This window comes from Alosa pseudoharengus, unplaced genomic scaffold (genome assembly GCF_046254945.1).
Source record: "Alosa pseudoharengus isolate Yale_2024_CS ecotype anadromous, Long Island Sound unplaced genomic scaffold, YU_APseudo_1.1 YU_APseudo_1.1_scf_20, whole genome shotgun sequence".
Lineage (NCBI taxonomy): Eukaryota > Metazoa > Chordata > Actinopteri > Clupeiformes > Clupeidae > Alosa > Alosa pseudoharengus.
The window spans coordinates 8,097,559-8,169,647 of NW_027468664.1; the positions used below are offsets into that span (position 1 = coordinate 8,097,559).

General features: G+C 42.1%; 2 protein-coding genes across 2 annotated transcripts; both read right to left on the bottom strand.

The window, feature by feature from the left end:
- Window positions 1–2,640: 2,640 nt before the first annotated feature.
- On the bottom strand, window positions 2,641–8,099 carry naf1 (nuclear assembly factor 1 homolog (S. cerevisiae)). Its single transcript, XM_076297290.1, has 9 exons — window positions 7,879–8,099; window positions 6,994–7,651; window positions 6,424–6,583; window positions 5,895–5,988; window positions 5,701–5,783; window positions 4,913–5,073; window positions 3,929–3,980; window positions 3,723–3,807; window positions 2,641–3,450 (listed from the first exon to the last, which is right to left on the bottom strand). The coding sequence occupies exons 2-9, from the start codon at window positions 7,641–7,643 to the stop codon at window positions 3,080–3,082; spliced, it is 1,656 nt and encodes a 551-aa protein (XP_076153405.1). The 5' UTR covers window positions 7,644–7,651; window positions 7,879–8,099; the 3' UTR covers window positions 2,641–3,079.
- Window positions 8,100–9,026: 927 nt separating this feature from the next.
- LOC143136020 (anoctamin-4-like) lies at window positions 9,027–48,339 on the bottom strand. The gene is made up of 28 exons (XM_076296447.1): window positions 47,981–48,339; window positions 44,157–44,234; window positions 42,359–42,583; window positions 28,435–28,617; window positions 26,903–27,042; window positions 25,779–25,931; window positions 25,175–25,275; window positions 24,514–24,558; window positions 23,565–23,693; window positions 23,074–23,180; window positions 22,853–22,908; window positions 21,923–22,044; window positions 21,384–21,518; window positions 20,835–20,931; window positions 20,597–20,657; window positions 17,122–17,204; window positions 16,760–16,900; window positions 14,517–14,681; window positions 14,338–14,374; window positions 13,700–13,811; window positions 13,283–13,340; window positions 13,077–13,174; window positions 11,956–12,098; window positions 11,560–11,712; window positions 10,809–10,956; window positions 10,563–10,682; window positions 10,283–10,388; window positions 9,027–10,029 (listed from the first exon to the last, which is right to left on the bottom strand). Exons 1-28 carry the CDS (start codon window positions 48,222–48,224, stop codon window positions 9,835–9,837), a joined length of 3,435 nt encoding a protein of 1,144 aa, XP_076152562.1. The 5' UTR covers window positions 48,225–48,339; the 3' UTR covers window positions 9,027–9,834.
- Between the last annotated feature and the right edge of the window lie 23,750 nt (window positions 48,340–72,089).

Below are 72,089 nucleotides of genomic sequence, written 5' to 3' on the forward strand. Positions count from 1 at the left end.
TTGTTTGGTTATATCAACACTTTGTGTGTTTTTATTTTATTTTATTTTTTTTAAGTGTCATTGCAATAGTCTTGAGTATGTCAACCTTTTCCAGCACTTTAAGAAAACCCCTTGTCATGAATGTAGAGTACTGTCTCCAACTTTTGTGTGTTTGAGTGTGTGTGATGTCAAATAAAAGAGCTGATTTAATCGGATGGTGTCTGTGCTGTTCTTTTAGCCATTGCAAACATGGCATGTTCCTTTGAAATTGACCATGATTGTCCAGTATGTGCTTTCTCACTAAGGCTTTCAACAAAGACCCTTCCATATAACCAACTGGTGAGGGTGGTATGGGCATTATGTAAGATTCATGTAACAGCGGGCCTCCTGCTGCAAACATGTAGCCATACTGTGTAGTGTCGTCAACTGTAGTGTACTTGAAAAATTAACAGCTGAACAGCTTATAAATGCACATGACTTAAGTTGTCCAGTTTATGTGAATTAACAATAATGCATTATAGTGCATATGTAAATGACTGGATTAAATTTGAGGATTTGTCTACCACTTTGCACAAGACAAGGGTGATACAACTTGTTCAATTGCTCACTGGAGATTAATTATGTCATTCTGCAAAACAACACAACAAACATGACAATGCTCATATCAGTATTGAGATGGTAACACACACATTAGACTGTGACGATGCTCATATCAGTGTTGAGATGGTAACACACACATTAGACTGTGACGATGCTCATATCAGTGTTGAGATGGTAACACACACATTAGACTGTGAGTGAGAGGTGGAGGAGTGCCGTGATCACTGGCCAGTTTCATGCCTTGAGGAGAGGGAGGCCTTTGTTAAGCTGTGTTGCGCAGGAGGACCTTGATTGACTCGCTCCAGGATGAGGAATGGATTTGATGGTCCTATAGTGCACCAACATCTCCACATGCATAGCATATAGGATGACTGAGGTTGCAATAGGATGCAATGATTGTCTATGAAAACCAGTCTGTGTAAGGCAATATAACGGGCAGTATGTTTGAAGCCCAAGGATGTCAAGATGTGATTGGCTCAACAATTTTAATCCAAGACTCATTTTGGTTTTGGGTGTATGAATATCTCAGTGCAGTTTGATCACTGAAAGGGCTTAATACATGCATAATGTCAGGCTTCCTTTGGATGCGATCATCCTGTCCAGTCTTGGCTTACGTTAGGCTGTGCACTCTGTAGTTAGTACAGTCTAACATACTACTGTATTGGTTTATTGCTGCCTCCTACTGGGTGAAATAAGAATGACAAAACTTTATTGGCTGACAACTGCACTTTGTAATAACCATCTCAGGATGGGAAAATAAATGTAAAGGGATAAAATATGAACGTGTAATTATACAACAAAGGGTTTACAAATAGAATTTCAAATAAATTCACCCCACTAATCAACATTAGTACAGCAGAAACAAAGCATGCTTAGATATAAAATACAGGGGAGCAATGCAATCTACTTGTGATAATAGGCTGTAGCAGACATCATACCAGAAACAAACTCACTATATCCTGCAGGATGTTCGCCTCCCCTAATAGGCCCTATAGCAGAGAAAGTTTAGCTTCTCCTGGCAGTTTCTGTTCTCCCAGCGGCCATCGTTAGGACTCCGAGCCCCACAGCTGAGGTGTTGGACCGGGCAGCTGGGCAGGGAGCCCTGGGTAAACTCCTGCTTGGTCTGGTTGGTCTCACTCACCCACAGCCACGCGTCTGCCAGGAAGCGCAGGCTGGTCCACACCTGGGCGGTATGGGCCGCGCCGGCCGTCGCGTCTGCCCGGGCCGCCTCGTTGTCGGTGAGCAGGCTAGCCAGGTCTGTGTACTTCTCCCTGCAGTAGAGAAGTGCCTCCTCCCAGGTCATCTTCTCGGTCACCAGGACGATCTCCCCAGAGATCCACTTCGACTCGGAACAGAAGAACGTCCTATTGGTGTTACAATCCCTGTTGTTCCACAGCCCATCTTGCCGGAGCTCTGCGCACTTTTCATCAAAGTTAGGCTCTCCAGGGGCCCAGTTCTTATAAACAGGCCAATCTCCATTTGCCCATTTCCAGAGCATACTTGTGAACAGCTGAAGAGAGCTGACACTTACATATTTATATAGACCAATCCAGCTATAAGAAACACCATGCTTCTCCATTAAACTCTGCAGGATATCATTTTCCTGAACGTTTGTTATGGTGGACAGGTCATTGTAATTGTCTCTACAGTATTCCAGAGCCTCCATCCAAGGCTTTGGAATGTCCACAAAGACATGTGTCCTGTTCGCTCCGTGGGCTAGTCCGCTGAAGACCACCCAGAGAACAACCACCAGTGTCTCCCTCATCTTCGCTGGAGTGTCTGGACTCCTGACGTTAGTGGGCCACTGTATAAACCAGCAACTGAACACCTGCAGGCAAATCTGGACTGCATTCAAATGACTATTTCTCCTTTTTACAATGCAAAAACAGACTAAGCTTAGCAGCTGGCCAAATTGTACAAACAGTTTGGCTAATATCTATAGACAAATCTATGTTGCCCACATTTTATGTAATAAATTGTAAAGGAACACACATGCATGTACTCACACTCACACATACACACTCATTCTAAACATAAAAGTAACTTCACGGTCACACAAACCACATATATAAAAATTTATTATCAAACAAAAAAAAGCTGTGGACTAAATACAAACATGGATCGATCTCACCGTGTAATGTCATTTACAAGCCATCAGTGTTAGCATTATTTACACATCTGTTGAAACTATTCATTTTACTTATTTCTGAAAAGAAAAAACAAAACCTCAAAAGTCAGACTGGCATTTAAAAAAATAAATTAAAAAAATATGATGTGGATATGGATGATGTCCAGATGGTATTTATTATGCTTTCCGATAAAACTTAAGATAAGGCTCTAATATCAACAGCCTAGTTCACTGTTGTAATTTCCCTTTCAAATGATCAAAGACCCCCCTTTTCAGCTACAATGTCTTTGATAACTTGATACTACAATGTCTTTGACATTTGATATCTCAAAGTGCCTATAATCTATACCTGTGTGAGTAAGACATTGGATTTCAGTTTGGCCGATGCTGATTGGCTGAGTGTGGGGGTGGAGTCGGTGGAGGGGGAGGTGGCGGCATGAACATCCCTGGGAAGGGGTAAGGGGGCCAGGGCATGTGTGCCGGGGGTGGCCCGGGGTACATGGACAGATATGGCGGTGGAGCCTGGAAGGGAGGGGGGTATGGCGGGTGGAGGTTGTAACCACCACCCATGGGTGGAGGCGGGCGGAAGTGTGGGTTGGGGAGGTGGTGTTGATAGCTGGCTCTGGGGCTGGGTGGCCCGGCGCGGGGGTTGGGAGGCCCCCTCGGCCTCGGGGTCAAGGCCTGGCGTGGCTCTCGTCTGGGGGGCTTCTTGTTGCCTGGTTTCTGTTTGTCCTTGTCACCATCTGTGGAAGAGGAATGCAAATATCATCAAGACAAGGGTATGGTGGACAAGACATGGATGAGGCACACTTGTAGGATTCTTCAGAGAACAGTCATGTAGAGGGTGTGCTTGGACTCTTCAGAGAACAGTCATGTAGAGGGTGTGCTTGGACTCTTCAGAGAACAGTCATGTAGAGGGTGTGCTTGGACTCTTCAGAGAACAGTCATGTAGAGGGTGTGCTTGGACTCTTCAGAGCAGTCATGTAGAGGGTGTGCTTGGCTGCACTAGCCTTACCAGTCTCAGCTTTTTCTTCTCTCCTTTGTTCCTTAAGTCTCCGTTTGGCCAGTGCCTCTTGCTCATCATCGCTGTAGTCTAAAGCCTGAAAGAGGGAGAGGCCTATTCACATCTTCTCTACAGCACAGATAAGCAATAGACCTACACGGCACTAACCTTGTAATGTCTAAAACCAACTGGTAAGAATGAAAACCATGACAACTAACCTCTGGTGGAGGCTCCTGATCATTCTTCCAGGAGGCATCAGATCCTTTCAGCCTGAAGAGACACAAGTGATAAGTGAGACATTCCGATCAACCATCACTTCAGATGAAGGGTTAGATCAGTGTTGACTCTTAACAGAGTACCAAAGTGTGACGTTCCGTTTCCATGACAAAACATGGAAGCTTTTGAATCAATTGTCCAATTACTTTAGGTCCCTTGAATTAAGGACTAATGTATGAAAATGTTTTCAATTCCTAAACCCTTCCTCCAATTTTGATGTAAATACCCTAAAATTAAAGCTGAAAGCCTGCACTACAATTTAATCTCGATAATTTCCTTTCAAAAACACTGTGGTAGCATACAGGGCCAAGATTATGAAAATTGTGTCACTGTCCAAATATTTCTGAACCTAACTGTAGATTAAGAAAGCCACATCACCACTATGGTTAGACTGATTTGTTTAGATCCAGTGAAATTGCTGCCTTGACAACACTACGTCATGGCTTTGGTACTCTAGGGATAACACAGACCCCATTCCAGTGGCTTTCCATCCCATCTAGTGAACTGACCGAAACCGGTTGCCATTAGTTAAGTGAGCAGAGTTGCACTATTTTAGACTTTTACACTATACTTGACAGTATCGAAATAAGAGTGACATAACAATGTCATGACACATGAACCCTAACCCTAACTTGTTATGACAAAAACAGAATGTACTTAGTAACAGAAGCGTTGTGTCATACACGTTTATGACTTGTTTATGACACGTTCATGACAGTGTCATTTCACTCTTATGTCCATACTGTCAAGTAAAGTGTAGCCCACTATTCTACTCTTGTTCATATTAAGTTGTACTTTGTGAAACAGCTGCATCTGCAGTAACATTTGTGAAGGAGAGCGGTCTCCTCTCTATCCTTTGTGGGAGACCACACGTCTGACGTGGCTGTGGATAGGGGACTGTGTGCTTTGGAAACTGGGGGGCTTACTGTCTGAGCCGTTCAGCGAAGATGTAGGCAGTGAAGTCCTTCACCGCGGGGGCGAAGTAGACCGTGGCCTTGTGCTTGAGCTCCTTCTCTGCGATGTCCTTGTCGGAGTTAAACCTGAGCACGTAGAAAGGCTGCACCACGGGCCCAAACACCTCAAACACCTGGGTAAGAAGACGATTCATCAACTCTCAAGTTCATTTCAAATATGTTTGGAAAGCAATTGATTCTGCCATTTTCTATATTTAGAAGTTCATGATCTTTTGATTATGTTAGTGGTCCCAGTAGTGCCCCAGTGGTCCCACTAGTCTCCCAGTTTTCTTTAACAACATGTGTAAGATCCACTTTTCAGAACCAATGAGGGAACTGGAAGTGGTCAAGGGAAATCGTGAAGCTCTCTCTTTTGAAAATATAACAATTTATTATAGAACCCCTGTTGAACCTAAATCAGACTCCACTTAATGTGGAAAAGTTTCACATCAATGTAATATCACTATCCATAATAGGTTGATATACCCACAATACAGACTGCTTATGGGAATGCCTCCCATCACCTGCTTATTAGACTCGTGACTCTAGGAATAATGTAACACTGGTTTCCTCCTACTGCCTGTTAATTCGGGCGGTTCCATAAGCACAACATGTTACAAGTTCTGAGATGGTCAGAGACTACAGTGCTAACCTGGACTACTAAACAGTTGATCAAAATCCTGAGCTACAGAGAAAGAATGACCTTAATTGATGACTTAATTGATGACTTCTAAAACGTCAAAGATTTGATACTTTCTTACCTTGCCAATGGCCACTCTCTTCTCACTGAAGATCACACTGTCATCATTGAGAGGAGGGGCATCCTTGAATGACTCCACAATCACTAGAGAACAGACAATATGTGCTTCAGAAATCACACATGTGCCTACTGTTTAGCTAAAATATGTACATCTATCCACAGAGACAGCTGAAGACAAATCATTTATCCACATACCGAGCTTGTCAACGATACTGGAGATGAGTCCCATGGGCTTGAGCTCAGTGTCCTCTGGAAGACTGATGTGGAGGTCCTCCACCTCAGGCAGCTCCTACACAGAGAGAGAGAGAGAGAGAGAGAGAGAGAGAGAGAGAGAGAGAGCGAGAGAGAGAGAGAGAGAGAGAGAGAGAGAGAGAGAGAGAGAGCTAAATCTAGTCAGGCATCCTCCCACAATACAGGACAAAAGTAATTGTTAGCAACACTAATATACAGTTAACCTGAATGGAATGGAGCTGTAACTAAATATGACAATGTTTTGGACTTGGTGCCACCGAGTACCAAGGTGACGAACAGAACCACAGATTTAGCTGTTTAGCAGCAGTAGATGTATTGTGAAGGGAAAGAAATGCCGCTGGTCTACAATGTCTACACAAGTGCGATGCAGTACAGTGTGTTTTGGTATCACTCTTTTGGAACTGCTGTGTGCACTGAGTTTTAGAGTGAATCAGAGGGTTCAGTCAGCGGTTCTGATGTGTTTCTCTCTTACATCAACGAGGACTTCATCTTGAGTCTTGAGAGGCGCTGGTCCCTTTCCTTTACCGAGACCTTCTTCTTGGTCGTCCTCTTCCAAAACAATTAGTAGAGGTCCAGATGAGGAGGAAGAAGAGGAGGAAGATGAAGACGACGAAGAGTCTGAGTCCGAATCACTGAAGGAAAGAATGAGAGAAATCTCAGTTAATGTCATACGTTGCAGGTCACAAAAGCTAAGTTTGATTAACTAAAGAGCCATCACAAACCATAATATAATTTGTAATGCTTCTGCTGGGTTTTCCCAATCTTAAAACCTTGTTGTCTGCTTGCTTTCATTTGATAATGATGGAGCCTACTTTCAGCAGTAATTTAGCGCAATATGATTACATTTACTGTTAATGGTCTTACGGAAGCGAAAACATCTTCTCAGCAATAAGGCTAATGATTTATAAAGAAAAGGGATACCTGTAGCATATAATTGGGCAATACAAAAATAACTATCTCCACTATCTTACTAGCCAGGGTGATCCCAGAAGAAACTGTTAACAAATTTGAATTTGCTCTGCAGGTCAGTCAGTTGGCATACCTGTCTGACGAGTGGTCATCAGAACTGTCCCCTCTGTACTGAGTGATGCTGCTCAGTCCCTCAGACTTCTGGACAAACTCAAGATTCGTGACGGAGGCCACAGCAGACTGTGGCACCATCTTCGTATGGTCAGTTGTTACTGGTAGAGTTGCTGTAACTTCCATGTCCTCTGTCGACACAGTCCGGATATTTTCCTGTTCCGTTATGTGCTCTGTTTGATTGGTGGCAACATTTTCCTTTAATGCAACCGTTTTTTCGATACAGTCTGTAGTCTTCAGCATCAGCTCAGAATCCATTTGGTCCGTTGACAAGACACCCTGTGAGGAGTCTACACTAACATACTCTTGTTTAATTCCAGGCTCTATGTGAATCTCACTGTCCGCACTGTTACTTGTTGACTCTTTTACAGGTTCCTGATGAACACTTGTGGAATTGAACTCCATTGCTCCCAAGGTGGTGGAGGCGGTCGTGTCCATATCCTCTGATGTTGCAGGCTGAGTCTCCAGACTTGTTGCCAGGTTAGTATCACTCTCAGTGCATGTATTAGTTGATGCCACAGATATAGTTCCAACGGTTGGAGCACTGTAGTCGTTTACTGCAGTCTCTTCCAAAGTTTGGTTTTCAAAATCCCCGCGACCATCTTTATCCATTTTCAAATCTGTTTGAAAACAGTAACGTTAATGTTAACTGGCTTAACTTATGGTTAAGATACGCCGTCAATGTAACCACTAAGACATATTCCCAAATCTATGTTTGATGTTACAACAAACACATCCAAATTTGCCAAATAGACAAAAGAAATTCAAGATTTGCGATCACAATAATCGAGCGGACTGTAAAAGATAGCTTGCATGATTATTTCTCATGTGAAAAGTGGAAACTTACCTGATGTTAGCTTGCTAACTGCTGCGTGCTGAACATGAATTGTGACTTAAAAAGCTCACTATAACTGACAGAATGTAGTAAAAACAAACCGATAATTTAATTAATCGTAATGATGTGTTTAAGTATATCTAACGGTTAGTAATTTCCCAACCCTAACTTCCAGTAGCTTATGATGTATCTATTCTAGTAAACCTTACGCGTGGTGCTGACTCTTTCACGTGGTTCGGGTCAAAACATTTGATGAAAGTGCCAAAATAAAAGTCTAGCCTCTCGTCTAGCTGCGTCAGAGAGTCTTTGAGAATAAAATGTGGTAGTACCTTTATCTGAACTAGGACTATAAAGTAAATGTAATATTTATATGTATGTTATTTTGTAAGTTAAAGTAAGAGCACCAACGTTTATTTAGGGCACCATTCATGGAACTAAATGTAGCCTAATGGGACACACTTCCGGTGCTATTTTTTACAGTCTATGTGCACAACATCAAAATAAAAGCCTATGTGCCTTTAAAGTCAAAGTCAGCTATTGCCTAATATAAGGAGTCGCCTTTGTTTATGTTAATATTTACATTTATTAGCAGATGCTTATGTCCCATACAACTTGCATTAGACCTATATTTTAACCAAAGACCAAATGAAACATATCAGAGAGCTCACCACTCCCTTATTCCCAGCTAACACAGGGTTTCATTTTTGTGGGAGCAGGCTGCTCCCACTTTGCTTTCAGTTTTTGGAGCCTGGGCTGCCTAGACTGTTTTTTCTTTCTTTCTTCTTTTTCTTTAGCAGTGTATTAAGTATGTAGTGTACAGTTACTCATGTAATGGATCGTGAGGAGAATTTTGCTGAAAACTACAAAAAATATGGCCTTGAAATCAAGTAGCTGACGGCACCTTTAAATGCCCCATATTTATTTACTTGTCTTGCATAGGAAGTCTTTGGTGAGAATACAATTGCTGTAAACAAATGACAATTCAACTGACGTCCTCTTAATAGCCAACTATACCCCTTTCACTTTCTCAGGCCCCTCAATAACGTGGCAAAAGAGATGTCACTAACAATAAGACAGGAGCACAAGAAACAGAAAATAATGATTGAATCTTGTGCATCAATGAAGGACCCAAAAGAGACTGACAAAATGCTTGCAATATAGCTTTATTGTACTGCTTGTCTCCTATATCAACAGTTTATCTGAACTTGCTATGGAAACTAGTTACAAGAGCTTTTCTTAAACTAAATCAGTAAAGCACTGTAGATATTGTTTCTAGTGGATTTTTCTCTCTATTATATACATTCACCTAAGTAGTTCTCCATTTGGAAGCATTTTGTCCTAAATTCTTGAGGAATAGATACAAGAGAATTTGTAAACAATCTGTTACTCAACTCACAATGGAAGAGAGAACATTTTCTTTTGTAACAAGAGTAATTCTTCATCATATATTTACATTCATTGTCTGAAAAAAATACTGGCATGTCCCAAAATAGGAAAGACTGTGCGACGTCATGGTGAAGCAGGTATACATTTGAGGAAACTGTTCCACCATCAACCATTTCAGTAACACACCAGAGGAAAGTGACACCTTTGAGTCATTACGAAATCCACTTCCTGGTGCTCCTGGCCCTTGTGGTTGAGTTCAGTTCATGTCCTTGTCCGTCTCTCATTGTGACCACATGCAATAAGATGGCAACAAGGCCATGTATTACAAAACAGACAATCAAATGAAAAGTACAGTTAAACATGAAATGTCTTAAGATTTGAGTTATGAAAACCAAGCAAATATCACCGTCATCCATACTGTCCTGAAACCAGTGGAGTATTTTAGCATTAAAATATACGGGAGAGTGAATTCCCCTGTTGTGCTAATGCTTTACTGGATCATTCCTCATACAAAGATTCATGACCCACATTTAACTGTCAGTCATTACTGGATGGCTCATGCCTAGGCTATTTTTCATGTATTCATGGCCATTCATTGTGGTGAACTCTTTCATTCTTCTTCTTCTTTTCATTTTTCTCCTTTTGTAGTCTCTCCAGCTCAGCCTCATACATGATCTCCTGGATCAGATACTTCTCCCTGCGCATGCGGTCACGCAAGTCTTTTGGCAGGTCAGGGATCAGGTAAGCAATGAGGTTCTTGATGGTGAAAACCATGTGCTGTGTCAACAGAGGAGATCAGAGGAAAGTGATCAGTGCTATCACTGAATGCTCACAGTATGTTCTGATGTTACCTGCACCTTTGACTTTGCTTATTGAAGACCTTCTACATTGCTATTTAAAGTGATAAGACTCGTTCAGTTCAAGTTCATGCAAGCATACAGGGATATCAGTTAAACTAAATAGAACTTCAAAATCTCACACACTGTCATGGACTAAGTTCCTGGTTGCTGATAGATAGAAAGAACCTAACCTCGAATACAATGATGAAAGCCAGGCGGGCAGCCAAGACATGCCAGAACTGCAGTGTGTAAGAATATGGCTCTTCAGAGTTGGGATCTTCTCTGTAGTCACGGTACCTAAGGGCAAACAAATAACAATCTCTTACGTTTCATCCACGTTATAATCTATATAAATCCCAAATGACATATAAAGCTGAATGTTTCCTTCATATGTTACTGTCACACTAAACATCAGTCTTTATGGTCAGTAACTGCAATAGGTCATTAGTTATAAAATAGAGGATGACACACCTGCAATACCTCACAGGGTCCCCGAACAGTTCTGATCCATTTGTTCGTGGTTGGGACTTGCTCTCAAAATCGGATACCCGGAATATTGAGAGACTGGCATTAACATAGCCCATCATACACCTACAAAACAGGGCGAGAGAAGAGCAGTGAAGAGCAGGGATTCAATATATATTGTAACAGATGTATCCTTCAACATACACATGTATCCTGAGAGTTGTGCTCCACTCATGTAGACTGATCCCTCACCTCTCCCCCGCACGGCCCTGCCCAGCACAGGGGCCGTATTTGTAGGCATAAACCAGCCGGGGGATGAAGTCTGAGGTAATTGCAATGACAAAGGCATTGCTGATGACAGAGAGAATGCCAATACCCTCCAAAATGCCATACCAGATTCCTAAAAAAAACCCACAAAAAAATAACATTTGAACAACGACCAGTTCAAGTCATGTTAAAGGATAAGTTCGGTGTGATATTGACCTAAAGTGTGTTGAAACATGATACCGATAGCCCATTTCGGCTTGTCCCCTGCACTCCGAAATCTGGTGCTAGTTAGCCGATGCTACCAACAGGTTTTCAATGGGGGTGCCTCGGGCATCGGGCTAGCCATGCAAATAAATCACTGTTTTACACCATTTAAGGCTCAAAGTAGTTCCACACTTCATTGGTAGACATCCGAGGGCCCTGACATTTAAAACGAAACATTGAGAACTAATTAGCGCCAGATTTTGGAGTGCAGGGGACAAGCCGAGATGGGGTATGAGACAAAAGTTCACACTCGGTATCATGTTTCAACACACTTTAGGTCAATATCACACCGAACTTATCCTTTAAGGTGGAGTTGAAACACAAGGATTTGGAGGGGTAGAGCATGAGGATAATAAATCCTCTTAGGGTTGTGTCACAGACTGATCAAACCATTGCTGTCAAATAGCTCAGGAGCCGCCTTTTTTTAAAGTTCCTCCACAAGGTTGACCAACATAACGTTTGCTCTTCTTACCAATGTCTTTGGCTTGGGAGGGCAAAGGTCGGCGCCACTGTGTGACAAACTTGAACGCATCCAGACGGATTTCGATGATGTTGTTGAGGAGGGCCAGGAGAGGGGCCAGGGGGAAGGCAGCTACAAAGATGGTGGTGAAGCCAAACTGTAAGACTGAAGAAAACAGTACTGGACATGTGAGTGCAGCGACACACTTTGGGTAGTGTAGTTTTAGTAGATTGTTTGGCACAATCAAATGTAACTGTTGATCTGTCTGTCTGCCTTGGATCTGGCTTTCTGGGAAGTGTTGCTGTATAGAGTATAAACTCTGATAAACAAAACAGACAAAGTATTTTTTGTCAAAACAACAGATAATAGCATTCATTAAATCTGCAGTTTATTCAAGACATCACATACTCATCTCCAGGTATTCATCAAACAGGCCATAAGTGTTCATAGGCTGGAGGTTGTAGTCCTTCTCCCACTGGGGAAAGACATCCATAGCCTTCTGGCCAAACTCTTTCCTGAGACGTCGCTGTGTCCACCAGTTCTGGATCAGTCTAAAGGCAGAGGCAACCCCCATGAGTTGACAATAATGAATAGCTAGTTGGTCAAGTGAGGAGGCAATGATCTAAAGATGTTACATAATAAACAAGCATGACTATTTTAGACATGTATTTGTGATCTTCCTTGAGTAGAAACCTAATTGTAGATCTTGTTGATTCCTGTTAATTCAGGTCATTCTGATCGCACTTAACTTAATAGTCTTCTTTGAAATTATTTTTCTTTCATTGCTGCAAATACAATTATGCTTTCTTGAATATTCAGAAAGAATCTCATGATGAAGGCAATAATAAATTAGTAGTAAACTATCAAAATTTGGGTCATGTGTGATGGATTCAGTGTCAGAAGCTATTCATTAACAAAAGAAAAAAACAACATGGTGCAGGTCTAGTAAGATAACAGTCCTACATCAGCCAATGTGTCACCCTGGACAATCCTGCCTTCCTAAATGACCTAGGTGAATGTATGTGTCTGTGTGTGCGTTTGTAGAAGAGTGGGGATACACAACATAGAAAATACAAACAAACAGATAAAACAAGCAAATTAGTGCAGCTCTCCCAAAAAGGCCTGGGAAGTTAGCTTCAAGTGAGACCAAAGCATATAATTCATAACAAAGGACAATTGAAGAAACCATATGGATAGGGTTGGGACGACAATGGAATTTTCCAGACTTGTCAGTGAAAGAAACAACTGTACAAATGATACATAACAATGTATCATCACAATGGCATTATTGACAAAAAGATTTCTACCATAACAAGTGATAAGGCTTTAGATGTGTATGAAACGCATCTGAGTCGCTAATGGACATAAAAGCGTAGTCTGTCGTTACTGCGAGAACTGTTTGGCTTATTGTAAACAGTCATAGAGTTGGGCATAGTGAAAGAATGCTTATGGTTAAAAGCTTTTAAGGTGATTTGCTGTGGGGTTTTTTCCTTATGCATGCTATCGATTATCGTGCCAACCCTACTCACGGATATCCCAGCTCCATGAAGTTGTTCCAAGTTTGCTTGAGCACCATAATGATTCCCATCTGCATGAACAGGTCTATAAGACAACCACTTGGATGGCACTAAAAGGGGGGAGGGGAGGGGGGGCAGATTTCTCATGTTACCCTGTCAGCACGTCTAAAGACCAACATTTATATCAAAATGGAGTGCCATAGTGAAACACCCCCTACCTCCTCCAGCTTCCAGCGGTTGATCAGGCGAATGTAGGCACCTGGACGACCAGTGAACCTAGCCATTAAAAACAACACTGTGAGGAAACGGAGTGAACTTGTTGACAAAATGGTCAGGTGGCTTATGAAATGGCAGCTGTAGCCATTTGCACTGCATTCATTATGGACATGTGGGTTTCTTTGGGTGGAGGGCTGTTAGTTGGCATAATGGGCATGGACCAAGATTACACTGAAAGAGAATGGCACAAGCACAAGAGCTGCTCTGTGTGTGTCTGTGTTTAATGTCTTAGGTTAGCTACAAATTACTACTACTCTGCTGTCAGATGAAAATCTGGTTGACTAGTCACACATGGACACACTAAACAATTCCTTTGAGTTTTCTTTGCGGAGCTGTACAACTTGACTGTAACGTCTTACCTTCCAAGGAAGAATGCAATGTAAAAGGTAGAGCTGTTCAGATTGACAAACTGGAAAAGGAACATCTTTAAGGTGAAACTGTTCTCCCATTCCGATTCTGTTCTTGGCTGCTCTGTGTGTTCAAAAAGAATTTGAGAGTGTCAACTCACTTACTGTATCTACATGCATATCTTTACTAATACCTACATGCCATTGCTACATCATTGAGTAAAATAAGGCTTTAGTTAGATTCAATATGAAATAACTAAGCTTCCAAAACTCTTTGTTTCTATATTACTTTTCTGGTTCTGGTTATGGGATTTGCAGACGCTTTTCTCCATCAAAAGAAATAATTTATGCAGAGTTATGAGACCTCTGCAGATCACCCTAGCGTAGTTATTCAACTGACATTTTGTTCTTTGGCTACTTCGGCATGGAGACCAACTGAGCAAACTCAAGAGGGAAGAGAAGTTATTATTTTACTTAATTTACATTATTTTTAATACATTTGACTTGATTTAACATGCAAATACATTAGCTCTCGGCCACCCCTGAAGCCCTCTTACCTCACTGCCTCAGACTCATGTCAACATTGTGGAATTAAGCAATTTCTGTATAAATGCAAACAAAGGTCTATGTCTTCCTCTTAATAACCTTACCTAAGTTGGTAAGCAGAAGTGCAACTTTTTCGTACAACTGGAAAAACACACACACACACACACAAAAAACAGGAAAATTAAGGAGAAGACCAAGAACAATAATTTAGTGAGGTGATTTGTTGGATGATAATTTCATAACTGTGGCCATGACCGTGTGTGAGACCACTTGCAGTACCCACCACGTTCAGTAGCATGATGATGCAGAAGTTGATGCAGACTGCAGTTCCGGTAGTGGCCACCTGAGAGTTATTCCTGATGAGGGCCCAGTCAAAGGCAGCAAACGTGCTGACCGTCACCACGCGGTAAATCACAATGCCAAAGACAGCAGCAATCACCACCAGAATCTGGGGAAGGAGAGGGTAGAGTGCACTATCAGGCATCAACATCTGCCAAAGAAAAGAAGTCCGAAAGAAGGCTAATGATAAACCTCTACGTTTATCATTAGCTTACTTCAATGACGGGTGATAAAAAAATCAACTGACCTCAACTACTAGTGAAAGAATTTTCTTATTCACATTTACATTGTAATTTACATTTGCATTCAGCTGAAACCTTTATCCAAAGCAACTTACAAATGAGGACTATTCAAACCACAGTGCAGGAGACATTGACAACAGCCAATACAGTCTTTACATGCAAAATAACCTGGTGATGATAGTGCAGTTTGGGTAAAGCCCAGGAGAGTCATATGACATAGCAGTGGATAGAGATAGAAGTGCTTGATAAGTGCAGCTAGGTGTGTTAGGCTCTCTCGGAAGAACTTGGTTGTCAGGAGATTCTTGAAGATAGAGAGGGACGCCCCTGTACTGGTAGCATTTGCTAGCTCATTCCTCCATTGGTACTACAAAGATGCTCAATCTGAACTGACGTATGTTTACGGGTGGCAGTGCAAGACAACATTCCTTGGAGGAACGCAATGGCTGAAGGGTGTAAATTACTAGCTATATCAATAAAGGATAGTGACCCATATGAAAAATTATGTATTTGTAAAGTAATATATCTTTAAAAAAAAAACAGGAATAATCATTGTGAGGGAAGCCAAGAGGCCAAGAGTGTGCAATCTGTGCATCCTTGATGTTTTGTATGTGTATCTTTTATCATGGTAAGAATTAGTAAATATAAGGAAATATATAATATTGACAAGATCCAAATGTTAATCAGACTGTAAACACAGTCAAATTGCGTGTCTCTAAAAAAAGTATGCAGTCATGTGCTATGGATATGGGTGTGGTTATTATACAAATCTTGATAGCATTGTAGGCTATAAATATGTTGATAAAGACATGTTTTTATTGCATAACACTATTGTGTTCATTCCTCTCTTTCTGTCTCTGTCAGGAATAATTATTGTGAGGGAGACCAAAAGGCCAAGAGTATGCATCCTTGATGTTTTGTGTGTGTATCTTTTATCATGGTAAAATTAGTAAATATAAGGAAATATACAACATTGACAAGGTCCAAATGTTAATCAAGTTTTAGGTCAGACAAAATAAACCTATCTATCATAACACCTTTTTGTACTATAGGACGTCACTTTCAGAAACAAAGAGGGTACTGGAAGTGGTCGAAGGAAATCGTGAAGCTGTCCGTGTCCTCTAACCTAGAGGAAATCTAAGAAACTCAAGAAGGCTATGCGGGTCAGAGCTTAAAACAATTTATTTGTCAGGTGTAAGTTACTCATCCAAACATAATAGTGTCCATCTAGAATGAATAATGTGAAGTTACAGAGAGATCATACGAAACAATCAGAGAATGAACATACCCAGCTCAGAGGATGATGGCTACACCAAAGTGGTGCGGGAGTTCTGACTACAGAATGGCAGTTTATGATAGGTTACATTGATAGGGATCACATGGTGAGTTGTTGATGAAACTGAGACCATTGCTGTAGTGAGACCATTAGAGTGAATCAATCAAGACATGACAATACATTTGATTACATTTCCTGGTCCAAGCTTACTTCTGTGGACATATGACAAGCATGTGACAGTAGGCCCACAATAGGCCCACACTTAGTAGCTGATCAAAAGTCCACATATGATTGAAAGGATTATCATCAGCCTGAGAATTAGGATCATACAGTAGGCTACCTTCCTAGAAAAATGAACTGCTAATTTACATTTTGCCCTGTGCTAGTTCTCAGTGTCATCTCTCTTTTCTCTTCTCTAAACCTGAATGATCTTTCAGTAGCATTCAGTTCACAGAACTTAAGTTACTGTATTTTGTGCAAGTGTATGTGTGTTTGTTTGTCTGTGTGTGTGTGTGTGTGTGTGTGTGTGTGTGTGTGTGTGTGTGTGTATTTAACAGGGACTATTGCTCTGTGTAATCAAGCTACATGCTTCAGATTGGCGTAAAGCTTAGGATCTACAGTATAGTAACATATCTATCTCAACCCATCATTTGGAGGTGGAGGGGCACTGACCATGAAAAAGATTCCTGATGCTGACACTATGAGTCTGCTGTATTTGTCTGTGAACGCCTGGTACGGCTCCGGCTTCCCTGATATGGGGTTCATCCGCTCCTTCTTGGAGTACTTGGCCTCAAACTGAGGCCGGACGTCTTCCTGTAAGAGACAAAAAGCAGACTGTAAACACAGTCAAATTGCGTGTATCTAAAAAAAGTATGCAGTCATGTGCTATGGATATGGGTGTGGTTATTATACGAATCTTGATAGCATTGTATTAATATGTTGATAAAGACATGTTTTTATTGCATAACACTATTGCTCTCTCTCTGTACTGTATCCAGTGTCTTATGAATGGTGAATAGGAGGGAAAGGTCCACCTCCTCCTCCTCCCAGTCTATGAGGTCCCAATCATAGGCCAGAACTGCACGTCTCCTCTTCCAGAACTCTAGGAACACTGTTGCTGTATGCACACACACACACACACACACACACACACACACACACACAGAGAGAAACACACACACACACAGAAACACACACACAGGCATTTAGAGGGAGGGAGGGAGGAAGAGAGAGAATAAGAGAGTGAGAAGAGAAAGAAAGTGTGAAAGGGGGCGACTCTGAGCTATTGTGGACAAAGTCCTCAGGGAGAGATTACCTATTGGCAACTTATTTGCTAACTTCTGACATGATGAGAGTTGAACACTAGAGTGTCTCTCTCTCTCTCTCTCTCTCTCTCTCTCTCTGCTCAGGGCGCCCGGCAATTAGCTCCTTTCCATGTGTCCAGTGGAGGACCACGCTGTTTACAGCCACGGCCAAAAAAGAATACCGCATAGAATTACAAACAAAGCCCTGTGAACAGAGCCTCGCTGTTACAAGCCAAGCACTTCATTCTGGAGGACAGCTGACTGTGGGATTCTCGGAGGGGCAAAGCTTCACGACTCTTAGGCTTCCAGGTATGTTGAATGTTGTTAGAGCCCAAATTAATTACATGAGAGCAACTTGTTTTAGAGAGGCATGTTACTAACGTACATTCGTAGGTCATGCATGTGTTAAGGCTGTTTAATGCTCTTATCAAGCGACTGCAGGCTGACCCAAACTCTCGTTAGGCTGTTGTTGTGCATAGTTTCTCTCCAGGGTGCACGGACGCTTCCCTTCCAGTATTCTAATTCTATTACTGGCTTCTGTGCTTTTAATTGGATATGACACAGTAGACAATGGAACTGTTTCAAAAGATTAGACGACAAGAGGGTGGCATTCTTGCACACTTGTCTTTGCTTTATGGCTCTTGTTCAGGTTATTGACCTTTGCTTTTTACTGGGAGATGGCACATTCAAAACACAGGCGTGTTTAAACATTGAAAAAGTGTTCTTGTGTGTTTCAGTGGTGTAGTACTGCTTGAAGGGGCATCCAAGGGGTCTAGAAATTCTTCCCAATAATACCCCATGTCACAGGCTATTTGAGTGATTTTCTCATGGCTGATTGGGCAGCAATTTTTCCACTCTTATGTCACTGTACTGCAAGCAGTATGACACTTTATGGTGCACTTAAGCACCCTTTAGCCCTCTTCTAATTGACAAACTAACTTTGTCCACTCTCTTCATAGTGTTTTAATATGTTGGAACTATTAGGAGCATAAGCTTTTAACATCCACATCCACTTTTGACCAATGTGTATTACATTCCTTAGTGACATGAAATATGTTGAGGTAATTTCCAGAAGAAAATATAAATTATGTACAGTAAGTCTGAAGTATTACAGTTATAAATACCCTTTTACAAATAGTCTAGAAATGATCTATGTTTCATGTTTCATATTTTTCTGTCCACCTCTCTCTTGTCAGCTGTAGAGGATACAGCAGTTCTGCTTCTTATTGCACTTGTTTTAAGAACACAGTCTAGCAACATAAACGTTCAAACCTTCAAGGAATAGCAGGGCTCTCAGACATGGCACATTCACCTACACTACATTACTTCAATCCAATCACCATCATTTTATCATCTCAAAATGTACACTACAACTGTAAAATACTCCAATAAGTCTTACTGGTGCACCCAGATAATAGCACAGATTCTAACGATGTATCTCTTGTTTACCGTCTAGAGTGACTGACATTCTCTCAAATGGAGCTTCCACTGAACAGCAGCCTGTCCGATGCTCTGCCGCCCTCCATCAGGGAAGAGCGCTTTACTGCTAGCACAGGTGAGCCACAGCTACAAGCCCCCTCTGGGCCATCTTTATGAGCAATCTCCTCCCATCGATCCGCTCAGCCATCATCTACTTGTCTGTCCATCCATCACCATCCAACTATTCACCACTAGCTAACGTCCAAAAGGTCTCCTTTGCAGTCCCTGGACACGAGGAAGGACTTGTAAGTGAGGAATTGGGCAATGAGTAGTACAAGCCAATGTTGTTATTGATAGCTCACTGAAGGCCTCCCACACACACAAACACACACGTGCACACATGATTGTCACTGGTATATTTGCCACCAATGGGTTTGTGAAACACTATTTTAAGTAGTACTGTGATTCTCACTGTCCTTGTGTCACTATGGAACTGGAGGTGAGAATGTGAGGGCAGAGGAGTGCAAGTTAGAGGCACCACACGTGTCAACAAACAGTGTCAACAGACACATACACCTTCCTCAGATAGGACACACATCACATGAATAACTTCATGCCACTAGTCTTCTTAATGGCTCGTCAACTGATGCCTGATGCCTGATGTTCTATGGCCCAAAGGTTTGCCAGTGAGCACTGGATCAACCAAAGAAACACCACAGATGTGTGTAGATCTAAAATCCTTTGGTAGAGAGGTGTGAAAAGTAACTTTCTCAAACTCCAGCACAACAGCGTGGCAGTCGATTTTCACACAAAAACTGAGCAAACTTCCACTCACACACACACACACACACACACAGAAACTGAGCAAGCTTTGATCTGCATCTGTGCTCAGTTGGGGAGTGGATCAGAGTTCCAACACAAACACACTGCGTCCGTGTTTATATTTGCAATGCTGAGGATAGCCTCAGGAGACCTCTCAGAAGCAGTCCGAAAAATATACTAGGATTGTCATTTAAACTCCATGGCTAGTGATTCTAAGCAGCGGCGGAGTGGGGTGATGAACTACGACATGTGCACCTGTCTTAACAAGAGCTCATGCTGTCTCGGTCTCCTGCAGTGGGCACTGTGGTTGTGCTGATGGGCGTGTTGACCTTCGCTCTTCAGCTGGCGCTCGTCGCGCTGTTTTTCTACAAGTGCTGGAACTATGACGCGCAGATCCGAGAAAGCCACAAAGACGCAAAGCAACCAGGGAAACCTGTCGCGAAAGGTAATCCTCAACGCCTCCGATGCAACGACATGAAATCTGTTCCGACTCACGACATAAATAACACATCCCGTCCACAGTATTATACACCTGACTGCCTATGTCTTATGTTTTGGATCCTCAGAGAGCATCAGCCTTCTGACTGCACCACGGCATGACGCTGGCTTCCACACCGGCGTGGCGTTAGCGGCGGCTGGTTTGTACTCCACTCATCTGGCTCACTCCTACTGCTATTATGAGGAGCTGGACCGGCTCTCTCCAGCCACTCCTTTCTTGCCCTGTAATGCCTGGGATTTGGTGCAACGCTGAAGGGCACGCTTAACAAGAGACTGCAGCACTCCCTCCGCACGCTCTCGCTGCAAGGAGCAGCCCCACACTGGACACTTCGGAAGCTCAAATCACACACACACACACACACACGCTGCCATTTGTATCAGGTGAAATCTCACTATGTGTTAGGGGAAGGATGCTTGACATTGCTTTAGAATGCTTATTTGAGTTTAAATGTTTTTAAACACTTACCCCAAACTGCCATGAATACAGCAAAGAAAACAGTCGCTCCATTATCGAAAAGATGGGTGACCTACAATACCAACAAGCACACACACACACACACACACACACATACACACACACACACACAATCCCAAAACTGTATTGAGGTACGCTACATGAACAGATATGAATAGCAAGTAACCACATTTGCATACATTTTTTGAAGAAAAAGGCAAACCAAGCAACTCAAGTAGGTTAGCCTCACCTTGGCATATATACAGCTGTCTGAGAGTCTCATGTATGGGCAGTAGTGGTCACAGAGGGGACACATGATGATGTCAGTGGCCTGGCAGACCTCTTTACTGAAAGAAGTAAAGGCCATCTTAGAGGCAGCAGCACAGCAGCAGTGACAGCAGCTCTTTCTGGCTCTGACATCTGTCTGTCCCTGTGTCCCTACACAGGCCTCCGAGTGTGCACATGCTACTGTGATCTCACTGAATGATTGTGTTAAGGTTAGAATAAGCAAACGTCATGAGGACATTTATATCGCTTCATACACAGCTGATATAAACTATATACTGGAATATACAGAATATATTGTATGCTAGCTAGGTTAACATCCTGATTGCAAATCAGAAAAGAAAATGTTCTCAGTAAAACAGTATCTATCCTGAGACTATCCTGATCTCAACGAGAATTTCAACATCACATATCTTACTTAAAGTATCTTGAAGTAATAACTAAGTGAAAATGTTTAAGAATTCCCTCACATGAATGCGATAATTTGATAGAACTGAGTTGACAGTTACATTACCTAACCTGGCAGTGCTCCAAGGTAAACACCCCATAGAGAAAGACCATGAGCCCTACAATAGCAGCTGGGAACAGCATCCCCGTGTACCAGCCCAGCCAGGCGAAGTAGAGGCCAATCTTCTCCCCGAAGTATCGTCTGAGATTCACAACATGATGAAAGACAGTTGCTGCTCCCTCTATCCACAGTTCAGTTCATCAAGTGCCTCATGTTTGTGCCTCATGTAGTATTATAATTATGTCTCTGTTTATGATATTAAAAGTATTGGTATGGTATTGATAAATGCAATCAGTATTAGGCAATCCACTATTTGTTTTGATTATGCATCTATGTGAAATGTACCTTATGTTCAATGTTCCTTACTTAACAGCAGTGCAGCCAGACCTGTTATTGTATCATGCTTGTCACATTAAAAACACTGTATGTGTGTTTTTTGAAAATGATCACTCACTAACTGTACTGTTAAGTTCATTCACTTCTGCCATTTTCAATGGAGAAAGTTCTTTGTGTGTGTGTGTGTGTGTCTGTGTGTGTGTCTGTACCTGACGAGGTCGAGCGGTTGGTACTTGTACCAGACGCCCCACCAGGCCCAGCATTCGTACAACAGGTGGCGCTGGTTGTCTGCCCCGTGAGTACGGATCGAGTTCTTGCTTCTGTAGCTCCCCTGGTCAACACAGAGTCACTGCCCATTACAGCACATTCTCAGGCAGCACACAGAGTGTAAGTTGAGGAACTTGAACTTGAGTAATTCCAGACATCTCAAAATGTTATGTTTAAAATCAAATCTATTTATGTGCCATAATGGAATTCCTGCATGTGAAGACTGACATTTAAGGCAAGGAGTCATACACTATGACAGTATGAGACAGTAGATGTAGTATGCCTTTTCATAAGCAGTAGATGTAGTATGCATTTTCATAACATCTAAACTATGACAGTATGAGGCAGTAGATGTAGTATGCCTTTTCATAACATCTAAACTATGACAGTATGAGGCAGTATATGTAGTATGCCTTTTCATAACATCTAAATTATGACAGTATGAGGCAGTAGATGTAGTATGCCTTTTCATAACATCTAAACAATGACATTCTATGAAGCTTTTTGAGTAGACTGGGAAGTGGGAATTGCACTGATGCACTGTTACAGCTTCAAGACGACATTGTGCAATAAAGTTCTATTGAGGAGCAAATTAATCTGTCATTTCCAGTAAATGTAAATGCAGATAGTGGACAGAAAGGCTCACATACAGGAGGACAACGAGGCAAAAATAATCCCTACAATCATTTCTTTTCATCAATGCAAATCTAAAAAAAGTAGGTCATTAATCACATTAAGTGCAGGTACTCAAAATAACTCTTAAATACAGCTAGGGAAACATTTCTACTTGCACCTCTCAAAGGAATACTATAATAATTAAATCATCTCCCGCTTTCAAAAATAGTGTATTGGGTTACTGTAAAGTACAGTACCTCATGCAGGGGGAAAGCAGCCTCATAGGAATTATTGCTCAGAAGTCGGTTTAAGCCTGTGGAAAAAACATCAGTGAAGTAAAAACATTTCATTTAGCATTGTCACACTCACATGGACATAAACCAGGCCCAAAAATAACTTTGATTAAAGTGAACAACCCCTCCGACCTACTTTAGACAGCTATTTGTTGTTGATTTTGATGAGTGTTGTTCATACCTACCTATTTTATTTTTGCCCTCTTCATATTTGACTCTTTGGAGGATGTGGTGGACGATTCGTGTCCTTGTGGCGTTGCTGAAAAATGTGTCTTTGTTGTGGATGATGAAACTAAAGAGGACAGTGAGAAGACAGAGAGAGGCTACCAAACAACATCCAAGCAGGCCTGTGTGAAAATAGTCATCAATAAATCTTAATAAATCTTAGTCTACAGCAGAATAAAATGCAAAAATTACAGAAATGGATTCAGTGTTTGTCTCCTTTCTCTATGTCTCTTGTGGTTCATTCATAAAAAAACCACTGCTTGACCACAAAATCCCATGTATGCAATATATAGACTTTAATATTTGAGATTTACAGAGCAAGTCCTTAATCTACCTCTGTAATCAACAGCTCATCCACTAGCATAATGACTTGCTGGTGTACTCTTATGGCAATCGATCAAAGGCCATTAGGGATATTGGAACAGGCGTGCCGTGCTGTGCGCACACTCACTGGTGTATCCGCTGTCGACTGAAGGGGGCAGTGAAGCTCTCGTTTTCCTCCAGGTCAGGGAGGGACTCATCAAACTTCATGGGTTTGCGAGGTAGCCATCCACGGAACTTACTCATCTTCTTCTCCAGTCTGTGAGACACATGTAACACACAAGCCAGCACATAACCCATGTTCCTCAACATGTTCCTCAAACCTGGCTAAAAACACACATACAATGTAGACGTACAGTATACATACATGTCATTTTTTCTATTCAGGTGCCATGAACCGCCTACTGCTACTGTATAAGTATAAGTATATATACTCTTTTGATCCCGTGAGGGAAATTTGGTCTCTGCATTTATCCCAATCCGTGAATTAGTGAAACACACTCAGCACACAGTAAACACACAGTGAGGTGAAGCACACACTAATCCCGACGCAGTGAGCTGCCTGCTACAGCGGCGCTCGGGAAGCAGTGAGGGGTTAGGTGCCTTGCTCAAGGGCACTTCAGCTGTTCCTACTGGTCGGGGATCAAACCGGCAACCTTCCGGTTACAAGCCCGAAGCCCTAACCAGTAGGCCACGACTGCCCCGACTACTGTGTTTTTCCATTTCCAGTACTAACTATGTCGCAATAAATGTTGTCTTTGTTTGGATGTGAATCATGGCAGCAAATCCATTTCCCCACTTGGTAAAGTAAAAATCGCCTTGATCCTTCAACTGAATTTTGGAAAAAATTCATCATTACCAGTAAAGGGTCCTCTTCAGTAATCACCTGATTGCTTACAGCAGGATGATAACTTCTTGACGATAAAACTTGACGTGTGTGAGCACTGATCAGTTTAATTGCTAATCAACTGAACAACATGAATATGACCCCAGAGCATCAAGTGGCAGGGAAGGGAGATGAAACTAAAAACGTACAGTAACATATAATTAGTGATAATTAGTGCTGATTTCATACTGACCTGGTCATGAACCTGTAGCGCCGATGCAGGTAATAGAATTTCCTCCTGTGGTAAACAGAACAGCAAAGACAGTTCAGTTGACTTTTCAGATCTAGAACCACAAGCTACAATAACAGGGCACAAAAATCCTCACAGAAAAGCAAAATAAACGAGCAGAACCTAACAAAGGAGGCCCATCTAGCTCTGCATGAGCTGCTGTTTTATATAGTCAAGAGTGAACTGGATGGAACAGAACAACAGAGGATGGATAGATAGATAGATAGATAGATAGATAGATAGATAGATAGATAGATAAGCATGTCAAGTCAAGTCAAGTCAACTTTATTGTCAATCAAACCATGCAACAGTACATTACACAGCAGACTGAAATTGCGTTTTCCCCATACTCCAATGTGCAGTATTAAAACAAGATTTGACACACACTAAGCATACATTAAACATAAGACTGACCACAGGACACAACTAGACAAGTGCAAATAGATATTTGTCAGACACAGATGTAAAACAAGTTATACAAGAATATATGTCACACACAGATGTAAAACAAGTTCTCCGACTGGACAGATTAGGCGTGATTAGTAGCGGAGCAGTGCTGCGGTCACTCTCTGAGGCACACAGCCTCATGTGAGGACGCTGGAGGTGACGGCCAAAGGCACTTTACCTGAAGGGCATTCGGATGTTCATGATCTCCGCGTAGCGGCACAGGACCTCCCACGGAGCATGCAGCTTGACGAAGATCACATCGCTGTTGGTAATGGAGGACTGTGAGGGAGAGAGCCGTTAGGTATGGATGGAAATGAGCTCTGATGAATGACAGTAATGTAGTGATATAGCACTACATATCACATTTTTATAAGTATTAAAGCTTTAATATTGTCAAGAGGCAATGCACAGGAATGATATCACTGAAAATGATGTCATTTTCTTGCCTTGCCTACAGAAACCTCACAGTCCCTTTAAACAGCTTCTCAGTCAGTCCCTTTAAGCACTATCTGATTGTGACCTTGGCATTTCTGAATCAGCACAGTCAGATTATATGTGGCGACTGTCACAGAATGCCATATGCACATTTTCAGCATTTTTCTTTTTTCATTCCCTCCTCCTGCCCACACCCCCTCCGCCATTTCCAAATATATGGAAAAAGAACATGGACCATCAGCACATTTGGGACATTCAAAGGGGTGAGTGAGTTCACACACACACACACACACACACACACACACACACACACACACACACACACACACACCCGAGTGCTCGCTCACCTCCTTCTCCATCTGCAGCCCCTCGGCGCGGATGTTTCTCTCAAACACTTCCCTCTTCTCCGTCTGTAGACTGGACTTCTTGTACACCAGCACGTAGTCGATTCGACACTTGCCGTCGCTGAAGCACAGGCCACTGGACTTACTCCTCCCTGCCTGCGCACAACACAGAGCAGGGGTCAACAGCAAAACAAAAAAATGAAGGTTACGCTTTCTGTCTGGACCATAGACATAACGGATAATATGGATAATGATTAATAAACATAATCAGGAGGAAGAGCAAGCCCCTTTGGCCAGTATAATTAAGATGATGGCCTACTCATTTGTCTTCCACTAACAGTGTCCAGCGTCAAGGTCATAAGGTAGAGGGGCTGGCTGAATATCCCCTAGCATATGGATCACAGATGACTTGCGCCACATACAGACAAAAGGTGATTAGCTTGTTGACCATTGCTTGTTGACATTAGTTTGACATTAGGTTATACAGTACCCTCCAGAATTATTGGCACCTCTGCTAAAGTTGACTAAAAATAAGAATATAAAATAATTTTTATTTTTATGCTCATTGAGCTCAATGCAAATCAAACCAGCTAATAGACTAACTGAAATAAAACCATGCCAATCTCTAGGTATGATGAAGGGTATGTGATGATGTTGGGGCTATTTTAATTCCAAAGGCCAAGGGAACTTTATCAGGATGCATAGTATCCTGGATCCATGAAATAACTGGCCTTTAAAAATAAAAATCTGCCTGCCTCTATGGGAATTTAATATAGGGGTGCCAATACTTATGACGCCTGTATTTTAAGGAAGAACATTTATTTATTTATGATACATTATTCATTCACAAAGAAAATTGGTGTTGGATATTTCCTCATTTTTTTACTTAAGGCATTATGATCAATTTCCAAAAGATAATTTTATATTCCTCTTTTTAGTCAACTTTAACAGAGGTGCCAATAACTCAGGAGGGTACTGTATCTCCTGTAATCGCCACAAGTAGCTGAATTTCATTAACATTCCATGGTCTTTCGTTGCTACATCAGTGTTGGTCCCTTCCTGTTTGAGTGCAGTTTTGCAGACCGCACTTAGCTGTGTGGCCGTGGAAGATGCCCAGTGTGGTGTACCTCTGAGGCGAGATCCTGAGAGCTGGGCTCATCTAGAATGCTGCTGTGGGTTCCAGGGTTGAGCAGCGAGTCGTCATCTTTGAGGGGGTCCCCTGAGCCGTCGCTCTCCTCCAGGAGAGCCTTGGCATCCTTCACCGCCACTACGGATAGATCAGATTTCAGCAGTAATCGAAAACCATACTCTTTCAGGGAAATGTCCTTTCAACCTGCTCACATAACCCTTAAAAATCTATAAAGAGTATTACATTGAACAGTCATTTGGCAAAATACCCTGGAATCCATTTGGCAAGCAGATAGTGTTTTTGTGCACTTGAAGGTTAGTTTTGAGTGATGGGTCTAGGGTGGGTCCTTGCTTCTTTTCATCTGCAAGTCCTTCTGGTAAGCAATTTTAAGCAGTGTGTACCCTTCAAGGACCTTGGTAGCAATGAGTTTGTTATAAAAAGTTCATTTGTAAAACTGTTCAAAAGTTCAACTGTTCAAGTTCAAATTTGTCTGTGTAGAAATCTGACCTGCAGCTTAATGAGAACTAGGCTGAATGTACAAGCAGAACACATAGCTTTTAACCTTCTGGCTAAGAGCAATGCAATTTTCAAAAATTTCAATTGTGCTCTGTGAGTATGGCAATCTGAAAACTCAAAACTTTGCTTCATTTGCTGTGCAATTACACCCTTCATGGTATGCTTCTATTCATTCATATTTAATTCCTTCAGTGCTACTGAACAAATATTTGTCCTCCCAGTATGTGAAATGCAAATGAGGAGCTGGCCTGCATGCAGCAGAGACAGCATGAACGCTAATTCTCCCTGCTGGCTAGGAAAAAACCCTTCTGTTAGACAAATGCTAGGGCCAGATTTTCCCTCCTCAATAAACAGCAAAAGGCAGGCCCAAATCCATGATGATTAGCCTTTGTTTCTATGTAACTTAAAGATCAGCCCATTTACATCTCACAGGAGGGCCTACACTCAATGTGATTCCAATGCCACTCTGAGTCACACTCTTATCAGATCTCGAGTAGGAGTTGCAATCCAATGCAATCCAAACAATGTGTTCATGAAGCTGCATTGTTTGTGCATGAGCTCCAATCACAACAGCGGCATGTTGAACAGGCATATTCAAACTAGGCATAAATGCACAGGTGAGGAACCGTTTGTAAACAAAGGCTTGGATTAGGATCATGTTAACAATTTCCCGAGCTATTAGCCGAGGTTTATACATTGATTTTGCAAAATTTCTTCAGCTATGAGGTTAATACACGGGGGCAGTTAATATGGTATTAATATGGTTTTGCTTTTTTTAACTTGCATAAAACACTGCCCTGCGGTTTATACACAATGCGGCTAATACACAGGAAATTACTGTAAAACTCTCTCCATTTGTTAAATTACATTTAACTGCTCTTTCCGCAATGGGTGAGCTACATGCTATGACCTATGACCTAAGACACAGGCACTCCAACTGTGAGAATCCCAAACACTGACATCTACAAGAGGACACAAGGTGCAGGTGGCACCAAAGCTGCCGGGAGAGCTCACCGTGTTGGGGAGTCATATCCAGGGTGCTGCTGGAGTCGGGCATCCCGGACGAGGACTCCTCCATGCTTATGGCCGTCCCGAGGGGGGGGCTCTGGGGCTGGGGCCGGGCCAGGGGGCGCAACACGCTTCTGCTGCGGAGGTTGTGCCAGTGGGGCTCAGCTCCATGAAGAGAGGGACTCGCACCTGTTGACAGCAGAGAGGTGGGGGGTGGGGGGGGTGGAGAAGGGGTCAATCGGTCGGTCAGCGATCCCAGAGCCTGGAAGCTGCTGAGGAGGGGAAACCTGGTCAGGAAGGAGTGTGGTGATTTGCACGCCTCCGTTTTTGACTCAGCTCTCCAGCTGATTGATTTACTTGATTTGGGAGCCATTGATTGGACACCGACTTCACTTCACCGTCTCATCTGAATGAATCAAACTCAAGCTCAGCGATGCCTTTTTTATTATCCCTCCCAGCGAGACAAAAGTGTAAATTGAGAGTTATTATCAGGGTATTACTGATATTAGGTCAACCCAAACACAAGATAACATGTTCTTTTGTGTTTAAATGGCCTTACAAGGTCAGAACCCTTTTGAAATCTCTCTGAGACGAGCACAGACAGTCTCTGTTCTGAAGTCGTCTGCCCTGCTCAGAGAGGGCCCTCCGGTCTGCGAGGCTGTGATCTGTGGCGCTCGGGGCGGCTGAGGAAGGTCATGAGCGGGACAGGCGACTCAGCATTCTGTTGTGCTGAACGATGCGTTCGTCCCAGAGGGATAACTCCTCGCTGATGGCCCCTTCCGCCACTGTCCTCCGAGCAGCTCCCCACCGCCGCTAATAAAACAACAATGGGATCTGTCAGCTGGCGCAAGACTGATAGCCAGTTTTCCATAACGCCGGCAGGTTTTTAATATAGTTTTGCACCCCCCCCCCATTCCCTTCCTCACTTCTCTTCTATTTGGCTTTAGCTCGTCCTGAATCACCGCGCGGGTTTCGAGCGGCTTGGGCAGTACCCATGGGGCCTTTATTGACTCATCTAAAACGGTTGTGCGAAAAGGGCTCTGATTACAGGTGACAGGGAGGAAAACAGCCCATAATATACCACTTCAGCACTCTGCACCTGAGGTGGCTGACACCCACTCCTGAGGAGATGAAAGTCACGCGTCCAGACTTCCTGCTACAGTCTCTTCTGTCCATGCACCTCGACCTGTTGTGGTGAACTGGACACTGCTAGGGTTCCCACTAAGCTTGTGTGCTGTATGAGATTATGGATATGGATATGGGTGTGCAGCTACCAGAGGGCATGGTACAGTACATGGAAATGTCACCACAGAGTTGTCTGTCTTTATCCTTTGAGACCTTATTAGGAAAAATTTTTCATTCTGATGGACCGTCAATAATGTCATTAAGGAAGAGTCCATGAACGTGAGGGATGTCTTTATCATGATAAAATAGCTCATTAATAAGTTGGTAGGGTTAAACCTGAAGATGTTCCTCTACCATAATGATATAGCTAGGCACTAACAAAACAAGGATATGACTTCCATTCACAGGAAGAATGCAAATAAATATAGAAATACACCTGTGCTGTATTCTAAGGCGCTACACAAAAAATATCAATGTTAAACTATCCGTTTCATGCTGTTTGTTAGACTGCTTTGAATTTCACACAGTTAATTGTCAAGTTGAAATATTTCTTTACAGATGCAGAAATTTTACAAACTATGCAAAAGAAATAGAGTGGGAGCTGTTCTCTGGGTGCTTTAAAGGGCAATTCACATGCATCTCAGGTTCACGCTGTCATCGTTTCACAGAGGAATGAAAAGCAATAGTACAGGAACACAAACCACTAAAAAGACTGCTTTCAGCTGCTTTTAAAAAGCTACAATTACTTGCCAAGTACAGCGCCATCTAACTATCAGCCTCTCCACATGACTCTGAGGAGATGAACATATTGATTTTATTGCTCCTGTGTGAGATTCTATATCACATTAAACATGATGGATAGGGAGTCTGTGGGTAGAACACAAAAACTCCTTTTGCTGTGGACGTTTGATTGAGATGAGTCCTGACAAGACGAGAGAGAGATGCATCTTAGCAACATCAGCAGCTGGTTACAGAGCGCTTAGAGGAGTTAATTGGCATGCTTGTTCAACGCAAGCAGGAAATGTGTGCCGGAAATGTGTGAAATGTAACTTGATTAACTCAACCACAGCCGCATTTAAAACTATACAGGTTTAGTCCATGTCAAAACATGGGGAGAAACAACTGATTTGATCATCGAAAGCACATACCTATTACACAAGATGAACCGACATTACAGACATGCCTCTATACGTTTCTCATGCAAACCCATTATGAACATCACTACTGCCTGTACTCAGGAGGGTTCAATACTCATACATTCATTCAAAATGTCTGTGCTTTTGAATTAAAAATGAGTAAAAGCATAAGAAAACATACATTCAACAACTGAGAGAGTAAAAGTCCCTCAGCGTTGAACTATACATCCCCCTACATGTACTCTGTGTGGGTGGATATAGCAGAACCATTTGGGGGATGTCAGTAACACAGCTCTTGTGTGTACTGTATATATATATATATATATATATATATATATATATATGTGCATTTTCCACACCAAGTTCTGTATTTTTCCTAAAAAGATATGTTAATTTCTACATATTGCAACTTATCTCACTACTGGAATTCATTAATGGATATCTATCATTACTTACGAATGTAAAAGAAGGCTTTAGTCTTAATAATATATAATAGGATTCTGATTCAAGCTGTGTATTTCTGGCAGTCTTCAGTGCCACTAGGCAAGATCAGTACTGTTCCAAGTTTTACTCCTCGTTATGTTTAACACATTCCAGCCTTTTGCAGTCAGCCTCAATGTGGGTGACAGTTTTCATGAGATTTTTCTTCATATTGCTCATGATGCTTTTGAGTTGATTTACAGATATGCATGGATCTAAGTAAACATTAGCCTTAGCCTTATGCTCAGCAATGGCAATAATCCTGCATTACATCTACGCTCAACAATGGTTCAGTTCAGGTAAAAAAAAAAAAAAACAACAACATGGGATTCAGGCTCCATGAAGTAGGTCCATCTATTATTATAACAGAAACCAAAAATATTGCAACTGAGAGTCAATATTTTACCAAGAGCACTCACAACATTGTTTATGTTTCATGGCGAAGACCTACTGTATCAACACACAGAATAACAGATAATTGCATAAAATTGCGAGCACTTAACGCTGGAACATAAACACTGAGAAAGCCAAGTACTTCTGAAAAGAGGACTGCAGTTCCTGTCAACTATGCACATGCAAATGATATGAACTGTTCCAAAGGTTTTTAATAGTCCATCTCTGTTGAATACAACATCTGCTTAAATTATAACTGGTATCTGAAGGCAGGCGGTTTTCTGCATGGGAAGCCAGACTCCAAAAGAGTGTTTCCAGCTGTGATAAGAGAATAACAGCCTGTCTGTATAGTCGAATGTCAAGTGCACTCATACTAACAATAAGCCCCTTCCTCCTACTCTTTTTCCTCTTCAGTGCCTTCTCCACAGCCTTGGTCCGGTGTAGCACTTGAAAGAAAGACCAACATACAGGAAACCCATCCAGGAGACTGCAGCCGGCCCACATTAAAACACACCGTTAAAAGGACATTGCACTTTTGTTGTTGCTTATTTACATTAAAAAAACAAACAAACAAACAAACAAACATGCACTTGTGTTATAAAAAAGCTCTGAGCAGCTGAGGGGCACTGGAGTCGCTCTTGGACTCTGGTGTACTTCCATAATTTTGCTTACAACAAAGCCTGACTAGCTGAGAAAATTCCATTACCGCCGAGCAACGAGGTGTAACCATAGGTCATCAGATATCATAATCAAACACCTGATCTGGCTCAATCTGAAATGTAAGCTAGTCAGGAAGCTCTTTTGACATTACTGTCTGTGTTTCAGCTGTCATTGAACTGTAACAGTTCTCTAAGGCAATTTTCCACAACGTTGTACAAAGCTGGATTGCTATAGATGATATGAACCATATTGCCAATTCTGACATAGAATTGCAACAGCATAGATGCAGTATCCACTGAGACATACATACATATATGCCTTTGATCCAACTGCAGCTTTTTAGATCTGTTGCAAGGAGATGGTTTGAGTTTTTGAGTAGGGTGCTCGCTATATGAGGTCCTTCCTTTTTGCATTTGTAATGTGCCTCACCATAACTCTATATGGGTTGTGTTCCTTTTGAAGCACTAATTAACTTGAGAGCAATAGAACAACTCAGTGCAGTGCCCTTGTAATCACACACACACACACACACACACACACACATACACACACACCCACACACACACACACACACACACACATAGTTTAATAGAGCGATTAACAGGCATACTGTACATGGCTCTGAAATACATTCACACTCTCATTTCCCCCACACTTGGGTCAACCTGACAGCGTGCTCTGCAGTGAGTGCAAAGTCATGGCTATTTTCTGCTCTCATAAACGACACTAAAAGCTTGCGAGCCGGAGCCCTTTAGAGTCCTGACTGCGGGCTGAGACTTTTAAAGACAATTCTCTGGAGTTCAGCTCCCTTGCCGCAGCTGTGCGCTGCTGTATGATGTCAGCGCTAGAAGGGCTCGGGAACTGGTGTGGATAGGGCAAGAGAATGACAGGAGGGGGGGGGGGGGGGGGGGCAAAACAATATGGCCATCTGAAGATGCCTTAGTTCCAGGCCACCGGCCAAGCACAGGCAACCAGCACACCCTAGGACACCTCACAATGACAATTTCATGCCTGGCATCTGGGTCTCTCTCTCTCTCTCTCTCTCTCTCTCTCTCTCACACACACACACACACATACACTAACAATTACACAAATACATATTATGGCATATCAGGCACATGTTTACATATCAACACACTTCCATACACACTCCCATAGCAAAATTGAGAAATGCAATATACATTATATCCCTACGAGCACTGAAGTATGCCACACACACCATCTCTCACTCTCTCTTCCAGTCTCACACACACACACACACACACACGTGTTCGTTCGCACATACGGGGCACTCACACACACACGCTCCCTCAAGTCATGACCCACTTCTCCTTCAGGGAGTGATGCATAATTGAACAGCACTACAAGAAGTAGACACTCATTTACTACCATGGCCCGCAGACATGCAGAGAGCGATAGCGATATGATAAAGAGGAGACAGAGAGAAAAGACAGGAGAGAGAGAGAGAGAGAGAGAGAGACAGAGAGAGAGAGAGAGAGAGAGAGAGACAGAGAGACAGAGAGAGAGAGAGAAGGTCAAATGTTTGTGTGGCTAGGGAACTGCAAGATCACAGAGAAAGAGCGAGTGAAGAGAGGAGGGGGGGATTATGTAGGTTGTAGTATGAGAGGATGAGTGAGTGAGTGAGTGACAGAGAGGTACAGGGAGAGAGAGAGAGAGGGGGGGGGGGAGAGGAGAAAGAGAGAGCACTGCAGCAAAAACAAGCGGAGGCTAGAAATGAGAGCAGCAGAGCTAGTGTTGAGGCGAGAGGCTGGACTTACCGAGCGCCTGTGAGGAAGCAGCTTCAGATCCCCGGAGTGTGCAGGAGCGTGGGGGAAACCCCCACCAGATGGGTACCCATCAGAGAGACAGACAGACAGAGAGAGAGAGAGAGAGAGAGAGAGAGAGAGAGCAGCTACATGGAGAAAGCTGACAGAGCCGAAAGTCCTGTCCCTGTCAGCCCCTCTGTGTGTGTGTGTGTGTGTGTGTGTGTGTGTGTGTGCGCGTGTGTGTGTGCGTGCCTTCGGCGGCGTAACGGGACAGAGAACTCCTGCAGAGGTCCTTGTGTTTACCTCTCGCCAGCTCCCACACACATGCACACACTCTTAAAGCCAATCACACGCAGAGATCGAGGCAGCAGCATCAGCATCAGCAGCAGCAGCACACTCAGTTCTCCTCTCTAGCAACTGATGCTCACTTGATGAAATCAAAGAAAAAATCTATTCTTTTGAGGAGGAAAAGAAAAAAAGACAGCATAGAGAGGAAAAAGAAGAACAAGAGGAAGAATCCAGGCAGTGAGCAGAGGTGGAAAGCGAGGGGGAGCTGTGAGATGATGGGAATTTTTGATCAGTCACCCTCGACAGCCAATAAGAGGGGGATGAGAGTGGGTTAGCAGCCAATCAGAGCGTGGCTGGCTGTGTTAGTAATGCTGTTGGCCACACGGACAGGTACTGCTTTCCCATGAAATGAACACAAGTGTATGTATGAAAAGAACACAAGTGTATGTATGCGTGTGTGTGTGTGTGTGTGTGTGTGCCTGCACAGGCACACACACACACGCACGCACGCACGCACGCACGCACGCACGCACGCACGCACGCACGTACGCACGCACACACACACACACACACACACACGCATACATACACTACAATGCATACAATATATTAATACTACAACACTACATACAATATTAACATTAATATTAATATTAATACACTCATAACAACATATAACGTCACATAATGTCTCATAACGATATTCTCTATCATATTCTCTTTCATGTAGGCAGTCAGCTCAGTGGTGCTTGATTTGAGATAATATTTTCAAGATATTAGCATAATGTTAAATGTTACATGTGAAAATCTTGCTGCCTTTGCCTGATTGTTGACTTTAAGCTACAGTGCAAATGAAAACAAGTGATTAAAAAGTGGAAGCAGTCATTTGCGACCGACGCTGTCTGTAATGATGTTCTAAATGGTTTACGATGGAAGGTTTTGTGGCTCTCCATCTGTGGAAGTGTTGGTGTTTTATAGAGGACAGCTGCTGGCGTTAAACTACGGAAATGCATGATGGCACTCCAAGGGCACAGAATATGTGTCCCACAGTGGCGTGACGTTAAATCAAACGAGCAAACTCTGTCTCCATCTTGAACTCAGAGGCCCATGACTGATTTTTCACAATACTTTCTCGCTCGAAATAACATCCAAATTCAATTATCTTTACTATAATTCTACATATTGTACATTTTCTCTTCCTCACAAGATGGAAATGTAATGTAACATTCACAACAAATGTGCAGGGAAAACCTCCACTGCACTACACAATATTTTGCTCATTTTTGTTCTGTTTCAGCACTTTCAATGTGTTCTTTTACATGTGTGGGTCCCTAACTTTTTAACAAAAGTATTGGTAACACTTTATAATAACTACACACAATTCATCATTTGTTAAGCCTTTGTTACTTATTAGTTAATTAGTTTGTTCATCATTAGTAATTTCTTGTTCATACATAATTTATCATCAGTAAAGCATTTGTTCACACAGTTATAAATGGTTTGTTCATAGTAAATAAGCCTATCCAAAAATATGTTTGTAAGTACATGATTTATACTTAATAATGAAACAACCGCTTATAAATGAAATAATTTTCCCATTATAAACCAGTTGCAAACTATTACAAAATGCTTTGTTCATCATTTGTAAAGCATTGCTCCTATGTTAATTCTCATAAATAAAGTATTTGTACACACAGTTATAAATGGTTTGTTCATAGTAAATAAGCCTATATCTAAAATATATTTAGAAATTATTGTTAATACTTAATAAATTATGCAATACTATTTTGTTGATTAAGTAATATTTCCATTATTTTGTTGTTACATACACATGCACTAATGATTAATTAGGGTGAGGATTCATATTTTATAAACCACTTCCTAATACTATAATTCATGATTAACTGAGGAGTTACAAGTGGTTAGTTAATGATATTTTGTGAGCTTATCTAAAGTGAGGACTTTATATGCCTTGCAACACATTTTCAAATGAGTTGTAAGGATTACATTCACACTAATTCATTTAGCAGAAAAGCAACGTACAAATGTCAATTAAATTGAAGGTCATTGACACAACAGTGAAAGCCGGGAATCAAACCCCCAACTTCTCAGGCTACTGCATGCCAGTCCAGCACCTTATCCACTACACTACCTTGGCTACAGCTACAGATAGGCAAGAGTTTCTGTTTTCTTCTACTACACACTGTTAAGCATGTAGTATTAAACATCTGTAAACTATTATTAAATGCTGTATTCTTTGTTTGTAAAGCATTATTCCTACATTAATTCTCATCTGTAAATCATGTTTACACACAGTTAAAAATGGTTTGTTCATAGTAAACACGCATTATATTTTGAATTGACTGTTGTATTACCACTGGACAGAGGTAGTGTAGTGGATATGGAGCCGGGTTAACATGCAGTACCCCATAAAGTTGGGGGTTCAAACCCCGGCATATACCAATGTGGCCTTGCCCTTTAATTTCCTTGACATGTGTAAGTCGCTTTGGGTGAAAGTGTCTGCGAAATGAATAAATGCAAATGTAAACTTTATAACTAATTTGTAAATGTGTTGCAAGGCATAAAACATCCTCACTTTAGATGAGCTCACAAAATATAATTAACTAACCACTTGTAACTCCTGAGTTAATCATGAATTATAGTATTAGGAAGTGATTTATAAAATATGTATCCTCACCCTAACTAATCATTAGTGAATGTGTATGTAACAACTGTTAAATAATGGAAATATTACTTCATCAAAAACATATTATTGCATCGTTTATTAAGCATCAACAATAATGTATAAACATATTTTAGATATAGGCTTATTTACTATGAACAAACCATTTATAACTGTGTGAACAAATGCTTTACTGATGATAAATTATGTATGAACAATAAATTACTAATGATGAACAAACCATTAACTAATAAGTAACAAAGGCTTAATAAATGATGAATTGTGTGTAGTTATTATAAAGTGTTACCAAAGTATTATATAGGAACATCTCAACTACCATGCTTAATCCTTCCATCACCATTGTAGTGTGGTATAATTGTGTATAGTCATATAAAAAAGTTTGGACACCAATGCTGAAGTTGACTAATAAGAGGAATAAAAAATCATCTGAGGAGACTAAAGAAGGTCCATCTGTCTCCTCAGATCCTGGTGAACTTCTACCGCTGCACCATCGGGAGCATCCTCACCAACTGTGTCACAGTTCGGTATGGCAACTGCTCTGCCCATGACCGGAAAGCACTGCAAAGGGTGGTGGAAACTGCCCAACGCATCACCGGTTCCTCACTCCCATCCAACGAGGCCATCCAGGGCAAGCGATGCTTGCGTAAGGCGCGCAGCATCATCAAAGACTGTTCTCACTCCAACCACAGACTGTTCACTCCACTCCCCTCCGGGAGGCGTTACAGGTCTTTCCGCACCCGAACCAGCAGGTTCAGAGGAAGCTTCTTTCCTGCGGCTGTCACCCTACTAAACTCTAGCTCTGCATCCCGGTGACATCTGGGCACCTAACCCCTCACTGCTCCCCGAGCGCCGACGTTGAAGCAGGCAGCTCACTGCGCCGGGATTAGTGTGTGCTTCACCTCACTGTGTTCACTGTGTGCTGAGTGTGTTTCACTAATTCACCGATTGGGTTAAATGCAGAGACCAAATTTCCCTCACGGGATCAAAAAAGTATATATACTTATATACTTATACATCCAACGAACTAAGCCCCCATCACCAACCGCCCCGCCCCGCCTGATGCCTCCTTGCCTGTGCCTGTTGAGGTGTCCACGACCATGGCAGCCTTGACAGGGACAACAAGGAGGTGGACATCCCCCAGCACCCCTCCACAACTGCACTACCCTATCCCACCCATAGTGTCTATTTATTTACAAATGTATACCGTAATTACACTTATACATAGCCATATTCTACTGCTCTTCATCCTGCACACTTATTCTTAATACTATTATAATGTTACTGTTTCTGCACTACAATGGTACTGTTACCACACTGCCCATAGCTGTACATAGTCTACTGTACATATCTGTTAATATGGTTCATACTACGGGCTGTATTTTGGGTCACCAGCGCATGGCGTAAAGTTCGTTATTCACCGGCGCGAAGTTGAATTCGTTATTTTGCACCTTTATTTTTTAAGCATTGCGCCCAGGGGTGTGGCAATTAACAATCTAGGGAGGGACCTGGCGCTTTGTCTAAAAATCGCTATCATACACCACCTAAACCTGGTCAGAAGTCAATGGCGAGTTGTTCATATGCTATTTTAAGAGCGCATGTCAACAGTCATATTGGCAGGTGCACGCACCATCCTTCTATCATTCATGAACGCACACCAGCGCTCGTCCATGCAAAGCATTACAAATTGCACGATTACAATGGGAAACATAATTAGAATAAAGATATTACGAAATACTGTACATCTCATGATGAGTAGTTATTCACCATCATTTGCAAATTGGTAATGACGGTTAAAAGTGATTAGGGGAGAGGCGAGGGACACGTATGGAGCACAGCTGAAGACGCACTGTCACGAGATATAAGCAACTCCTCTGCAGGATAAATGTTGTTTTACTCAGTCATTTGAGCAACATTAGGGTAAGTGTTGCTTTTTCCAGCCTATGTTTTCGATGGTAACCCATTGTCAGCCAATAGTGAAAGTAACTGCATATAAATGTCTTGTCATTGACTGACTCCTTGGTGAAGTTAGTTTCACTTTGCCAATGAGTTCAAATAATAGACGAGTGCAAATGCGTGAAGGCTATGCTAAGTTTTAGTAAAGCATGGTTTAAGAATGACTATTCCATACGGTCTCGCAAGCAGCCTCCTTCAAATGCGCCGTTGAATGCCAAAATACCGATGCATTTATTTGACATATCGCGCGTTGCGCCGTTAAAGGGAATGACAGATGTCATTCTCATTGGTTTAAAATGATGTTACGCCCCAAACACACCCATATGACTGATTAAAAGACCTAGGAACACCTTGTTACGCCATGCGCTCCACTTTTGAGAACGAAACCCCTCCCAATGTGAACTGGACATCCTACTAAATTTGAATAGACTTTTGACGAGTGACGATGCACTTTAGAATGTCATGATAGGGCCCTAAATATCCATATTTATTTTCTGTAATATATTCTGTTAATACATTGCATATATCTATACTGTTCTTACTACTACTATAATGGTACTGCCACTACATTGCACATATCTGTACATGTTGTTCATACATTGTTCATATTACATAGCCATATTTATTCTGCTCTTATAAGGTTACTGCTAATACACTGCACATACTTACTGTATATTTAATGTATACTACTCTAAACCACCTTCTGAAAACTGTATACTACTGTCTACACTGCACTACAGTACAGTATATCTTTTGTCCTGTCTATGCACCACCTACTTTGTATATCACATTGCACTTTTCTGCTTTTTTGCACTTCTGGATAGACACAAACTGCATTTCGTTGTCTCTGTAATTGTACTCTGCACAATGACAATAAAGTTGAATCTAATCTAATGTAATCTTTTAGAAACTGATCTTAATGCCTTAATTAAAAAAAAAAAATCCCATAGAGGTGTCCTTACTTATGCCCCCTGTATTTTTAGGAAGAACATTTATTTATTTACGATACATTATTCATTCACAAAGAAATTGGTGTCCTTAAATGTTGAATTTTTACTCATTGTTTGAAAATTAAAGCATTGAGATCAATTTCCAAAAGATCCAATTCCAACTTTTTATTCCTCTTTTTAGTCAACTTCAGCATGGGTGTCCAAACTTTTTCATATGACTGTAATAGATATAACAAAGTATGATAAGTTTCTCATCATAATGTTTTGAAATGTTTTAGTTTAACTGCATATGTGCTGTGAGAATATGGTACTTTTTTGAGTAGTATTGAGACACCTCATTTGTCCCTGAAGCCTCCCTCTATGGAAAATTCCACATAGTGAGAAATATGTTTGTTGTAGGGTGCATGATGATGCTGACCCCAGGGGGGGGAACAGCACAAACATGGCCTTGGTCAAGAGGGGAGGGCTAAGGAGTCTCTGTTACTTAATATTAACTGGTTGCATGGATCATTGTTATGGGTGGCATCTCCTCATTTCTGTGTGTGCAGAGATGTAAAAGTCCGGCTTCAGAAAGTAAAAGTCATGCCATGTATTGGTTCTATCTGTGCACTTAACACAGTTGATCTACTGTACCTGACCTAGAATCAGCTGATTAAGTGAATGGTTGGAACAAAAAACACTTTTACTTTCTGAAGCCTTTACACCTCTGTGTGTGTGTGTGTGTGTGTGTGTGTGTGTGTGTGTGTGTGTGTGTGTTCAACTACTGAGAAATTGGGCTTGCGTGGGGCTTGGGTATATTTCATGTACATATTTCCTTTGATCAGGTTTGGTTGTAGGTCCTCTACTGTACCACCCTCTCAAATGTCAAGCACAGCATCAGAAACAGGGATGACTGTCCATCTTCCTGATTCCTCAGGGAGATTACAGTGCAGCTCCTACTCCACCCCTGCAATCAAACGTCAGAGTCTTTCTGCTACCCACACCACTGAACTCTTGTCTGACTGACTGAAACTTTTTAACAATGCTATAAGACATTACAGCAGTGTTTGCCATGTTACACAATGCAGCAAGAGTAATAGCTATCTCTCTATATCCCACAATACAAGAAAACCCAAAGACTAGAAACACCCCAAAGACTACTTCCATTTGCAGAGCAATTATTGATATGATTCCTCTAATAATGTAAATCTAATCAACAGAAACAATCACTGTATCAAACACATATAATCAGACCTACTTAATATGGATCAGGATTAATAGCCCCCCTATCAGCCAATCAGAAAAGAGTATCTCTTGTCTCCAGGAATTATTTGACTCCTGACCAACTGAGTTATCCGGCCAAAAAACCCTTCTGGTAAGTTGGAGGCGACAAATATAGTTTGGACAAATGGACAAATGCAGTTTGACAGTGCTGCAGGAGCTGAACTGAGATACCCTGTTAAGCATTATGCAAAAGTGCAACAGGCTTTCTCACTGTAACAATGAACAATAGACAATCTCAGAGGACAATGTGCCTGCAGCTGCTCTGGGAGCTAAACAGGAAGTGTGTATTTATTGAAGCTTCTGTTGGTGGCTGCAGCCCCTAAACCTCTAAGTGTTTTTAATGTACGTGCTCATCACCTTTGAATGTAGGTTCTAGCACTCAAATCAAATGTCAAGTACAGCATCAGACACAGAGGCATGATGGTCTATCTTACTCAGGCTTTGGGAATGATACTCCAGGTATTCCACTCCTGTTGTTTGGGTCTCGATACTATCGATATATCGATACTAGTCTATATTGTCACAAACAGCTAAGAATTCATGCATTTGTTTAAATGCAGATGTACGGCTACTCCATTGACTGTGGTTTGCGCTGCATTCGTTAATCGACTTATTAGGCCTTTCCTTCAAGATGGCAACAACAGGAAGACAGCGAAAGTAGGCTAAAAAACACACCCTTTGGAAAATAACATTTTTATAACCTTTCGAAACACTTACAATGTTTATAATACTTCTATTTGTCTGTAGAGAACATCACAACTGTTTGAACCTGTTAGCTTTTGGAAATAGACCCTAGGTTGGTTTTGCTCTGGAACATTCCGTTAACAATGCTCCAAGAGTTTTTGCACAATATGCCAAGACCATATTCTCATCATAGACAGTTACTGATTTAAAATTCTGAGAATGGCCCAAAGAGAATTTTCAAAGACAAAGCAACTTTTTACATGATAACTGTAATAGTGTAAACCCAGTTGACGTAAACAATCATAGTAGTTATCACAGTAACTTTAATGGACTTGATTTAGATATTTTATCCAGCCAATAACTTTTACTGTTCGGAAAGTTGGAGGTGAGTGACTAGAGTAAAATGGACAAATGCAGTGTGATAGTAGTTCAGGGCAGTCACATAACGGGGTTTCATAAACAACATGTCACATCAGGCCAATGTAATAGCTTTTCTATCTCTGTGGTAAACAGGAAGTGTGTAATTACTGGAGCTGCTGTCGCTGATGGTGTCCTGGCTGCTGCAGGGGGAGGGCAGTGGGGTGATGGAGAGCGACGCAGGGCAGGACGCCGGCTCCGCGTGCTCCATCAGGCCAGGGAACGCCGCCGCCTCCGACTGCACCCCATCCGGGCTGGGCAAGGCCTGGCACATCAGCGGGTATGGCCTCTTCCAGTGGGAGATGCCGATGGCCACCTGGCCCTCCGGGTCAAATCCTGCAGGGGGGAGAGGGAGGTGAGAAATATGGCTCAAGACTCCCTTCACATCCAGTGATTGTCTCTCGGCTCTTGGGTGTAATGCAAGCGATTACGAGAGAATTGTGATGTAATAAAGACATATTTCTAATCGCCAGCCGAAGAAATTCCTTTGTAAGGACGAAGCCTCAGACACAAATTGCTTGAGATGAAAATGAAATCTCCACAGACGAACACCACTGTAACCGATTGGATTAAGGGCAACAAGACTGTTCCATTTTAATTCAGTTGTATGAAGCAAGGAGGCTACAGAGAACTGTCTTCTCACTGCCTGATCGGATGGTGTATGCTGTGTGGACCATATCTTCCCAATATGCATTGCAGTATTAACTCTCTTTTCTCTCTTTTGACCTAATTGGCTCATGTTGCCCAATTGAACTGGCATGCATCACATCTGCTGTGCACTTGCATGTCTGTTTTAGAACCACCTTTTAAAAATGATCCACATGGTCTATTGGACTATCAGCAATATCCCTGGTGGAGTCATCAAAAAAAAAAAAAACTGCCCAGAAAGCTCTCTGAGGAGCGAGAGGCCGCATTGTCCGCCCTGCTGCCGCTTGCGATGCTCTCCACACCAGGGTCACGTCCACACCAGGGTCACGTCCACACAAGTCAGTACTTTTAAAGAACAGCTCACAGGACTTAACAACCAGTCCGGCCAGCTCATTAGAAACTTAATTTCTCTTTTTCTTTCTTCCTGCGCTCAAACAGAATAATAGCTCCATGTTGACCTTACTTACCCACTGCTGAGAAAACTACTCTAAACCACAGACATGCCTTTTTAATCATTACGCCAGTGAGGGCATTGATTCCTTTAGAAGCCCCAGCATTGTGAAAGCCCATTGATCCCCCCTTCCCTCTACTCAAAGCAGGGGGAACATTTTAAGGAACCTGCTGTATATCTTAAAATAGATCGATCTCTGCTGAGTACAAGGATTGGCTTTAATCAGAATCCAGAATGCATCTGCATTCAGCCGGTACCTAAATCTGACTGTGCTCTAGCTTTTCCATTTGAGCGCATAGTGCACTGTGGTTGACTGTCAAGTCTGTGCCTCAGTAATGAATAATGTGACCAATTATGATACAGATGTGCAATTATTATTCTGGCCTTTCAAATTAAACTTCAAAGTACATGACAGATAGGTTTCTACAGACTACAACATGTGTAAGTGGGGACATTAATCACCAATCACTTTTAGGAAGTTAGGGTTGGGTAAACCTTAAATCAAGCATTAATCAGCCGAGTACATTTTAAATTGAGTTGGTCTGGTCTGTTCACCACCACCCTTCCATTCATTACATACTCACACTTTCGCCCACCTCTCTTAAAGGAGCTCAGATCGCTTGTGAATGAGCTCACACCAAATAAGTCAGAATCTCCAATGCTTTTGCCACTCACTGTTAGCATGCATGTGGCCTTTTGTGCCAAAACTAACTATTATATCAGAGACAATACAGCATGGACAGCATGTTTCTTACTATTATATCAGAGACAAAACAGCATGGACAGTATGTTTCTCTGAATCATACTCACCAATGGTTATCTGGCTGACACAACTGTAGTAGCTTGTTCCCGTGGATACATTATAGCTGCCGCAGCTTGGCTCACGGTCTGTAGGAGACAAACACACTGTTCTCTTTTTTTCCCAGGCCGGTGACAGACAGGAGACGTCGCCAAGATATTTAACCCTTAAAGGAGTACCGTCACACCGGTGTGACGGGAATGTTGGGAAATTAACATTCTAAAGAATATCTGGGTTCATTGAATTCAACATAGAATTTTAGAACCTTCAATTGTTGCGGAACTTAGAATGTTCAAAAACCTACACCTTTAAGGGTTTTAACAATCCCTTGGATTTACTCTTGGTTCCCTTCAGAAGAGCCAGATAGGTCACAGCGGGAATCAGACTGACATTTTGACAGGGCAAAGAGATGGTTCTCATGTTCCACTTCAACATCTATGAATGGGAATTGAGGCAGTTGCAAACTGTGTACAAAATGACCATTCTCTCTGAGTACTGAGCAGTTCAAAACATGACAGAAGACTTCTCTACTGTAACTTTTTCTTTGTTTAAGTGAATGGTAAAAACAAATGTATCAGGTTATAGTTGTGTCTTCTCTTTAAGTTTGTCGTTGACAGAACAATGGTTCTTTTTGGCAGATGTGATCATCACTGTTCTCTGTTCGCTGGATAAAAACAGTTTCTGGTTCATTTTAGTGCTGGGCGGTATGACCAAAAATGTATATCACGGTATTTTTCAAAATTCTTACGGTTTCACGGTATATGACGGTATTTTTTCCCCATACATAATCAGATGTTCACAGCATTTTCTACAAGTTGGGAGAGGAATTGCTGCAGTACATTGAGTAAGGATGGTCTATTTTACTGTCATGATGTAGAATAACTCCACACTGACTAGTGGTAATGCAGTTTTGCATGGCCCCAGAAAATGATGCTGTTTACAAAGAGCCACTCATGATTCTAATGAAGAATCTAATCAGAATGCAAAGACAATTGCAGTCAAAATACAGAACTTTTAATGTGCAAATTTCACAAACATTTTGTATAAAACAAATACAAAAAGTAGTGCAACTTGCAATATTTATACTTTTTTGAAAATTATACAATTTAAAATAAAACCTCTCTGCTATGCTTACTCTGTCAAATAGGCCTATCAGAAACATGCCTTATTGTTATTGTGTGGCTTACATGACGTTAGTGGTAGGCTAACGTTAACTTCATGTGGATGTGGATGTCTTGTTTGTTAGCCTGCCATGAGCTTCGGTTCGGTTCGCTAGGCAAAACATTAACAAAGTTCGTTTTGGTTCACTGATGACAGTCAGGATCATTTCTAACTAGCCAGCTAGTATTGCTCAGTGCATGTCTATAACATGCTTTACTTGCTACCTGGATAATTTCAGCGAATATTCTTAAGGTAAGATGAATGATAAGAACATTAAACTTCACTGTGTTCGGTGGGTTGCTAACATCACCTACTAGCCAGCTAGTTACAGCTGTTAAACAATCTCAATAGAATTTTCGTGACGGTAAATCCCTTTCAATGACTATCCCTTAACGTTCTTAACTAAAGAAACAATTTAAGGTATTCTGTGCAACACCCTTAAATAAACCCCCCACCTATGGAGAAATTAAGCCTTAAGGGTCATACTTCAGGGGAAAAACTTAAGGTGTTTTGTGTTTACCCTCACTATGCCTTGCATTGGCACCATGCGTGTGTTTGAAGAAAGTCCTGTCTGAAACAGTCGCGCGGCGCAGCATTCCAAACATTGTGTAATCAAATACACCGGTATGTCGGTATATTAAAAATTCATATCATAACGAAAATATACACCGGTATAAGGTGTGAACCGGTATACCGCCCAGCACTAGTTCATTTTTAAATAATGCACTGAACAGCAGGAGACTGTCAGAGGTTTTCAAATATAAAATGGGTCTGATTTTTTCTATGTAACACAAATCAAATATTATCTGTGACCCAAAAAACATCAGAACCGCATAAGGTCCACATTGACTCTCTGACTGCATGAGTCTTTCAAAAACTGCTGACATGTGGCTTGATCATTACAACACTCTATGTCATTACCAATTTTGATTGATGCAATACAGCCAAGATATGACATCCTGTAGAGGTGTTATGAAAAGTATTGCATTCAGTGATCTCATTAACACTTTAAACCAAAGATTCTAGAGCGATCCGCTCCAAGATCTTTGCTTTAAACTGACATACGCCTATTGGGACCCACTTGGCACATGTAGTGCGCTCCGCTCCAAGATCTTTGCTTTAAACTGACATACGCCTATTGGGACCCACTTGGCACATGTAGAGGGAACCGCTCCAAGATCTTTGCTTTAAACTGACATACGCCTATTCTTTGCTTTAAACTGACATACGCCAATTGGGACCCACTTGGCACATGTAGAGCGCTCCGCTCCAAGGTCTGACATACGCCTATTGGGACCCACTTGGCACATGTAGAGCGCTCTGCTCCAAGATCTTTGCTTTAAACTGACATATTGGGATCCACTTGGCACATGTAGAGCGCTCCGCTCCAAGATCTTTGCTTTAAACTGACATACGCCTATTGGGATCCACTTGGCACATGTATAGCGCTCCGCTCCAAGATCTTTGCTTTAAACTGACATACGCCTATTGGGATCCACTTGGCACATGTAGAGCGCTCCGCTCCAAGATCTTTGTTTTAAACTGACATACGCCTATTGGGACCCACTTGGCACATGTAGAGCGCTCCGCTCCAAGATCTTTGCTTTAAACTGACATACGCCTATTACTTGGCACATGTAGAGCACTCCGCTCCAAGATCTTTGCTTTAAACTGACATACGCCTATTGGGATCCACTTGGCACATGTAGAGGGAACCGTGTCCCTCTGTGTAACCTGAGTGGGATGCTATCTTCCTCATACCTTATGGTCTAGTGGCCTTTATTGACTAATGAAAGGCTCTAGACGTATTGGTCTCTCAGTCTGTCTGGCACTTGGTAGGTCAAAGAAAAGCAATATTCTCTGTATATGGGCAGGCACTTTGCCCACAATATAAAAGAGTTTGAGAGGGGGTTATGAAGTGACAGGAAAATATTTCTGCTCCTCCCTTTGCTTAAGTCATTCACACATACACACACACACACACAACACACACACACAATCCTGTAGGCCTATGTAAGACATACTGTATATGGAGACTGACAGGGCTAGTTGTAGAAACAAGTAGAAAGCTGAAATATTGATTATCCTGGTACTTCGAAACACCCTCCTACTCATGTTTACATGGCATATAAATTACAGTAAACAAATGCAGAACAGAACATGTGCGAGTCTGTGCAATGCAGGTTACCCTCTGTTCATTAATTAGTCTGCTGAATTCATTAAGCATAATAGCCTAATCAGGAACACATTCTGTCCTGTAGGCTATGTGTATTTGCATCATTTGCAGTTTATCAGAACATTTTATTTTCAGAGGCAACCCCTCATTAGGCATGTGGGTGGCTGTTGTATTAAGTTAGGCTATCCCATCAATAACAATTGACAACTTAAGACTTCCACGACAATCCAGACAGACCCTACCGAACCGCGCCCCAAAACAGGTTTCCGCAGAGGCGTTATCCCCTCACTAAAGCTCACCTCGAATAGCCAGCGTTCGTTTTAAAATCATATTATGTTCTACTGACAAACCATAAACGACACATACGCCCTATGACCACATTTTCGTGTTAGTTTTCCGTTAGACTATAAAGTAGGCTATAACTCATGTCAACTTTTTTTTTATAACCCAAGAGAATCCATCTGATAAAGTTGCCAAGCGTAAAGTTGATTACACTACCTTGAGTTGAACCAGAGGATAACCGTGTCCTGTGCTTTGGGGTTTCGGGGCACACCCGAGTCGATTCATCGTGTATTTCTAGGGATACATTCTCATCCGTATCTGCAGCCGAGTCTAGCTCGCGCACTTTACAGCAGTGCTCCGATGTTCCACTGCACATTCCCGGCTGAATCCTCATGGTCGGGCAACGCTGCAGGATCAGTTGTACATCTGTCCGAGAGCAATCATGCTCCACCATCCTCATAAAACAAGCCGTTTTTCTAAGATAGGAGTCCTGGACACCCAAGCACCCATTCAGATTTCTAGCGCCTGAAAAGTCATGTAAAAAATATAATCAAGATCATGATTATCATCATCGGTCATGGTCGTATAGTTTAGATGGGCCAAAAGGTGCTCCTCGCTACGGTTGCTCACGCGGGACACCTCCCATCTGCAACCCTGACTTAGGAGAGGAGAGGTTTTCGAACAACGTGGTGTCCCTTCACGTGGCTCAGGTGTAAGACATTGCCTAGTTTTAGGGTTATATAATAAGTGCATGATCTCAAATCTTTGACTGTCCCTTTCCTTGCACATCCAATGACTTTTTAAATGCTATGTGATGACATACAGAAAATGTAGATGCTGCGCTGCATATGTCAAATCATAGAACTGGGTGATTAATGTGCAGGACTGCCCACAGACCCTCATAGCCTATAGTGCCATGTCCATTTAATGACATGGAAGAGCCGCATCAGCCATTCAGATTGTGTCATTAGCTCAAATGGGGCTGCAGATAGTGATGACTAGTTTAATGGTGTCCGTGCTCTTATGTAGATGGTAAAACACTTAGCCTCCACGAGGACCAGCCACTGACTAAATGAGCCAATGGGGTGAATAAGGACATTAGTGATTATTCATCAGATGCGCTGCCCTATCCTTTCTGATGAGACGCCAGAATGGGAACCATTGGGTCTATAGGGGTGTGCCTTGTTTTATTACAATTTGAAAATAAACATATTTGCTATGTAACATATTTGCTATATAGTAAAATATGCTTACATATTTTTCTAAGATAGGAGTCCATATGCTTACATATTTTACTATTACAGTCAGCAGTCAATAAAAGCATTCACCCATGTCCATGGCATAGGCTATCTGACATGCATGTATTGATGAGTTGATGAAGTGTAGGCTATTTATTCCCAGTACAAAATGCGGTTGGTCTAATGAAGCAATTGATCTAATGAAGAGACATGACCAATTCCACGGTCAATTCCATTGTCACTTTGACTAAGCTATCTGTAACAACCACACCTGTCTTCATGGTCAAATTGCTGCTAATTGACTTACCATCCATTTAACTCTGGATGTCACTCAACACATAATGTGTTAAATACATAAATGCATTCGACACATCATTCATGCTGCTTCTGACAAGCGCGAAAACCCCCCACAAACCTTTACATAAGGCTTCACCTGTCCCGGGTCTTTTCCGGTTCGGTGTCTGTGATGAAAAGTTCCCCGGTAGAGAGTGTTGTTCTGTTGAGGAAGGCCCTGGGGGCCCAGGGGAGTTGGCCCAGAAGTGTCAGGCCATAATTCAAACAGAGAGATCCTCTCCGGCCCGCTCCATATTTACACACCAAACTGAGCCCCGCGGGACGCAGAACTAGGCTTTCTCTGAAAACGCCATGCAGCGAATCTCCAAAGCACTTTTCCCCTTCAGCAGAAAACAAAAACTTAGTGGTCAAGTTGCGGAAGAAAGCGAAAGCACAAAGGTTTTCTTTGCTCTTGTGGTTGATTACACTGACCTGTAGGACTAGCCTACTATGAGTAACATATAGGCTACATCAAACATTTGGTGTAGCCTAGTGTGTGTGTACAATATAAATTCACTTAATAGAAATGTCAATTATTGTTGTTCTGACAGTAATATAGGCTAGCCTCCTGTATTCTCAAAAGTTCACTAGCCTATACTAGACCTTAGCCTAGGCCTAATGCACTTCACCAGTTCCATACGGATCAGCCTGGGCTCCTCAGTAGCCTAGGGATTCCCAAACTGTGGTAGGCCTACGTACCACCGGTAGTACGCGAGCTTATGTGGTACACGAGATAAAAAGGGCAATGTCAGAAAGGTGTCAATTTTTTTTGAAAATCTTAAGCCTATGTTTTTTTCTTTGTGTTTCATAATGTTGTTCTCCACACTGTTTTTTAGTGCGAGAGCTCACAGACCAGTTGCACATTTTAATTTTGTTATTTGTTATTATGTAGGGTGGCTAATTAATTAAACATGATGCCTGGAATGCATTAATAGAATGCGTTACGTTTTTATGTGTCGGATGGTGGGGTCCGAAGGGTGTATAGGTGGTGGTGCGCGGGGGAAAAGTTTGGGAACCGCTGGCCTACATAGTTCTTATCCAGTGCATGTTGTTTTGATTGGTCTCTCGAGACAGAACTGTGTAATTGTGCAGTTTTGAGACTGCAGAATTAATTAGCCTACTGCCGAACTGTAGGGTCTATTTTCACCATAGACTGTATAAAATAGGTTTTAACCATAGGCTGTGGTGTTAACCTGCTGTAAAGCCGTTTGGGGCTTCTCGTTGCTAAAATTATGCATTCTGAATGACAGATGGCGCTGTCCAGTCTCTCTCTAGAGCTCTGGCACTGTCCCTCCTGAAAATTCTATCTGGGTGATGTAGGTTCTAAAATCTAAAACCGAATACCTGGAATGAATAGACTTTAAATCAAAGATTCTAGAGCGGAGCAAGATAGATTAGTTACGTCATAGGCATGAAGTACGCTCTGAGCCTGACAGGGCGCCATTTTAATAAGCTCAGCGCAACATTTCATATACAGTTCCAATTATATGAGCCCACCTGAACAGCTGTTTTTAACGTTGCCAGCTGTTTTCTTTTTTTACTCGGTAATGAACTGCAAGAACTGACCGTGTGAAAGGCCCGGTTGATCTTTTTCCAAGTTTACACTGAATAAGGAGAGGTAAATAGGCCTATTATTTAGACAGAAGTAGCCTAGCTATTGCACTGGTAAATAGATCACATAAATTCCCATTTAGAGACTGTATAACCTACTGATAAGCTAACTAGCAGGCAAACTAATTTAGCTAACATTATATTATCACCATTTTTCTTTTTTCTACCTGTAGGCTATAAGTTAACCCTTTGTTCACGGCCTGCTTAAACACAGCACATAAGATAGGCTATCAAGATTGCTAAAGAAATCAGGGCTTGATCCATCTCTACCTCAAAACTACAGACCTATTTCCAAGTTACCATTTGTATCAAAGATTCTTGAAAGATTAGTGTCCAAGCAGCTTGTCTCTGCACTGGAAAATAATAATCTTTTTGAAAAGCTACAATCTGGTTTCCGAAAGTATCATAGCACTGAGACAGCACTGCTGAAAGTTACAAATGACCTTTAAAGTTTTATTTCAGTGTCAGGTTTTATTTCAGTAAGTTTTATTTCAGTGTAAGTTTATTTTCCTTTTTCAAATTTATGTTAAGTTCTAATTGAATTAGTATATATTATTTGATTGTTATATTATTATGTCTTATTTGCATTTTCATTTATGCTGATATTGTACAGCACTTTGTAACTTTGTTTTGAAAAGTGCTATATAAATAAAGATTATTATTATTATTATTATTATTATTATTATTATTATTAATCACTAATAGGCCTAAGGTCTATCTATATGGCTCTGCCGAATACTAATCAAGATGACGTGCCTTGAATTCTACTTTGCATGGAAACAAAACAAACATTCTATCAATTGCTGGCTTTTGACTTTGGAAAAGTGACTCGCAAACGATTTTCTGGCTTATCTTTCAACATTTAATAGTTCAAATATTTCATTTTTCGACCATCGTCTGATTTGAAGGTAAGTCGGAATGTGCGGTTTAACCGTATTTTAGTATTTTAACCTATATTTAAGCTTACTTCTAATGATTTTAGCGTTTTCAAGATCAAGACCAATTGAATTTGAGGATGACTTGAAGGGAGGACGGAGGTGGGCGGGGACGGGTGTGTGTGTGTGCGCTAGGGGTGTAACGGTTCATGTATTCGTATTGAACCGAAACGGTACGGGCGTCACGGTTCGGTGCATGAATTTACACGGAGAATACATGGTATAAAAATACATAAAACTCGTGTGCGGATTAATTAATGTCATGCGCAATTACTGTTAAGTAGCGAGAGTTACGGGAGTTCTATAGCGACACCTAATGCTAATCTGTAGCCTCGCCTTAGCTCTGATTGGCGCCTATGTTTTTTTTTTTCAGGTCGTCGGTCGAGTCCGTCAGTCATTAGCAGCACTAACGTTAGACCCACAAGAGTTAGAGGATCCGCTGGTCTCTTTAAGAGCGCAAGTTTGAAAACTTCAGTTACAGTAACGTTAGTACAGGCGAAAGAGTGGTGGATAAGATGAAACTGTTTGTCGGCGTTGTTCAGCAGTTGTTGGGTATGTGAGTGGAAAAAATGCTACTCGAAGCCATCACCCAGATGATGTAGGCTACCAATCACTGAAACGAGGGGAAAAAACTTCCCCTGCGCTTCAGCAGCCTTTGGACACACATACAAATAGGGCCAAAACCTATGGCTTAAATTAAATGATTTCGTAATGACAGAAAGCTATGTAAATCGCGTGGTAATTGCCTTTATGTTGGGGTAACTTGTAACTTCTCACATGAGGTTCTGGTAGTGTTAAGTGCATAGACAGTAAAATAAAGTGACAACGCTAACCAGGCTAATAAACAAACCATGCTACGGTGAGTTAACGTCAAAGGGCAAAGTCACGTGACTTCTAGTTGTAGTCTGTTTATGAAATGAAAGGAGCAATTTCGTTTTAAAAAAAAAGTCAAAATAGTGTGATATTTTCACAATTAGTTGGCTAGATTATTACTTTACACACAATAAAAAAAATATTGAGGCAAATTGTAGACCCTTCCATATACAACTAAACACAGATGTTGAAGGTCTTGCTTAATTTTTCTATGTAATTTGCACTTTCAGAAATAAGAGATGCTGTAGGCCTATTTTCAGTTTTAGAGCTGATTGTCTTATTTTGTTTACAAGTTACAGATGGAGTCTGGGTACTTATTGTACTGTTTAGCCTACATCTTACACACTTCAGGCTGTTGCAGATAACTCAGGGAAGATACTGTATGACACTAGGTGGTACAGCCTGAGACATGCACAAAAAAAAAATGCTTTCTGCATTTTTGTTTTGCTTTTCCCTCCATTGTACCGAACTCGTACCGAACCGTGATGTCCGAACCGAGGTATGAACCGAACCGTGACTTCTGTGTACCGTTACACCTCTAGTGTGCGCGCGCGCGCGCGTGCGTGTGTGTGTGTGTGTGCGCACGCGCTGGAAAAACAGACAACACCACCAGTTGTTATGGAGGGAGCATCACACCATCACTCTAAACTCTTTGTTGACAAGGCTCAGCAGATCAGAGAGAGCATTGGGAGAGATAGTGCTGAGGTGGACACCCCTATGAACGTTGTTACCCAGAGCATCCAGTCTGACATTGAGGTAACTCTGTCAAAGACCAGGAGCTGTTTGGGTGGAGAGACCGCTAAGATAAAGACTGATGTGGTGGGTCCTAAGGAGGAGGTCACCCCGAAAAAGCTGGAGCCTGCCTCTAATATTGACCTCAAGGAGATTGAGATGTATTTCAGCGCTCTCAAACAGGACCAGAGGAGACTACAGCAGCTCCTGCAGGAGGAAAGAGAGGAGCAGGAGATGGAGCTCAGGGCTCTGAAGAGAGAGCAAATGCAGGAGAGAGCCGGGTGGAGAGAGAGGAGGCCCTGCTGTCTGCTCTAAGATCTATGGCTGTCAGCAGACAGAAGTTGATGAAGGAACTCAGGGGCCAGTCAGCCACTCTGGTGGTGAGATATGGTTTCTTGCTTTTCTAGACTACAAGATTCATCATTGTTGATGAGTGCCATTGGATTGAAAGTACTGGTTGAATGAGTTTCCAAAAGCAGTTTAACATTTTTATTTTCGTGTGTTTTATCTTTCAGAGTATCACACAGCTGGGTGCAGCAACTGCAGTGAGCAAAGAGGGGAATCTCAAGAAATGGTGGTGTTAAAGAAACATCAGGCCACTTCTGATGTTGCTCCATAGGTACTAGGGCTGCACGATATTAGGAAAACATGCGATATGCGATAACATTATTGAGTACTGCGATAACGATATAACTTGCGATATTTAAATATTTAATGTTTTTCTCCATTCTACTTGCTGCTAACATAGACTGAAGGGTGGGGGGTAAATGTATAATTACAGAAATAAATGTATAATTTTCTACATAAACAATATAAAATATACTGCTCAAAAATTAAGGGGACACTTTAATCATACACTGGATTGGTGCTGACACTGTTTGATTTTGAGCAGAGGAAAACTTTTAAGGCGAGTGTTTTATTTTGCAAGAACTGTCAGACATTCTGTGAATGTAGTTTGAGAATGGAGAGAAGGGTGGAAGGTTTCAAAAAATTGGTTTGAACAATTGTGGAAAACTGTAAGTGTTCCTTTAATTTTTTGAGCAGTATATTATGTAGCCTAGGTGGACAAGATACCCACTGACTAGGCTATCGAAGTTGTGTGGAAGATGTGCTCCAAGAAAATCCTCGTAAAAGACGGATAGACAGCCAATCTGAATACTTGCGCACCAACCAGCGGAATATTCCACATTGCCAGCCTTCGCTAGGCCTAGCAAAAAAGCTACTGTACTTAAGCTATATCGCGGCGGTCACTCATCTAAAATCTTAAGTATCCCAGTCTGTAACCTCATACGCTGCGCATCCCACGTTATTAGGCTACCGGCATGCCGACTACGAGGGCAGCGGAAAGTGAAAGTAAGTGGCTGCGATCACACAGTCCAGGCTAACAAAGTAGGCTAAACAACTTTTACAAATAACGAATCCTGATTACCTCTCTGCTGCTGTCTGGGGCTTTTGCTAAATGCAAATTATGAAATACAAGCCTTACAGTGAAAGACAGATAGGCTATCTTCTGATCCTATAACAACAACGAAAGAAATTGTTTATTTGAACACGGTGGAGAACGCATTTGGCGCTGTGTTTGTAATAAGTCGGCCTTCATAAAACCAAAATATTTCCCTATAACAGGCATGTTTTTCCTTTTAGTCACCAATTCCTCTTCACCTAAGTGTAGCCTACCTCGCTTGACTCACTGTCTTCAGCCATCACGACTTAGCTCCTGCCTCAACACCTAAAACACCACACACCTAAACTGGTGGGGGACGGGCTTCTAGGGCTGGATGACAGTATCGGTTTGGTAAAATATGTTGACATTCAGAATGTGAATACACCATAGACTGTATGGAATGCGTGCGGCACAGAAAATGTATCAAAATGTATCGAAAATTAAGTAATCTTTGCGGTATGTCCATCGCAAGCGTTGATATCGCGATAACGATAGATTTTAGATATATCGTGCAGCCCTAATAGGTACCATTCTTTGACCCACCCCATGCCCGCCTCACCCGGGATGTCATCTATTTGTGTGTGTGTGTGTGTGTGTGTGGTGTCATCTATTCTGTGGTCCAATGTCAGCTGCTGTAAAAAGTTGTGAAATGAAAGATAGCAGATAGCTTCTGCATACATTTCTGATCTCAGACTTGACAGAAAGATTCATGACCTGTTCTTGTTTTTCTTCAGCACGCGCTCAGACCAGCAGTGCCTCTATAGACATGAAGGCAGATAGGGCTGGACCTGAAGGAGCTCATGGAACTGGAGAAGCGGGTCAGGAAGGCCGAGGTGAAGAAGCAGCTGAAAGCGATGGCCAAGGATGAGAAGAAAGCAAGGGAGGCAGAAAGAAGCAGTGGGAAGAGAGTGGCCAAGAACACTGAAAGGAAAGATGACAAAGTGAAGGACATCAATCCGAATCGATCTTGGCATCGCTACATTTGCACCATGGGTTGTGCTACTTCACACCGTGAAGACTGACCAAGCAGAGGAATGATCAACATTGTATTTTTTAGTTTATAAATATTATTTTATGTCTTAAACATATGAAATATTTAACTTTTCACTTTTTATATATTTTTATATTTTGCTCTCTATATTAAATAAATATTTAGATATTTTTACAGCAGTTTCTGGACTGTCAGCCATTCATTTCTTTATTTTGCAAAGTAATGATAGCATGGCCCTGTAAAGGTTTGAGTAATAATCATTATACCTACACTTCTTTCTTATACTGAATAGAAAAGAGTGAAAAGTTCATCAACTGCAAAAACTACAATGACATAAATTACATAAAGCAGGAGCTTTTATTTTTTATCCAAAGCAACACAGACTCACAACAGTGGGATTGAGAATCGAACACAGGGCGACCAATTGTCTGGTGTTAACAAATGTAGATAATAATGCCCTCACAGACTCATCAAATCAATGATATTAATCTGCATCATCTATATTCACACAAAGAGGGAACCTCTCATTCTATCTACTAGCACAGACTAGGCTAAGGCCAGGGTGACACAGTGCATTTGGCCTTTGAGCAGAGAAAATAGAGAAAACACCTTGGTTTGGCCCACCAGGCTGAATATGAGTCTTTCTCACTCCTTAACTTTAGGACTGAGGACAATGGTCTCTCATTTGGTTAGATAAATGATATGAGAGTATGAGTATATTCTGCTTGATTTTACAATGCTTACCCTTCCACACAATTTTGAGACACTGGACATTTTTGCCTGACAGCATAACCTTGTGGTGAGTCATAGTATCGATACTCATCAGATGTCTGAAATTATCCACAGTTATAACGTCATTTCATGTGTGGCAGCGTTAGAGTGAGACTGAGGGAGACTTCATAATGAATTGATTATGACTTAACCAGCTGCAGAAATTGAATACTGATGGTATCTGTGTACCAGACAAGGGACCTCTAATGAAAAATAATCAGTTTTCCAGTGACAAATTGTTCCAAGATGTAATAGTGATTAAAATCTCATTAAAAGTTGTCTTTGCAGTCCTAGATTATATAATACTATGGTGTTAGAGAGGAGATAGAGACGAAGTGAGAAGGCACAAATCTGTTTAGTGAAAGAATACAACTAAGCCAATTTCAGTTATAATTGTGGAGTTTAGGTCTAAAACTAGTAAACTACCCACCTAAAAGGCACACAGATGCCTTGCAAACCCCACCAATAACCCATTTTGCACTGATAAAAGTCTTCTATCATGCTGACATCTTTTGGGATTGTTGGTGATGTCATGCTTTCTTACATTGTCGTGGGGTTTTCAGACCTGAACCACAGAACATTTCATAGCCTTGATGGCTGGTGGGAACAGCAGTAGTGTCTGTCTGTCCTTCACGTGACTATTGCATCGCTTCCTGTCACTCTCCACTGTCCTGTCATTAAAGACATAATAAGCCCAATATATACTTAAAAAAAGTAATTGCTTATTAAAACATATGAAAAAGTGGCATTTTTTGCATATGTTGCTTTAATGGTGATGATATTCACTTACTATGCAGTTGAATGTATGAATTTGAGAGATTCTAATACTTTTGAGAGAGAGTTTCCCAAAGTATTAGAAATGCACCATTTCCCTGAGATGTTACATGGTAGTTCATAGCGTTGAACAAGATGGCTTCCTTGCCTGAGCTCACTTGTTCATTATTCAGTAGTAAGCAAAGTGTACACCCATTCAGATGAAAGGAACCCATTTGTGCATCTTATGTTGTGCATAACAGGAGTTTCTGCTGACTTTGGTGCACCTGCACTTGGCATCCTGACTGCACCAATCAGATGGGATGCGTCGCAGAGGCACTAAAGTCCCTTTTTCATTATGCATACAAAGCAGCCGGGGAAACTCTGGTGGGAGCAACACTCATACTCATTAAAAAAAAAGCCCAAGCCAAGCAAATGTATCTGTTCTGAATTGTGCTCAAGAGGCCCGGTGCTGCTTCAGAGTGCATCACTTATAGAATACGTAACATTTGCTCTGAAATTGCTGGCTATCACAACACACTGTCAAGCTCTCCCTTAAATACTTATTCCTTAATATTGTGGACTTAAATAATTAGGGTTATAGGGTGATAATGAATTAAGACGATTAATTCATACAGATCATTATTCTAGAATTGTGATTCATTTTGAATATCAATACTCTTGCAAATGATTGCTACCATTTTGCCATTTTTGTATTCTATATATTTTCACTGTGTCTCCATCACAATGCACAATCTGATCCTCTGTTAAATATGAGCCTGTAAGGCTGTCAGACACTAGAGGGCACTGAAGCACCACCAATGCTCTCTGACAGTTGACACCTGCGTTTTCATCTAATGGCATGGCTGCGTTCTGGCACCAGCAGAAGATCTAATGAATATTTTGGTTGGGTTATTGACCAGGACCTGTGCACAGCTGGGACGGAATTAAACATCAGTCTCATTACCATAAGTTCCTGGCCACCACTCAAGTGACTGATCCTACTGCAGGTTTCATTTGGTTTATGAGAAGCAGATTCAACTCTCATTTCTACAGCAGTGGAAATAATTATTATTTGAGGGAAATCATTATCAGAGGGAGTCTCTCAATGACCACTGGCACTTAGTACTTTGAGAACAAAAATATGATGCTGTTGAGAAGCTAAAGTTCTGCATAGAACATTTCTCACATGCAAAACCCTTTAGTGAAGGACAATTTTAATCATTGAAAGTTGCTGTGTGTGAGAGAAGTTCAGAAGATGGCTTGACATAGAATAGAGTTCCATGGAAAAGAACTCTTGAAGGATCATGATCTCATTTCTTTCTCTAAGAGTATAACATGCCGTAAGCTGCTTTTGGCAGCTTTTAGTCATTTTACACCTTCTGTAAAATGAACTAAAAACAACATCCGTCCAATATCCCCTTCCCGTTCATTTCTCAGGGCCATTCTGTGGTATTTTCTGGAGGTTCCTCTCAATCCTCGCTGGACACTGGCTCCTGGCTGACTCCGCTCGGCTCTCCCTCGGCGAGGTGAGCGCTGATCTCCAGATGTCTCGTGCCCTCCTCTCTCCTGGCTCCCCGCATTTGCATGCGCCTCCCTGGCCACCTGTTTTGTTCTCCGCTGCAGCAGGCTGCATCCTCTCCCTGCCAATTTAGCCTCTGATCCAGTGGCACTGCCTTTCTCTGGCTCCGGGATATACTGGGGAATTGGGGGGATTATGTGTGTGTGTGTGTGTGTGTGTTTGTGTGCGTGCGTGCGTGCGTGCGTGTGTGCCTGAGAGCGTGCGTGCATGCGTGTGTGTGTGTGTGTGTGTGTATGTGTGTGTGTGTGTGTGTCTGGTTATTATCATGAAAGAAAAAGTGGGTGAGAGAGAAAGATAGAGATAGCAACCATGTGATATAATAGCAAATTATTGCCACAAGTCACATCCGCGGGTGGCCTCAGTATAGATTTACATGTTTGCATAGGCCTTAATTTCATTCAGATTAATGAATGACCTGATCAAATAACATCTGGAACATTCCAAGAGGCTGAATGTTAATTATTCATGGAGCTCCACAAACACCAAATGAGTTTTTCACAGCTGACTGAAGAAGAGTATGTCAAAAATAAAACCAGAGAATGGCAGGAAATATTATATTAAGACCTCCAGAAATGCTAGCACTGGTATATTTAAAGGAGAACAGTTGTATTACTTGGCCTCATTTGATATCTTTTTGGGTTGAAATTTACTACGAGATGAAATTGAAATTGAACCAATGAAATTGGCTAACACTAAAACCATCAACTTCTAAACTTCTAACTTCTTTTTAGCTGCTCTTTGCTATGTACCACTCAGCTGTGGCACATGGGATGAACCACTTTTTTCTTCTCATCACAACCACAGCTGTGTGTGTGTGTGTGCTGTGTGCGTGTGTGTGTGTGTGTGTGTGTGTGTGTGTGTGTGTGTGTGTGTGTGTGTGTGTGTGTGTATGTGTGAGAGATCTAAATTTGGCTAGATGTATGTAAGTGTGTGCTGTATGGTGAATATATGTGCAATGATGTGTGTAATGTCTGTGTGTTTGTTTATTCTGTATGTATGTATGCTACTGGACACCTTCATTTCCCTCGGGATTAATAAATGATACTCTACTCTACCCAGGCTGAAAATACTGGAGTTCTCCTTTAAATGCGCCTTTATTACATAATGTTGGAATCCATTTGCTTATTTACTTTTTTCTGTAGACAGATAAATTACGCTTTAAGTGCACTCTTTATCTGATTTGAATAACAAAGTACTGTCCTTCTCCATTAGAAAATATAACCCGATACATAATAGCATTAAACAGATGGATATGTGTTTCTAAGGTATTGGCAGAATCAGTCCAGGCCTTTTGTTGATTCTGAAATGAAGAGAGTAGGCTATCTCTGTGGTCTTAGTTCATTTCTCTCTGTTGTAATAAAGTGGTACACACAGCAGCTGAAGTGGTTGCCTTGAAGCTGTAGTTATCGATCTCTGCATCCAGGTAGTCTAACCAAAAGGCTTAACAACTATGGCTGATACACTTTCTTCTTTCAGTTTTCAGTGTATATACAACTGCCTTTGCTGAACCAAATCACTGAATATAGAGGTTTCACTTTAACTTTTGAGTCATGGTTACTGTTTCTTAGAGAAATGTTCAGTGAGGATGTTTCTATGCATAGGCCTTTGATGATACAGAATATTTTTAGAGCTTCTGGTGTCAAAGGAAGGCATTTGCAGAATGAATGTGCAAATTGTCATTCAGATTCTGATACAAGGTCACGAGTCGAGTCTTTCCCTCTGCCCACACACACACAAGTAATAACAGCCGTTTGATCTCTTTGCTGTTCTCCATCTGTGTAGAAATGGATTATTTCACGGCCTCCTGAATGCCATACCTGGGAACCTGGCCTGTGATATACCTATCCTATCCATTCTCGTTACAGACCAATTGATTTCAGGTGGCGTGGTGGACACGCTTTGGAAAGTAGGTCATCGAACCCTTATACTGGCTGATGGGTCGCTTTGATATAGAACTGGGCTTGCACACCAGTCCCCGAAGATTTTCATCTCTGACACATTTCAGAGTAAGAAAAAAAATCAATCTCATCTGTGTCTGTCACAGACCAGTGACAGAAATAGGAATGGGGCTAAGGTGTCTGAGGAAAGCCATGACTCAATTACTTTTTTCCCACTCAAGGCTTCCCCAATTCCATTGTGGGGTAGTACAGTGCAATTTGAATTAATTAGTGACGACACTTTCCCCTCTAAAAAGGCTTTCGAGTAATGGCCCTTTTATCAGGCAAGGGCGATTAGGAATATTTTACAGTAGGGTGAGGTGGCTGTGCAGGCCAACAGTATTTTTCATCCTGATCAAGAATGAGATTGTGAAGGCAATGATGACGATCAGAGATCATCATTGGAATGTGATGTGAGAGTGTGTAGATGTGTGCGTGTGTTTGTGTGTGTGTAAGTGTGTGTACTGTATATGTCTGTACAATGTATCTGTCTATATCAGTTGTGTGTGTGTGTGTGTGTCTGTACATCAGCTGTGTGTGTGTGTGTATGTGTGTGTGTGTGTGTTGTGCGTGGGGGGTTGAGGTGATGCTGTAATTACTTTTTGGTGTGTCACGCTCGGCTGGTCGAGGTGAGTTCCCTCTCCGGAGGATGCAATAGCCACTCGGGTGGACAAGGGAGAGCCTTTGCCAGCAGTCCTCCCCCGACACACACACACACACACACACACACACACACACACACACACACACACACTCCTCATCTCGTGGTCTTGTCTCACTGATTCCCCTTGGTACCTACCCAACACAGTGCTGTGCCTGTACCCATCACAATATGCCCCGTTGGCCCACAGAAATCAATGCTCATCTTCACCCTGCTGCTATATTTAACCAGGCATTACAGCCTCCAGCATTGACTGTTGATTGGGAAGCTGGGCCTCGCTCCTTTACCCACACAACCCCCATCTCTTGCTATCTGGACCTTCTCTGATCAAAGATACAGATAAGAGTAATGAAACGAAAGGCTCAGGAGATGACCTTTAACTGAGCGGTAATGTGCTGAAGTGCACTGGACGATCCATATCAGTCCGTCTGTAAAGCAGTGGTGCTGGTCAGCAGGGAGTCCACAAAGGTGATTGTCCGCACTAGATAGAAAGAGTGCTCCTGCCATCTGCCTTTTCATCATCAGTTGTGTTACCTTTTTTGAACCAGAGCAAATATTCATGTTAATTAGATTTGGATATTGACTTTGGAGTCGAGGGGAAATCATTTGATATATTTGGGCAGCTGGGTACAGAGGCATCACAGAGCTTTTGTAGTTTAATCAGATGATTTTATTCAAAGACAAAATGAATCAAAAGTCATAGCAGGTCTAATGTTTTGCGAGCAACTACTCGTCTCATTCAACCTTTGCTTCAAGTTTACAAACAAGTTTAGCTTTGAAAACTCAGACTGAAGTGGTGATGTTAGGAGGAACATTTCCCCTCTTTTTTCCAACAGAAGAAAACAAAACGCTGTTTATGGCTGATAATTCTCTAGTGAGACGGGCTAATCGCGCATTATATTTGTATCCTCCAACCTTACCTTCATACACCGTGTCAAACACAGACGGTGCCAAGCGCATAAACAATTGCGAAAGCAACACATTCAGTTTGTAGTTATCCAGCAGTTTAAGCTTTAATTGGAGTGTGTGGCATGGCGTTCCTGCTCCCAGCCACCCGCCATCAATTATACAACAACACAGTCTGCCAGGGCTATGGAATTTCCCAGAGTTTCATCATGAAGGAGCAAGTCGAGTCTCTGGAGTGATTTGATGTTGCGTGGGCAACCTGGGGAGAGGCCGACATGACTGTGAGCTTCTCCCAGTCATTACGGGGATGTTTCTGTCTCGGTTACCTTGACCTATGTGTTTGCGTGCCTCAAATCTCCATCGGCCCTGCTCTCCCAGTCAGCGCCGCGGGGCTCCCCTGCTTGGCGGGTAATTTGCTCATTTGTGGCAGCGCACGAGGAGGGGGTTCAGAGTGGGAAATGGACCTTCAAGAACCTTGAAACATTTTAGGCACTAGAAACGGGATGTCAAATTTAATATGATAGGGGAATTCATAAAATGATAGAGTGCTGTCGAGAATGAGGACAATCCAACGACATTCCTTTAAGCTTAGGCCTACTGTAAAATTGCACTCTAACCCTAAGTGACAATTTGATAGACCACAGTCAAATTAACAGTTTTATCATATCATTCAAAGAGAGCTGCCAAAGTATGGCATGGCACACTATGTTCCCTCTCCCTGACTCTCTCTTTCTCTCTCTCATTCATCTTTCTACTCACAGCTCATCATTGGTCCACACGTTGATGGGGAAAATTGCAAACAAGTAATTGGGAGCACCCAACCAGGCGTGACCACGGACTAAATGGATGGATGATTGCATCGGAAATTTTCGTGCCTCCTGTGTTGCTTCTAGCATGTTATTTTTGCAACGTTAGCAGTCATCTGACATGCCTTGTTGAAATATACCAGCAACCCCCTTCATCAGTTATTATGGAAGTCAAATACCTTATAATGTATTTCAATGTCATGCCATGCATCACATTACCATGTGGTGCTACTTGACATTTACTTCAGATTTTGTTTTGTACTCATATTTTATTTCAATACATCATGTATTTGTTACACAACAAACAATATTACCCAAAGGAATAACAAAATTATTTTCCACATGTATTTCAGTTTTTATTTACTCAACCATTATTAGGATTAAAGTGTAGCCTCTATGTGAAAACTTACAAGTGTTTCCAGTTTTATTCCCAGAAGGTGCTCTTGTGCCCCAAACAGTTACTTAGTACTCAAAATAAACATCTTATATTGCAACCCAACCAGATGGCACCATTTTCATATGCTTGTAGCCTACATATGTTAAATCCTCTGAACAATATTTACTTTGCTATAGGAGTGTTGAAAAGGCCTCTCTCTATTTGCTTCCAAGGCACTGTACTGACAGGATCTCTCTCTCTTTCTCTCTCACTCTCTCTCTCTCTCTCTCTCTCTCTATCTCTCTCTCTCACACACACACACACACACTTTCTCCTTGGACATGGCCAGCGATGTGTGATTCGCCGTCTCTGTTTTAGACAATCAGATACATGGCGTGAGATGACAAGTGGTCATCGAAGGCCCTCAGTTGACTTCACGCTGTGTGTTTAGTGGCTTTGACCCCTACATGAGCACAGCTCTCATCACGTAGGAATAAAAAGCCATAAGACACAGCAGCAGACTCACAGCAGGGGAGCTACAGGGGGCCAACAGGGACCTCGGTGGGGGGAGAACAGGACAGGAATAAAAGACAAGGCAAGCGAGCTGGAGGGAAGAATAGAGGGATAAAGATAAGAGGTGAGAAGGAGGACAAGCACAGTTCAAAAGGGCTCAGGAAGAGTTTAGCATGAAATTCCTACAGAAAGGTGGAGCCATGCGTCAACCAAGCTGAGAGTATGGCCTCAGACCATAAGAATGAGTATAGAATGAAGAGTATGTTGTTTTGTGATTGATGAATATATATAATATGCAGTATACTACATGTACAATCAAGAGTCGGTTTAGGTCTAGTAGTGTCAGTGTGTCTTCTGAATATGTTACTTTCCCATGTACTTTGAGTAAGTGTCTGAGAGGGTGTCATCATGCACTGAAACTAAATAATTGACTACAACATTCTGTCCTGGCATCACACAGACAGCGGCGACTGTCTTACTGCTGTGCTTGTCCAGCCATGGTCAGCCCATCAGCAGCATAAGTGGCCGCGAGCAAGTCGATGTCTCGTCCAGCACAAATCTACGCGTCTGTCTGAGCCTGAACTCCTGCCTTAGGAAACGCTCAGCAACCTCAAAGCTGCCGCACCCAGGCAGACGTGGCATGGCATAAGAGTGAAAGCTGTAGGCGCTCTTTGAGACCACTGCCACAGTCCAGAGACTTCCCTCACTTCTCTCTGTCAGAGAGGCATACTGAACAGCATGGGCAGGTAGGGCCTTTTTTTTATATGTGCCCATTGTGTTTGTGTGAGCGTGTGAGAGAGAGCATGTGTGCGCATACACCACTATCATTCCTCTGTGTGTGTGTGTGTGTGTGTGTGTGTGTGTGTGTGTGTGTGTGTGTGTGTGTGTGTGTGTGAATGCATGCCAGGCAGGCAGTGATAAATATGCATGAGGTGGGGCAGGGCTCCCGTGTGCCCGTATGGAAATCAGCGTGCGGCAAGATGAGCCTCCTCGTTTTTTTTTTCTTTTTTTCTGAGGGATGTGAAATTCGACACGGGCTGGGAGCAGTAAATTACCACAGCTCTGCCTTTTTCCCCTTCCCAACACCTCCCCCCTCTCTCTCTTTTCTATCTCTCGCTCTCTCTTCAACTCTCTATTTCCCTCTCTCTCCATCTCCCTCTCTTCCCTCCCTGTCCTCCCCCCCATTGTGGTGAGGAGCAATGTAACCAGGACCAGTTAGTAGAACCTCCCTCACCCCTCCTCCCATCCAAACACACACACACACACACACACACACACACACACACACAAATATACACAAATACACTCACACACAATTTCCCCCGACCTTCCCCCACCCACAAACCCTGCAACACTTCATCAGGCTCATGTCCATTACAGAAGGAAAAAAAACAGGCGTGAGATACAATGTGGCCGCGTAGCACTCAAGCGAGAGAGAGAGAGAGAGAGAGAGAGAGAGAGAGAGAGAGAGAGAGAGAGAGAGAGAGAGAGGCTTCTAGAATTATGCGGAACGGTGTGGAAATTGCCTGGCGTGGACGTGCGAGAGCAGCAGGGCCCGAGGCGCCCGATGGCATTGGTCAGCGGCGGGGATGAGCGGAGCAGCGCGTGCCTCCAGGCCTGCAGGCCATTCATAAATTAATGAGCGGGTCTTCAGCGGCGCGCTGCTGTCTCGCTGCATTTTTTCCCTGTGAAGAGGAGCGGAGAGAGAGAGAGAGGGGGGAAAAAACACATCGGGAAGAAAAAAAAAACGTGGCTATAATGTGGAGGCAAGCACAGGAAGTCCCACCCCACCGGCTAAAGAATTTCCAGAATTTGAGTCCAATGTATTAGGGGTCCTCAGTGTAGCTCAGTAATTACAATCTACAGTATAAACCCCCAAACTACGCCCAAAAACACACATTGCAGCAATGTGTAGCTATGTAAGAAATACACTCTGTAACTGTTAATGTACAGTGGGATCCAAACTTATGCCCCAAATGTTTTCACTCTTTTTACAAATGGTTTTACTGATGTTTAAACATCGGCGGTGATTTATCTGTAAAAGTACATTCAAGGAATCAGAATGTGATCAGAAAAACTGAAGCCGGATCTGAGCATCGATGGATATGGTGGAAATGATGGTAGAGAATGCAGCAACAACACTTCAAATCTTAGGACACAGCAAACGTATTAATTGTGTGTGTGCTGGGCATATTCATTTTAAGAAACAGTGCGAGGAAACACTTTGAAGGTGTTAGGGTTTGAAAAACAAATATTGTCTTTGATTTAGAGATGCTACTCACTTATGTGTTCTGATTCTGAGCAGATAATTTGTATGTCGGCACAGACAAACCAATCTCAAACACGTAATATGGTAGCCCAACTGCAGAGGCCTTCCAGAACAAACAAAAGGCTTCGACTCACAGATGCTTTAGTGGTGCTTGACTCCATTTCCAGGCTCACACGGCTTGATTTATCGATAGAGAGCACAATGTTTTTGATCCGAGCAAATCTCACTGTTTGCTATCTTACACCATGCAGACAAGGCGCGCCCTAAACTGTGATGACTTCAAAGGATAAAAAGTGCATGTCTGTTTACCTCTCCAAACAAGAAAAGGCTTCAGTGTAGCTTTCATTCTGTGTGTAAATCATGGGCCATGCTACTGAATCGTTGTGTTGCTGAATACAAAATCCCCTCTTAAACCTTTGAGTTGTTCTGGCATCCTCTAAGGGAAAACTAATGTTTTATTTACAGAACATGTACTGCCTAAATTTCTTTACATTCCCATTCTTATACTGATGTTATTATGGCCTTAAATTACATCAGTTGTGGTAGTAATACCACATGTTTGTGTGGTAAGGCGTTATAAAATGGGCTACAGTTCATTTCCTGTGTGCTCAGTGGATCTCTGTGTTAGTTCCAGTAAATTTTACATTTGGCTAGAATCATTATTGTCTGGAAGAGACCGTTTACTCAGCTGGCCTTTTCTCTCACAGTCTCTAGGAGAGAGAGAAATGAATTGCATCGAGAAGGCATTGGTTCATTCTCTTAACGAACAATGAGACATTATTTATAGGATGGAGTGCAAATACATGCACACGAGTTGGATGGGGTAACTCTCCAAATACTGGCACAACACACGTTTTTCAACCTGATACACTATTGAATATGAAAGGTTTTAGGTCAGGAAATCTGCAGTGCCTGAAAAACGCTTGCTTATGCAGCATGGGAGATCCCCTACCGTCCCAGGTACTCACCGTCCTCCCTCTCTCTCTCTCTCTCTCCATCCAAATATATCCCACTCTGCCCAGGCTATGCTGGTGATCTCAAATGCCTTGCGCTCTCCCCACAAATAGTCCTCATTTAGAGCAACCCTTTCCATGTGGGTAAAGTAATCTCTTCTGTCCTGTCCTTAAAGCTACCCCCTGCGCTTTTATGCATGTGATTAGGTTTGAATGAGAGCAATAAAACCCCCATTAAATTGGGGTGAAATGAGTCATTACCGCATTCGCTGGCTGTTTGGCTGACTCACATGTCCTTTTCATCCACCCAAGGATTTGCAAGATTGATGTCCCGGCTGCTCATATTTGCTGTACGTTTGGGGTGGCGCCAGTGACTGGCATTTTGATTTCCACAAGTCTATCCGTCTTGTTTCTAGAACCCATTCACTGTTATTCACTGTTACGTGAATAAGGTTCATGAGAGTGCCATGATGGTGCCTTTTGCTTGGAATGAGGCTTGGAATGATGATAACAGGTTGAATGACTTCATAGGAACTGTAAAATGTTGGTGAATTGTGGATTTGATTTTTTTTTTTCTATCTAGAAAAAGTGTTCAGGTCAGGATCATTATGCCACAGCGGTGCTCAAAAACTATGAAGTGGTTTGTATGCATCAGCTGGCAAAAGCCAACTCACAAAATCCCTGATTAACAAGTAATTTGTTTTCATCAATTAGCGATGTGTATTTTCTGGATGCAGCATCGGTCCTGAATTAAGGCTTGCTTGAAGCACTTGGGTACATTCCTTTGAAGCTGTGCCCTGAACATTACATCAGCAGAGAGAATAATTTGATGACTTGTTTGAGCAGTTAACATGTCTACATGTGCAAAAATCATTTTTAATCCAAATGAAAACCATTTTGAAGTCCAATCATCTTTCAGTAAAGAGAATATTAAAATAACCTTGCTAATTAAAGTGTGTGATTAAAGCAAATGAAATGTTCATAATTATAATCTATGTTGACATGCAAATGATTAATTTGTTGATTGTAATCACAGGCATTAATTATGTGTCTACCCTGTATGCATGTGTAAATCAAGATTCTGTTTTTTGTGTGAATTTATTCACGAATGCATTCATAATTTATGTCAAGAAGTGGTCTCATGCAAAGTATAAAAAATGTCGATGTCAATATTTCACAGATTATCAAATATATAAATGAAATATATTCAATTCTGTTTGAATTAGATATGCTGGAAAAGCATCTTAGACAAAGTAAAGTAACGTAAAAACTTAAAACTTTAGGACACTTTATAAATGATTAATAAAGGATTTATTAAACACTTATGAATGTTACAAACATGTTACACAGGCAAGCATGTAAAAACAATGTGAGTAAATGACAATTGACACTGTGTGACATATACAACAATGGGTTGTAAATAATAGGATGGTATCGTATCACTGTCAAGTAGGAAAGCAAGCACACGTAGCTAACATGACAAATAACACAAAGACACTAAGACACCACACACAATGATGTATGAGAGCTTTTCTGTTACAGACTCATTATATCATGCACCATATGAATGCTTTGTGTAGACAGAGAAAATGGTTATTGCAGTGATATGATTCTAGACATTACTGATACATGCTGAAGATTTAATAGGATAGCAACATATACATTATATATATGTATGTGGGTGTGCATGAGGTGGAGGTGGTGGAATGGGGTAGAAACTGGGAGTGGAGTGGATTGATGAATAATCCTGTGTGTAGGTGTCTAGTCTCTATTGTGAGCGCACCGTATTTGGTATGGTAGCTTATTGCGGTTATCATGGAATGTTCCAGTCATTGAGAAGTGAAATTCCACGGCTTATCATGGCAGCCACTGAACGGAGGCGCGCCTCCTCCACACACACGCGATCTGAGTGGTGCTCAGATTTCTAACGGTCAGAGAGCCCGGGCTCATAACAACTGAGCTCCTGCCATTGTTGCCGCGGTAATAATAATCTGATCATCATCATTAGGTGGCTTCTTTCCACTTGGCTAATCTGGACCCGGCCCTCAGATCGGCGCTATACGCCGCCACGCTCCCTCTCTCAGGTAGATCGGCCAGATGCGCATGGCTTCCCCGTGCCACAATCAGCGAATACCAAGGACAATTTGTCTCATTAGGAGACCCCGGTGTTTCCATGGCGACGCTGATTAAAGAGGCTGTCACCAAAATTAGGGGTCTAATGGAGTTCTCCTCGCTGATAATGCCGGTGATGAACCCGGGTCATAAACATCAGGATCGAGACCCCGTGGATGGAATCATCAAGAGAGGTCGCTCGCTGTGCCCCGAAGATGCTAAGCTAGTCATAAAACAGCGCTAGGCAGGGATCTGTGAGCCCCGGCGGGCGTGAGTGTGTGTGCTCGGGGAGTGAACTGTGAGGGCCTCATACATAAATAACTTGTGAGAGAGAGAGATGGAAAATTCACGTCCTCCTCGCTCAGTTTATCAGTATCCCGATTCCTAACAGGAGCCTGGAATGTAGCCCTCTATAATGCATGAAGAATTCATTCAGGGGAAGGGTACAGCTGATAAAAGATGATTCACTGACACTGGAGAAATGCAAATCTGTCTGTTGTGGGTGAAGGCATGGTAAGTACTAGAATAACATATTCATACAGCTACTTGAAGATAAGATCAATTTTCATTCATATTAGCCATTAAATTGGGCTCTCACATACTGTGTTTTGAAGTACTGAAATCACAAAATCACAGAATGTTCCTTCAAGTCATCAAAACGGCTTCAAGATCTTTCTGAAATGAGATAGCATCTATTATACATAATCCTTATTTCTTGATATTTCTTAGATTCATTAATGATTAATTAATGGTTAATAGTTCAAATCACAGACAACCTTCATAAAAAAACATTATATGTGATATCTCATGACAGTGTGAATTAAGTTCTTGAATCTTCGTTTTTTGACTATCTAAGAAAGCAGATACTTTGTCCCATTTGTTTTTGTCCTCAAATTTTCTTTGACTGATTATTCAGACATGCTTGCTTTCCCCTCATTAAACAATCAACAGAATATGAATGATTTACACGGTATAAATGCATCATGGTCTAATTAATGCTTTTTGTTAACAGTGCTCCCCTGACTTTCTGCCTGATTGATTTCAGCTGAGTGCATTGACTGCTGTGAAGGTAATCTTGAGGAAGAAAGGGAAGGCACTGTTAGCAGTTATCGAAATGCGCAGATGTGCCTCGCCTCCTCCCCAATGCCACATCCATCAGACGTGCACTTTGGGAGGATGCTGGGCCGGACCATCTGGCATCGCTTAAAAATAAACGATGGGTCTAAATCAAGAGGGACACCTCCATCCGTCTGTCTGGTCCACGTGCCAGCCTGATCTGCCATCTATACCTCCAAGGACCGCCGAGACCCTGTCTGTCAAAAACGACGACTTGGACTACGAGCTGGGTTCAGCCCCGTCCCTCTACACACACACACACACACACACATACACATACACCTTCACTATCATGTTTCAACACCAGTAGATTGCTACTTCAGTTCAGCGTGATGCATCACAGCTGTAGCTGCGGCTTTGCCCCGATCATTTATCTAAGGTGTTCAAGGTACTCACACCCTTGCAAACGGATAATAAACAAAGGTGTTTGCGCTGGAGTCAAACAGGACAGGTGTGGGGCGACAGCTGCCAGTGAGCGAGTCAGTCTTGTCTCGCCGCAGTGCTCTACGCCGGCTTTGTTTACTCCATTTGCAGTGAGGTTCCGGGAAAAGAATTATGCACAACGTCTGTGGCAAAACGATTAAACAAAGCCAACCACAGAAAAAAAAAAGGAAAAACTTTCCAGTCTGGAATCTCCCAGGCCACCACAAGCAGCCAAAGCACATGCCAATAAATCACTCAGCCACCCAGGCAGCCTGTGACTCTAATGACAGGCCCAGAAAAAAGGGAGGGTGGCTGTATTAATTTCATTGATTCTGAAATGAGGCGCGGCGATAAGGCTATCTCTGCCTTATCTGCGGCTGACGGGGGGTGGGCATAATTAAATGGACGGCAGCGGCGTCTCGGCAGCCAGATGACGAGCGACTGGCCCAGGCAGTCAGGCAGGCGGAGGAATATGAGGGCTGAATCATCTTCAGCCTGGTAGGAGCACATGGTTGATTAGATTGGCGCCTAATTGCTATCGCTGCTATATTTAGGCCTAATCAAAACCCCCTAAGACTCCTCGCCTCCCACCACCAAACCTTCTACACACACACACACACACACCACCGCCCAAGACATCGACACCACCAACCCCCCCCCCCCCCCCCCCTCGTCCACCTCCCCCAATCTTGATGAAGGTCAGATTGCTGTATGAGAAGCTCTTGTTTTTGAGCTTGATGGGCCTGCACACGAGTGGGGCCTGATGAAAGGAGAGACAGAGAAAAAAAGAGAAAAGAGGGACCCACGCCGTGCCCTCGACCGCTGCTCCCTGGAGATTGCTGGAAGATTGAGGTTAAGAGTAGTGGGAGGGACAGGGCCAGCGTCTCAAAAGGGGACATTGATTTGAGAAGGGGCACAACCAGCGGAGTTATATTGAACATCGGGGGCAAGCCCATGGGCACTCCACCGTCACGGGCACGTTTCAAAAGT

What these genes read in the sequence shown, in the direction of transcription:
- naf1 (XM_076297290.1), bottom strand. Translation starts at nt 7,643, where the DNA reads ATGGATAAAGATGGTCGCGGGGATTTTGAAAACCAAACTTTGGAAGAG. An exon ending in CAGTATCGTTGACAAGCTCG is followed by an intron (nt 5,784 to 5,894) that starts GTATGTGGATAA and finishes TCTGTTCTCTAG; the next exon opens with TGATTGTGGAGTCATTCAAG. An exon ending in AGAGAGTGGCCATTGGCAAG is followed by an intron (nt 5,074 to 5,700) that starts GTAAGAAAGTAT and finishes CTTCTTACCCAG; the next exon opens with GTGTTTGAGGTGTTTGGGCC.
- LOC143136020 (XM_076296447.1), bottom strand. Translation starts at nt 48,224, where the DNA reads ATGAGGATGGTGGAGCATGATTGCTCTCGGACAGATGTACAACTGATC. An exon ending in GGATATGACTCCCCAACACG is followed by an intron (nt 27,043 to 28,434) that starts GTGAGCTCTCCC and finishes ATCTATCCGTAG; the next exon opens with TGGCGGTGAAGGATGCCAAG. An exon ending in CAGGGCCGTGCGGGGGAGAG is followed by an intron (nt 10,683 to 10,808) that starts GTGAGGGATCAG and finishes CCTGTTTTGTAG; the next exon opens with GTGTATGATGGGCTATGTTA.